Raw genomic sequence first — 72,089 nt, forward strand, 5'->3', positions numbered from 1 at the left:
AGAATTTTCATTATGAAAAGAAGTCAGTTCATTTGCAGAGGGCCTCTTTCCCTAAGAGCACAAGTAGCCCAAGTTCTCCCCAGGAAGATATTCAGGACCACCAAGAAGAGAGCAGAGTTAGATGCAGGGTGTTATATAAATTTTGTGGCCCAGTGAAAATGCAAGACCCTCTGTTCAAAAACCAAGAGAAAAAAAGTGATGCTAAATGTACTAAAATATAAAGCTTTTTTTTTTCTTTTTTCCATGGTCTCTGCCTCTTCTTGTCATGATGCTTTTTATTTGCTATTTAAGGTCATTATAAGAAAAGAAAAGACAAAATTTTAAATCATTAGCATGAATTTTATGTTTCACCTTTATATTTTGCAATGCCAGCTTTAACTGCAAATATGAGAGTATTTCACTCATATGTAGAACCACAGAAATTAGACAATTTGTATTTCATAGTTCACGCATCATATGTATTTTGTTCTTTTGAGACCAGTGGAAATTCTACAAAAAAAAAACCTCTCAACTTTTAAAATTTCATTTCTTAATATGAGCACATTATGCCAACACTTTCTGTCTTTAGATTACTGACAAGTAAGGAAAGACTGAAATATAGAGATTGTCTTATCTTTCCTTTTCCTTTTATGTTATTTTCAGCTAACTTGATTAGCTAATATAGGGAAGTACCTTATATTAGGGTTCCTTGGTTGTTGAAGTTTCTTAGAACACGATTGCCTTCTTACTATGTTTAAAGCCAGTTCTGGTTCAAATGGAAAGCATGGCTTCTCAGGGCTGTTATTCATTGATGTAATATGTTTACTTTGTACTCCCTTTGAGTCTTGCTGACTCACACATATTGTGGATCCAACAGGAATTCTGTGTTCCTGGGGTATTTGAATGCTATTTGCATTTGGGCAGCAAGGAAAGTGGACACACCTATAGCAAGTACCTTCTCTGCTCCTGTGCTGACTCCATTGTTCCGTCAGACTTCATTTACAAAACACAATTTAAAGATAAAATTATTAGAAATTTCAAGACAGCAACAGCAGAGTGTTAGACCAAGCTCAGGGCCTTTATAAATAAATGTAGGGTCCTGTGTGACTGTATAGGTCATATGTTCATGAAACCAGATGTAGTTGTGATGCTGCCAGCAAGTCGTAAGTGGCTAGTCAGAGGTCTTCTCCAATGGATCTTCCAGAATCAAACAGGCCCAAAACAAGTTCTCTCTTTTTCTAAATGCTTTCTAACTAAATATTTGAACCCGTCATTGGAATTTGTGATTATGCTAGTGCTGGGATTAGAAGGCAATTGGATCTGAAAGCCCCGGGCTGAGGGCAGCCTTGGAGAATGTTACCTAACACAAGTTCGTGTGCCCAACACACAGTGAGGCCAAACAAACTGAAACGTCAGAGTTTGGAGCAGTGAAATGTTTATTGCACGGCCCCGCAAGGAGACAGGTGGCTCATGCCCCACCCCAAAACCTGAACCCCGCAAAGGGCTTCAGCAAAGCATTTTTAAAGTCCAGGTTGGGGGATGGGGGTGGTAACAGGGTATGTGATCAGCTCGTGCAAAATTCTCTGATTGGTTGATGTTGAAGTAACAGGGCCGTTAACTTTACCAGCCCTTGGGTGCCAGTAGGTCTGTGCTATGTGCTCATGATCACCAAGTAGTTAATTTCTTCCATTTGGTGGTGGTTTTTAGCATCTGAAAAACTCAGGAAATATGCATGAGATACTATTATCTGTGTACTGTGGAGAGGAGTTAAAGCCGAGGATATGGGGGAGGGGTCTGTCATGGGAAAACCCCATAGGGTGCTGCTCAGTTACGTGAACGGAAAAAAGAGCTGAGTTCAGGGTGGCGGGCTAATAAACTTCATAACTGCCATTTATGCAGCATCTACTGTGTTCTTGTGACATATACTTTGCAAACATTTAATGCTGACAACAACTAGAAGGCAAGTATAATTTATACCTGCTTTATAAATGAGAAAACTGAGACTCAAAATCTTGCATTGTTTGCCCAAAGTCCCCCAGAGGGTAACTGACAGAGCTAAGATTCAGTTTCATGTCTATCCAATTCGAATACCAATGTTCTTCCCATACAACAAGCTTCCTCCCTGGCCAATGATCAGAGTCTGAATACACAAGGCAGTTGGTGTATTGGGATGTCCAAGTTGGAAAAAAAACACGAAAGGAGAAGGGTCTTTGTGTAGAGAGTCACCTTGGCAGGTCCAGCATGTATCTTAAGATGGGGAGAGATTTGCTTGACAAACCCAATGATGGGTGCCTGTTTTGATTACTTTTTCTAAATGTAACCAGGTAGATAAATTAATAAGAAATAAAAATCAATATGAAGTAGTGAACAGAGGGTATTCAGAAGTTGAATTAGGTGGAGGAACGGACATAGATTGGAGAACTAGCAAAAAGTTGGAAAGCTGGGGAGCTTTTGTTCTTTGCTACCTGTTCAAGGTAGCAAAGCCACAGCACACAAAAAGAATGTCCAGCATTCAAAGACAGAAGTCAAGAACAGCCTAATCTGACCTAATATCCCTTCTGGACATGGTCGGGAAAATGGTAGCAAGTATGCAAAGTGACCCACAGGCATGGGTATCTCACCTCAGAACCCTAGAAAGTTTAATGGGGGATATCAGACATGTTCTTTCCTTATTATCTCTGGCTGTTGCTCTTGTTTAACAAACTCAGGTTGATGTAGACAGTACCTTCAAGGAAACTGAAATATTCAAGGAGATTCTTAACAAACCTTGTTATCCTAGCCAAGAAGGTTCAAAAAACAAAGCATACATTCACAAAGTACTGATGAATGCTAAAACACGGATGAGCCTCGGAAGCATGCTAAGTGACCACATATTGTATGAATCAATTTCTATGCTCAGAATAGGCAAATCTATAGAGAAAGAAAGTAAATTAGTAATCTGTTGCCTGGGACTGTGGGTGGGAATGGAGAGTACAAATGGGTGCCAAGTTTCTATTTGGGGTAGTGGAAATTTTAAAAAAATCAGATTGCGGTGATAAAACAAATGGATTTTATCATTGAAAATTATACTTCAACAGAGTTATTAAATATATATGCATTCACCCAGTGATTTTTAATAAGCATTAATTACCACAAATAAAGGCAATTTGGTAAAAATGTTGTAGTGTAGAAAGTGAATAGAAGTTCGAAAGAACAGCAGATTTTGGTTTCATGCAGGTCTGGGTTTTGAATAGGCTGGCACCAACCTAGTAAGATGGGTGGTGGTGTCTCCTTTATAAAGATGAAGAAACTTGGGATCAAGTTTGATAATTTGCTCATGGTCATCCCTCTGGTAAGTGGCAGAGCTCTGAGTCTCTCCGGTAACAGAGCCTGTGCTCCTTTACCTCTCTGTCACGACAGAACGTTGCCGGTTAGATTTTCCTTCAGGAAAATGACCTGATGGTAATATTTAAATTCTCCCTTTGTCCCGATTTGTTTATGCTGCCAACACTCCCTCTTCATCTCTGTCAATCCTCTCTCATTACTGTATCTGACACTTTTTCCTCCAGCTGCCTGTAGCCAGAGCAACTGAGAGGCTCCAACCCTTTTCCATATTGATTGACAGAGCCCTTGAACCGGAAGGTTTATCCAGTGATCATGAGATTACCGTGGTCAATTCCTCACGTCCTACTTTAAATATGTCTCTCCCTTTGTGCTTCAAAAGCCTTTCATTCTAATTTGTACTGTTATAGATAGTACAGTGCTTACTTATAAACTTCAGAATACCAAGTTTCCATTTCCTGCCATCTGGAAACCCAGAATAGGTCCTTAATATTGCCCTTGAGATAACCATTTAACCATGGAAACTGTTGCTGCTACAGATGGCTTTAGAGCAGTGCTTTACCTAGATTCCTATTCAAATGTTAATGACTGTTGAATCTCTGTATTGAATTGGTTATGCTCATTCTCAGACAGATCTGGGTTCCAGACCTGGCTCTACTACTTACTGTCTTTGAGTCTTTGGACTTACAACGTACTTGAAATTAAGGTACTTAATTTCTTTGAGCTTCAGTTTTCCTCATCTGTAAAATGAGGACAATAATACCCACCTGACAGAACATTGCCTGTGTTATTTCACTGTTTAACTATTTTAGTGTTGAAGCAAAGATTAAATAAAATAATATATACATAGCACCTGATGTGATGTTGTATTACAGTAAGCATCCAATATATGGTAAGCTATCAGGATAAACATCACTTTCAGTTCAGAATAAAAGCATGTCTACCACATTTTACTTTCTGAGACAAACCACAAATGACTAAAAGAGTGAAAAACAAAACTCCATCTTCAATGAAACTTTTTGGGGGAGGAGGAGTTTTAACAAAACATTTTTTCCAAGCATACTTTTCCTTGGTATTTAAACTCATGTGTATTTCAAGGGAAAAAAAATCCATTTCTTTCTGATTCATTTATACTTAACTCATCAGGATGTTACTAGAGAAGTGTTATTGGGTGTCCAGGTCACTTCCTTCCACCCTCCTTAAACTTCTGTTACTTCTCTTCTTTCTTTTTTTCATCTTGAATTTGTTGATTAATGTGGTAAGATTTAAGGTCATTATGTTATTGTGTTGCTATCCTCAAATATGATATAACTCTCCATTTATCCAGCTTTTTCATGGCAATAAATTTTACAATTTTCTTAAAGTATTACCAAATCAGGTCCAGCTGCTCACCACTCAAAAATCAATACTCAAGAGAGGCAAATGTTGGTAGAAAGGAAAGTTGCTTTTAATCAGAATGCTGGCAGTCTGGGGAGATGGTGGACTCAGTGTTCCCCAAAAACCGCCTCCCAAGATTCTGCTCAGCCATGAAAGTTTTAAAGGGAAAAGGGGAAGTTATCTCAGTTAATCATTGAGATAGGGGGTCAGAGTCATTGCCATCCCCCTCTGCATGCAGGTTTGTGTGCAGGCTTGTCAAATTCTTGTGATCTTTCTTTTGATATTGTCTTGTTCACACAGTTTGTTCGTGAGATTACTGAAAGGGATGCTAAGGAAGAGATCTGGTCATCTGTTAATTACTTATTCTTCATTTCTACTTCTTTGATCTACAGAAAAAACCAACAAGTTAAGCAAGGTATTGTGTGATCAAAAGATTTGAAAGTTGTGCTAGGGCTAGAGATGAGTACAGCATAGGGGTGTCTGATTTAAGTTTTGTGACAAGACAAAAGGGGCCTCCTGCGAAGAGCTCTTTCCTGCCAAAGGCTGCTTACAAAAAGACTTGTACATTATTTTCCTTTTTTCTTTTCATTCCCTTATTTCTACCACCCCAAACCCCCTGCCTCTTTCAGATTCCACACCTGAGAGAGGTCACATGGTATTTGTCTTTCCCTGTCTGACTTATATCACTCAGTATAATGCCCATGAGGTCTACACATGTTGTCACAAATGGCAAGATTTCATCATTTTTGTGGCTGAATAATATTCCACTGTTCATATGTACCACAAGTTCTTTGTCTTTTTATCCATTGATGGACACTTAGGTTGTTTTCATATCTTGGCTATTGTAAATAATACTGCAGTGAACATATGGGTGCATATATTTTTGAGGTAGTGTTTCTATTTCCTTCAAATAAATGCCCAGAAGTGGAATTGCTGAATCATATGGTAGTTCTACCCTTTTCTCCACATCCTCACCAACATGTTTTTTCTTGTCTTTTGGATAATACCTATCCTGATAGGTGTGAGGTGATATCTCATTGTTGTTTTTATTTACCTTTCCCTGATGATCAGTGATGTTCAGCACTTTTTCAGATACCTATTGGCCATTTGTGTGTCTTCTTTGGAAAAATGTCTATTCTGATCTTCTGCCCATTTTTAAATTGGATTGTTTATTTTTTTTTTTGCTGTTAAGTTGTATGAATTCTTTATATATTTTAGATATTAGCTCCTTATCAGATATATGATTTGAAAATATTGTCTCCCACTCTGTAGATTACCTTCTCGTTTTGTTGATGGTTTCCTTTGCTGCACAGAAAACTTTCATTATGATGAAGTCCCACTTCAAAACCATACTGTTTTAATTACTGTAGCTCCACAATATAATCTGATATCAGGGCGTGTAATACCTCTAGTTTTGTTCTTCTTTCTCAAGGTTGCTTTGGCTATTCAGGGTTTTTGGTGGTTCCATACAAATTTTGGGGTTATTTGTTCAATTTCTATGAAAATGCCATTGGAATTTTGATGGGGATTGCATTGAATCTATAGATTGCTTTGGGTGGTATGAACATTTTAAAAATACTGGCAGAACATTCTTTGACATAAATCACAGCAGGATCTTTTTCGATCCACCTCCTAGAGTAATGAAAATAAAAACAAAAATAAACAAATGGGATCTAATTAAACTTAAAAGCTTTTCCACAGCAAAGGAAGCCATAAGCAAAACAAAAAGACAACCCTCAGAATGGGAGAAAATATTTGCAAATGAATCAACAGACAAAGGAGTGATCTCCAAAATATACAAACAGGTCATACAGCTCAATATCAAAAAAACAAACAACCCAATCAAAAAATGGGCAGAAGACCTAAATAGACATTTCTCCAAAGAAGGCATACAGATTGCCAAGAGGCACATGAAAAGCTGCTCAACATCATTAAAAATTAGAGAAATGCAAATCAAAACTACAATGAGGTATCACCTCACACCAGTTAGAATGGGCATCATCAGAAACTCTGCAAACAACAAATGCTGGAGAGGGTGTGGAGAAGAGCGAACTTTCCTACTTTGTTTAGTGGGAATGTAAATTTGTATAGCCACTATGGACAACAGTATGGAGGTTCCTTAAAAAACTAAAAATAGAACTACCATATGACCCAGCAATCCCACTCCTAAGCATATACCCAGAGAAAACCATCATTTGAAAAGATACATGCACCCCAACGTTCATTGCATCACTATTTACAATAGCCAGGACATGGAAGTAACCTAGATATCCATCAACAGATGAATGGATAAAGAAGATGTGAGATATATATATATATATATATTGTGTGTGTGTGTGTGTACACACACACACACACACACACACACACACACACACACACACACACACACTGGAATATTACTCAGCCATGAAAAAGAACAAAATAATGCCATTAGCAGCAACATGGATGGACCTAGAGATTGTCATACTGAATGAAGTATGTCAGACACAGAAAGACAAGTATCGTACATATATATATATAACTGATTCACTTTGCTGTACATGTGAAACTAACACAGCATTGTAAATCAACTATACTCCAATACAAATTTAAAATAAAATAAAAATACTGATTCTGCCAGTACATGAATATGGTATATATTTCCATATGTTTGTTTCATTTTCAATTTCCTTCATTAGTACTTGAACTTTTAAATATACAGGTCTTTCACCTAATTGGTTAAATTTATTCCTGAGTATTTTATTTTTGATGCAGTTGTAAATGGGACTGTTTTCTTTCTTTTTTTTTTTTTTTTTGCAGTACACAGGTCTCTCACTGTTGTGGGCTCTCCCGTTGCGGAGCACAGGCTCTGGACGCGCAGGCTCAGCGGCCATGGCTCACGGGCCCAGCCTTTCCATGGCATGTGGGATCTTCCCAGACCAGGGCACAAACCCGTGTCCCCTGCATCGGCAGGCAGACTCTCAACCACTGCACCACCAGGGAAGCCCCAGGACTGTTTTCTTTATTTCTCTTTCTGATAGTTTAGTTTATTAGGGTATAGAAATGCAGCAGATTTTTGTATATTGATTTTGTATCCTGAAACTTTACTGAATTCATTTATTATTTCTAACAGTTTTTTTATTAAATCTTTAGGATTTTCTATACATAATATCATGTCATCTGCAAATAGTAAAAGATTTACTTCTTTCTTTCCAGTTTGGATGCATTTTATATCTTTTTATTGCCTATTTGTTCTGGCTAGGACTTCCAATACCATATTGAATAAAAGTGGAGAGAGTGGACATCCTTATCGAGCTCCTGATCATAGAGGAGGTCTTTCAGCTTTTCAGTGTTGAGTATGATGTTAGCTGTGGGCTTGTCATATATGACCTTGATTATGTTGAGGTACTGTTTCCATGCCAACTGTGTTGACAGTTTTTATCATAAATGAACGTTGAATTATTTCAAAAGCTTTTTCTTCATTTATTGAGATTATTAACCTTCATTTTGTTAATGTGGTATATCACATGACTGAATCGTGGATGTAGAACTTGGAACAGCTGTATCCCACAAATTTTGGTACATTTCAATGTTTGTTCATCTCAGAGTTTTTTATTTCTCTTTTGACTTCCCTCTGACCCATTGATTGCTCAGTAGTAAGTTGTGGGTTTTGTTGTTGTTGTTGTTTTTAACATCTTTATTGGAGTATAATTGCTTTACAATGGTGTGTTAGTTTCTGCTTTATAACAAAGTGAATCGGCTATACATATGCATATATCCCCATATCTCCTCCTTCTTGCATCTCCCTCCCATCCTCCCTATCTCACCCCTCTAGGTGATCACAAGCACAGAGCTGATCTCCCTGTGCTATGCAGCTGCTTCCCACTAGCTATCTATTTTACATTTGGTAGTGTATATATGTCCTTGCCACTCTCTCACTTTGTCTCAGCTTACCCTTCCCCCTTCCCTTGTCCTCAAATACATTCCCTATGTCTGTGTCTTTATTCCTGTTCTGCCCTTAGGTTCTTCAGAATCTTTTTTTTTCTTTTTTTAGATTCCATATATATGTGTTAGCATACAGTATTTGTTTTTCTCTTTCTGACTTACTTTACTCTGTATGACAGACTCTAGGTCCATCCACCTCACTACAAATAACTCAATTTTGTTTCTTTTTATGGCTCAGTAATATTCCATTGTATATATGTGCCACATCTTCTTTATACATTCATCTGTCGATGGACACTTAGGTTGCTTCCATGTCCTGGCTATTGTAAATAGAGCTGCAATGAACATTGTGGTACATGACTCTTTTAGAATTATGGTTTTCTCAGGGTATATGCACAGTAGTGGGAGTGCTTGGTCGTATGGTAGTTCTATTTTTAGTTTTCTAAGGAACCGCCATACTGTTCTCCATAATGGTGGTATCAATTTACATTCCCACCAACAGTGAAAGAGGGTTCCCTTTTCTCCACACCCTCTCCAGCATTTATTGTTTGTAGATGTTTTGATGATGGCCATTCTAAATGGTGTGAGTTGATACCTCCTTGTAGTTTTGATTTGCATTTCTCTAATGATTAGTGATGTTGAGCATCCCTTCATGTGTTTGTTGGCAATCTGTATATCTTCTTTGGAGAAATATCTATTTAGGTCTTCTGCCCATTTTTGGATTGGTTTGTTTGTTTTAAAAATATGGAATGCTTCACGAATTTGCATGTCATCCTTGCACAGGGGCCATGCTAATCTTCTCTGTACCATTCCAATTTTAGTATATGTGCTGCCAAAGCAAGCACAGTAGTATGTTGTTTAATCTCCACATATGTAAATTTTTGTTGTCTTCATGTAATTAATTTCTAGTTTAATATTGTGTTCAGAAAGACACTTGATATGATTTTAATTATCACAAATTTATTAAAACTTGTTTTGTAGCCTAACATATGATCTATCCTGGAAAATATTCCAAAAGCCCTAGAGAAGAATGTGCATTCTGTTATTTTTGAGTGTAACGTTCTGTATATATCTGTTAAGTCCATCTGGCTAACACATCCTTTAAGGCAGATGTTTCCTTATTAATTTTCTTTCTGGTTGATCTATTCACTTATGTAAGTGGGGCATTAAAATCCCCTACAACTATTACTGTCTATTTCTCCCTTTAGGTCTGTTAAAATTTGCTTTATATATTTAGATGCTCCTATGTTGGATGCACAAATATTTATAAATGTATTCTCTTGTTGGATTGACTCCTTTATCATTATGTAATGCCCATCTTTGTCTCTTACTACCGTCTTTGTTTTAAAGCCTATTTTTTCTGATATAAATATAGCTACTCCAGCTTTCTTTTGGTTCTGTTTGCATAGACTGTCTTATTTCATCCTTTCACTTTGAGTCTGTGTGTGTTCTTACATCTAAAATGACTCTCTTGTAGACAGTATATATATATGGGTCTTGTTTTCTTATCAGTCAGTCACTCTGTGTATTTTGGTTGGAGCATTTAGTCCATTTACATTTAAAGTAACTATTGATAGGTATGTACATATTGCCACTTTGTTAATTCTTTTCTACTTGTGTTTGTAGTTCTTCTGTGTTCCTTTTTTTCTTCTCTTGCACTCTTCTTTTTTTAATAGCTTCCCAAATTTTATATTATTTTTATTCATTAAGTGAATAATTATTTTAGCTACAAAATATTTAAATATACAAGCAAGTGAAATTATATGTTCAACAAAATTAAATTACAATCATTGATGTGTTTCCAAACATGTTTGTTCTTTTGAATTTATCACACCAAATTTACAAGTGTTAGTTTTTCATCCTAAACAATTTTCACAATGTTTTAGAAATTTAAATGTTATCTTTCAGATAAATTTTAAAATCACCCTGGTGTCTCTGTAAGAGTGTACCAGTTTAAATTATAATTATTTTTAATTGAAGCATAGTTGACTTACAATATTATATTGGTTTCTGGTATACAACATACTTATTCAATATTGTTCTGGATTATACTCCATTTACATTTATTACAAAATAATGGCTACATTTCCTATGCTGTAGAATATAATTATTTATTTTATACATAGTAGTTTCTACCTCTTAATTCCTTACCCCTATCTTGCCCCTTGCCCTTCCCTCTCCTCACTGGTAATCACTACTTTGTTCTCTATAGCTGTGAGTCCTTTTCTGTTTTGTTATATTCGCTTGTTTTGTTTTTAGATTCCACATATAAGTGATGACATACAGTATTTATCTTTCTCTGTTTGACTTATTTCACTAAACATAGTACCCTCTAGGTTCATCCATGTTGCTGCAAAGGCAGAATTTCATTCGTTTTTTTTTGGTTGAGTAATATTCCATTATATATATATATATATATATATATATATATATATATATATATATATATTCAATATATATACCACATCTTTATTCATTCATAGGTTGCTTCCATATCTTGCCTATTGTAAATAATGCTGCTATGAACATTGGGGTACATGCATCTTTTTGAATTACTGTTTTTGGTTTTTTTATATGTATACCCAGGAGTGGAATTACTGGATCACATGGTAGTTCAATTTTTAATTTTCTGAGGAACCTCCATACTGTTTTCTACAGTGGCTGCACCAATTTACATTTCTACCAACTGTGTACAAGTGTTCTCTTTTCTCCATATCCTTGCCAACATTTGTTATTTGTCTTCTTTTTGATGATAGCCATTCTGACATGTGTGAGGTGATATCTCATTGTGGTTTTGATTTTAATTTTCCTGATGATTAGTGGTGTGTCTGTTGATCATCTGCATTTACTCTTTGGAAGAATGTGTATTGAATTCTTCTGTGCATTTTTAATTCTGTTTTTTGTTGGTTTGTTTGTTTTTGATGTTGAGTTGTATGAGCTTTTTGCAAATATTTTCTCCCATTCAGTAGGTTATCTTTTCATTTTGTTGATGGTTTCCTTTGCTTTGCAAAAACTTTTAAATTTAATTAGGTCCCATTGTTTATTTTTGCTATTGGTTCTTTTCCCTTAGGAGACTGATCCATAAAAATATTGCTGCAATTGATGTCAAAGAGTGTTTTGCCTCTGTTCTCTCCTAACAGCTTTTTCACGTATTACATTTAGGTCTTTAATCTATCTTGAGTCTATTTTTGTATATGGTGTGAGAAAATGTACTAATTTCATTCTTTTACATGTAGCTCTCCAGTTTCCCAGCACCACATATTGAATCTTTTTCTCTTCCTTTGTTGTTTGGTGAATTTTTTTTTTACTGTTATGCTTATATTACTCTCTCTCTCTCTCTCTCTCTCTCTCGGTATTTACTAAAGGATTGTTTTGTGGTTACCAGGAGGCTTTTGTATAATAACATAACATTCTATTTTAAATTGATAACAACATAAGTTTGATCCCTATATCTCAAAATTTTTACTTTCCACCTCACAGTTTATATCTTTATGTCTTGTATATCCCTTAACTAATGATTGTAATAGTTGTTTTTACTGCTTTTGTCTTTTAATCTTTATACTAGCTTTATGTGATTAAACCACTAAATTTACTATATATTAAACCACTAAACCATTAAACCACTAAATTTACTATATATTTACCTACTATATATTTTCTCTCATATGTTTTCTTGTTAGAAATTAAACTTTTTTTTTTTTATTTTAAATAAGTCCTCCTAACACTTCTTGTAAGGCCAGTTTAGTGGTGAAAACTCCTTTAGCTTTTGCTTGTATGGAAAACTCTTTCTCTCTCCTTAAATTCTACCAGATAACTTTTCTGGGTTAGAGTATTATTTGTTGGATTTTTATTCTTTGTTTCAACACTTTGAATATATCATTCCACTCCTTTCTGGCCTGCAAAGTTTCTGCTGGAAAATCTACTGTTAGTCTTATGAGTGTTTCTTTATACATAACAAAATATTTCACTCTTGCTGCTCTTTAATATTCTCTCTCTGTCTTTAATTTTGACATTTTAATTATAATGTGTCTTGGTGTAGTTTTCTTTGGATTCATCTTATTTAAACTCGGAACTTCGTGGATCTGGATGTCTATTTCTTTACCCAGGTTAGGGAAGTTTTCATCCATTATTTCTTCAAGATTTCTGCTATTTTCTCTCTCTCCTCTCCTTCTGGTACACCTATAAGTTGAATGTGTGTCCATTGGGTTTTGCCTCATAAGCTCCTTAAGTTATCTTCACTTTAAAAAAAAAATTACTCAATTTATTTTTTGCTGCTCTGATTGGGTGAGTTCTACGGCCTTGTCTTAAAGTTGACTCATCCTCTTTTATGCTTCATCTAGTCTGCTGTTGAATGTGTCTAGTGTATTTTTCAGTTCAGTTATTGTATTCTTCAGCAGTGATTTCTATTTGGTACTTTCTCATATTTTCCCTCTTTTTGTTGAAGTTTTCCTGTGTCCATCCATTCTTCTCCCCAGGTCAGTGAGCATCATTATGACCATTACTTTGAACATTTTATCAGGTAAATTACTTATCTCTATTTCATTAAGGTTTTTTTTTCTTTCTAGGTTTTATCTTGTTCTTTTATTTGGAATATATTCCTCTGTTTCTTTACTTTGCTTGACTCTGTTATGGTTTGTATACAGTAGATGAAATGAAGCCCTCTCCCAATATTGAAGAGTGGCCTCATGTAGGAGATAAAACTTATTATTCAACCCTGCTCCAGCTCTTTGTCATCTCTCAAATCTTTGTGCTTCGTCAAACAGACTACTATATTTTTAAATGCTCCCAGTATTTGAGGATATGCCAAGAAATCTCAGAGTTCCTAAGAGGAGTATCTCAATACCTAGTTTCAAGCTGTTTGGAAGCTCTGTTCTTTTTTCTTAAAATTGTTTTGCCTCTTCAAGGTTTACTGTCTTTCCATACAAATTTTAAAATTGTTTGTTGTGGTCTGGGAAAAAAATGCCATTGGTATTTTGATAGGAATTGCATTAAATCTGTAGATTGTCTTGGGCTAGTATGGTCATTTTAACAATATTAATTCTTCCAATCCAAGAACATGGTATAGCTTTCCATCCACTTGTGTCATCTTCAATTTGTTTCATCAGTGTTTTATAATTTTCTGTATACAGGCTTTTTACCTCCTTAGGTAGGTTTATTCCTAGGTATTTTATTCTTTTTGATTTGATGGTAAATGGGATTGTTTCCTTAATTTTTCTTCTGATAGTTTGTTGTTAGTATCTAGAAATGCAACAGACTTCTGTATATTAATTTTGTATCCTGCAACTTTACTGAATTCATTAATGAGCTCTAGTAGTTTTCTGGTGACATCTTTAGGATTTTCTATCTGTAGTATCATTTCATCTGCAAAAAACTATATGCCAATAAAATAGACAACCTAGAAGAAATGAACAAATTCTTAGAAAGATAAAATCTCCCAAGACGGAACCAGGAAGAAATAGAATATATGAACAGACCAATTACCAGTAATAAAATTGAATCAGTAATTTAAAATTTCCCAAAAAATGAAAGTCCAGGACCAGATGGCTTCACAGGTGAATTCTATCAAACATTTAGAGAAGAATTAACACCTATCCTTCTCAAACTATTCCAAAAAATTGCAGAGGAAAGAACACCTCTGAAGTCATTTTATGAGACCAACATCACACTACCAAAACCAGACAATGATATCACAAAAGAAGAATTGCAAGCCAGATGAAATAAAATTTGTATTTTAAGGCAAGAAAAGAAAAAATGACCAGTGAGATTAAAAGAATATCCAATTCACCAATTAGAATATGAAAAGATGTTCAATTGCATAATTCACCAGGGACATGAAAATTAAAACTGCATTAAGATAATCCTAGCACAGTGTCTAAAGTTTACAAGAGTATAATACCAATATCAGTAAATATTTTACAGCAACAAGAACTCTTACACACTGGTTGATAAGGTAGGAATTAGCACAACCACTCTCCAAAATAATTTAGCAGTACCTTCTAAACTGAGCCTTCTAAAATAATTTTAAGAGCCAGGAATTCTTCTCCCAGGTATATAGTCAACAGATATGTGTGCCCACATGCACCGAGAGACCTATACAAGAATATATGTAGCAGAGCTATTTGTATTAGCTTCAAAAGCAAGTAAAAGCTCTTTGTTCCCTTGAGGTCTTCTGCTGGACTGAGATGGAATAATCTCTATTTACCCTTACATGTTTTTCTTGTCTCAGAATGAAGTAGGTAGGATATAACATAATATATGTAAGGTGATATGCATTTGCAGATATGAGATTAAATGTCCCCTTAAGAAGACCAAGGTATGGACTCAGAAAGAAAGGGTGGGGAAAACTATTTGAAAATAAGGAACTGGCATTTCTCATGGCAGCTAATGTCTTAGTGATCTTTGCTGTCAGTATACCAGGATGGAAACTTGAGTTTTAAAAAGTTATAAAATCAATTCACAAACATAGTAATTTTTTAAAAGTTAAACAGTATAGAAAGACATAAAATAAAATGTCTCTTTCCCATCCATAGTTCTTCAAATATAACCACTATTTTAGGTATACTTTCCAGGAAATAAAAAAGAATACTTTGTCAGTTTATACACACATGTACTCTATTTTTTACATCTACCCCAATGTGTTATTACTACAAATACCAATCTACTCCTCACTTTTTTCTCTTCACATTAATCAAGGTTGTCTTGCCTTCTTATATGTGCAACTTTATCTCATTCTTAATGTCTGCATTTTATGTCATTGTTTAGATGTATCAGAATATTCTTAAGCAGTCCTATTATGTTGCTTCAAGTGTTTTGGCTATTATGAATAATGTCACAAAAACATTATTTTAGAGCTATCTTCCATACTTTCCTTAAGGTATTTTCCAAGCAATAGAAATGTGGGGTCAAGGATATGAGCTTTTTAAAAACCCTAACATTTATTTTTTCACTTTGATCACTGGGCAGGAAACTTTGATTAGTAGTTAAGGATGGGTACTTCCACTTCCTTTTTTCTAATTTACTAATGCATCCTGCTCTTTGAAAAAGCTGTTTCTCAGATGTCTTCTTTGGCGCTACTGTGACAGTGTACAACTAACTGTAAGATCAAGGCCAAACCTGGTATTCCTGAGAAAACCTCTCTTTTGGTCTCAGCCCTGGGCAGGCCAAGTCTTCATGCTGCTGTGGGTATCACTGCTGGTCCTGGGTAAGTAGAACAGCTCAACGTGGGCCCTGGGTGGGGTTGGGACAGCACCTCTCTACCATGGACCTGGCCTTTTCTTGGGGCTCAGCCCCTGCTCAGAGATTCTTTTCTGCCTGGGGAGATTATATTCTCTGGCTTCACAGTATAGCTCAGCGATTTCTCCCTTGAGGCTGAAAGAGTGGTCAGAGCTTCAACTTTACAAAGAAGGAAACCACAGTGACCACAACACTTAAGGGTTTATTCATTTTTTTCTACAACAAATATTACTTGATAAAGTCCAGAAAATGTATTATGTTTGCTTGTTCATATTGTCTCATTCAGAGAAGACCCTAGTTTTCTCTCTGCAGAGGAAGAGTGTTTATCCCTTGTATGACAATGCCAGAACATGGTGCTGGACATGGGAAGGAAAGTTTTCTAATACAAAAGATGTCTCCTTCTTTTGCACACAAATGCAAACCACAGCTGTGATTGTCAGATAAAGAACACAGGGAGGGGGAGACAAAGACCGAGACTCACAGGGAGAAGTGAGCAAGACAAGGGAAAAACCTGATTCATGACATTCTTTCTTTTTCCCTCCAGGTTTATTGAAGTATAGTTGACAAATAAAAATTGTATATATTTAAGATGTACGAGATGTTTTGATATACATATATTTTACAGTAATAACAACAATCAGCTAGTTAACATTTCTCTCACTTCACATAATTACCGTGTGTGTGTGTGTGTGTGTGTGTGTGTGTGTGTGTGTGGTAAGAACACTCAGAATGAACTCTCAGCAAATTTCAACAAAACATTATTAGTCACCATACTCTACATTAGATATCCAGTACTCCTTCGTCTTACAACTGAAAGTTCATTTCCTCTGACCAACATCTCCCCAGTTCCCCTACATCCTACTCACTGCCTGGCAAACACCATTTTATTCTCTGCTTTTGTGAGTTCAACTTTTTCAGATTCTACATGTAAGTGAGATCATGCAGTATTAGTCTTTCTCTGGCTTATTTCATTTAGCATAATGTCCTGTAGGTTTATCTATGTTTTCACAATGGCAGGATTTTTTTCTTTTTCTTAAAGCTGAATAATATTCCGTTGCGCATATATATATATATATATATATATATATATATATATATGCAACGGAATATTATTATACACCACATTTTCTTCATCCATTAATCAGTTGACAGACACTTAGATTGTTTCAATATTTTAGCTACTGTGAATAATGCTGCAATGAATATGGGAATGCAGGAATCTCATCAAGATACTGATTTTATTGCCTTCAGATACATACCCAGAAGTGGGATTGCTAGATCATATGATAGTTTTACTTTTATTTTTTTTAGGAACTTCCATACTGTTTCTGCATAATGACTATGTGAATTTATATTCTTACCAACAGTGTACAAGGTTTCTTCATCAACACTTGTTATCTTTTTGTCTATTTGGTCTATCTTTTGTCTATTTTGCCATTCTAACTGGTGTGAGGTGTTATCTCCTGGTTTTGATTTGCACTTCTCTGATGATTATTAATGTTGAGCATCTTTTTATATACTTTTGGACACTTTTATGTCTTCTATTAAGAATATCTATTTATGTCCTTAACTGTATTTTAATCAGGTTATTTGTATTTTGCTGTTGATTTGTTAGAGTTCCTTAGACATTTTATATATTAACCCCTTATTGGATATATGGTTTGCATATATTTTCTCCCATTTCATAGGTTACTCTTTATATTGTTGTTTCCTTTGTTGTGCAAAAGCTTTTACTTTTGATGCAATCCCATTTGTTTTAGTTATTACTTTTGTTGCCTATGCTTTTGGGGTTATATCCAAAACTCATGTCCCAGATCAATGCCAAGAAGCTTTCTCCCTATGTTCTCTTTTAGTAGTTTTACAGTTTCAGGTCATATATTTAAGTCATTAATTTACTTTGAATTGATTTTTGTACATGGTGATATATAAGGATCCAATTTTTTTTTTCATGTGGATATTCAGTGTTTGTAGAATGATTTACAGGAAGAAGTATTCTTTCCCCCTTGTGTGTTTTTGGCACCCCTTTTGAAGATCAGTTGGCTATAAAAGTGTGGACTTATTTCTGGGCTCTCTGTTCTTGATCCATTGATCTGTGTGTTTATTTTTATGTTAGCTTTGATTACCATAGCTTTGTAATAAAATTTGAAGTCAGGGAGTATAATGCCTCCAGTTTTGTTCTTCTGGTTCAAGATAGTTTTAGCTTTTGGGGGTCTTTGTGTACCTATTTCAGTTTTTTTCTTTGTGATTACTATGGGACCTTATAAAATATAACAGACAATTTAAGTTAAGAAATGTATTTCAATCACATATTAAAACTCTACACTTTTAGTTCTCCCCCCCATTTTGTTATGGATATCACAATTTACATATTTTGTATTGTATATACATTAACAAATTGTTTTAGCTATAGTTATTTTTAATACTTTTGTCTTTTTAAACTCTTTTCACTGGAATTAAATGTGATTTATATACCATTATATAGGATGCTATGGTCTGAATGTTTGTTTCCCCTCAAACTTCATATGTTAAAATTTTGACACCGAAGGTGATAGTATTAGGAGATGGTGGGACGTTTGGGAGATAATTATGTCATGAGGGCAGAACCATCATGAAAGAGATTAGTGCCCTTGTAAAAGAGGCCAAAAAGAGCCCTCTTATGCTTTCTTCCATATGAGATTATAGTGAAAATATAGCTGTCTATGATGAAGTGCACTGTACTGGAGATGAGTCTGCCAGTGCTTTGATATCGGACTTTCCAGGCTCCAGAGCTTTGAGAAATAAATTACTGCTGTTTATAAGCTACCCAGTATGGCATTTTTTTCATAGCAGACTGAATAGAATAAGACCCAGTATTCAGAGTAGTCTGAATATAACTATACTGATCTTCCTCAATTCATGATGAGGTTATGTCTTGATAGACTCACTATAAGTAGAAAATACCGTAAGTCTAAAATGCATTTAATACACCCAGCCTACTGAATATCATAGCCTAACCTAAACTGCTTTAAGCATGCTCAGAACACTTACATTAGCCTACAGTTGGGCAAAATCATCTAACACAAATCCTATTTTATAGTAAAGTATTGAATAGTTCATGTAATTTATTGAATATTGTACTGAAAGTGAAAAACAGAATGACTGTATAGATACAGAATTGTTGTAAGTTTACCCTTTTGACTGTGTGGCTGACTGGGAGCTCTGGCACACTACTGCTGCCCAGCATCACAGGAGAGTATCATACCACATATTGCTGGCCCAGGAAAAGATCAAAATTCAAAGTTCAAAGTATGGTTTCTACCAAATGTGTATTGCTTTTGCACCATCACAAAGCTGAAAAATCATAAGTCAAACCATATATATACTCACCTTTAACAGTGAATTTTATAATTTCATGTGTTTTCATGTTGCTAGTTAGTGTTCTTTAATTTCAACTTGATGAACTTCCTTTAGCTTTTCTTTACAACAGGTTTTATGGTAGTTAACTTTCCCAGCTTTTGTTTATCTTGGAAAGTCTTTATCTCGCCTTCATTTTCAAAGGACAGATTTGCCATGTATCGTACTTTGGGTTGGCAGGGTTTTTTTCTTTCAGTATTTTAATTATCCCACTCTCTCATGATCTGCAATTTTTCTACTGATAAATCCACTGTACGTTTATTAGGGTTCCCTTGTGTGTGATGAGTTGCTGTTCTTCTGCTGATTTCAAAACTTTCTCTTTGTCTTTGACTTTTGAGAGTTTGATTATAATATGTCTTGGACTTTTGATGTCTAGCTTATTTGGGATCCTTTGGGAATCATGGATCTAGATGTTCAATTCCCTCCCTAGATTTGGGAAGTTTTTAATTATTTCTTTAAACAATCTTTCACTCTTATTCTCTGCTCCTTCTGGGACTTCAATAATGCATATATTGATTGGTTTAATGTTATCCCATAAACCACCTAGGTCATCTTCACTCTTTTTTGGTCTTCTTTCTTTTTGTTCCTCTAACTGGGTAATATGAAACGGCTTGTCTTTGAATTTACTGATTCTTTCTCCTGCATGATCACTTCTGCTATTGAAGGTGTCTATTGAATTTTTCAGCTTAGTCATTGTATTCTTTAGCTCCAAGATTTTTGTTTTGGTTCTTTTTTATGTTTTCTATTTCTTTGTTAAACTTCTCATTTTGTTTATCTATTGTTTGTGGATTAATTTACTTGTCTGCTTTTTCTTATAGTTCATCGAGCTTCTGTAAGACTATTATTTTGAAATGTTAGTCAAGCAGTTCATGGATCGTTAGGGGAGTTACTGGAGCTTTATTAGTTTCCTTTGATGTTGTCATATTTGCCTGAAAAATATGATCTGTGTAGCTCTGCATTGGTGTCTGTGAATTTAGAAAAGCAGACACTCTTTCTGGTATTTACTTGTTTGAACTGTTAAATACTCTTGCTTCTTCCATGAACTTATAGGATTGCCTCCAGGATCATGGTTGAGCTTGGCTGGAGCTGGATCTCATGGTTATTGCTGGGTCTGCATTTGGGTCTGAAGTTGGCAAACCTGTTACCAAGGGCATGGATGGGTGTGATTTCTGCTAGATCCCTGAGCATTCTCTCATTGGGTTGTTTGGCTGGTCCCTGGGAAGTCAGGACTTCCCTGAACTTCAGTAGAGTGGTACTGGAGTTTGGTCACAGGATGGCTTTAGGACCACAGTCAAGTTCAAGACATGAAGTTCTGTTGTCAGGGATGCCTACAGGTGTGGCTTTCACTGGGTCCCTGGGTAGAACCCTGGACAGGCAAAACTGCTTTGAACTACAGTAGAGTGTGACTGGATCTCAGTCACAGAACTGCTTCAGAAATAGAACTCAGGTCTGAGGCTGGTGGGCTTGCAACCAAGGGCATGGATGAGCATGAATTCCTCAGCAGAAAAGGCTGGTGGCAAGACAATGGACAAGTGGAGCTAGAGTTGAGTTTACAGGAGAATAAGGCAGCTTTCATTCTGTAGCTGGGATCATAGTCAGTGAGTCTTCTACCAGCGCATGTGCTTGTCTTCTCAAAGTGGCCCTCCTTGGTCTTGGGCTCCAATGGGGTTTCACAATCTCTAGATCTCAAAGCTCTCAGTTTTTGTTTGTAGATGGCTGCCAAAACTTTGTTTCTGTAGAGGGTGGAGACAAAGACTAGAGACCTCCTCTTCTACCATCTTGTTCATGTCACTCCCAACATGTGACATTCTCTTTGTGCCTGTGGGTGTGTATAAGTCTATCAATTCACACATATCAACTGGTTCTTTTTTTACCAAAGTTGAAAATATTAGAATAAAACATATTTGTTCAACAAATTATTTAGTAACATTAATACACAGCACTATGCTAGGTGCTGAGAATGATGGGAAGACACGGGAGGCAGCATTTCTGTGCTTAGGAAGCTTATGATATAGAAGGACCTTCAACAAGGCCAATGTACAAGAAATATCTATGTAACAAGATCTCAGTTAAACAATTGTCCAAGCAAAGTTACCAATGATCGTAAAAGTGGTTAAAAACTATATGCCAAGTAGCTGGTAATGACTTCATGAAACAGATAGACAGTAGGAGATGGAAGGGGCAGGGAAGAGGTGCAGCACAATGTGAGAAAAAAAGACCCCATAGTTGGAAGCTGCATGGAATACTCCAGAAATAGGAAGCACATCCTTGTGTGGCACCAAAACAAAGGAGCAGGATAGGGTAATGGCCAGGAACATGTGCTTTGGGGTCAAACAGGATGGGTTCAAATAAATGGGTTAAAAACTCAATTCTGCCGTTAACAGCTACTTAAACAGTTTCTGGTCTGTAAAATGGGGATAATCATAGAACTTTCCTCATAGGGATAGTTAAGAAGATTACATGAAATAATGTATGTGAATATCTACCACAGAGAATACACTCAGAAAAATATTAGCTACTTACAAAACAATACAAATCCATGGTGCCAAGATATTTAGAAAATGGCAAATAATCCATTGCTCTGATTATAACACTTAGGTTTGGATTATTTCTCATCATCCCCATGTGGACAGAGATAATATCCCTTTTGCTCACTGCTGGATTTCCATTGTCTTGTCCAGTTCCTAGATACAGTTGGCATTCCACAAATTTCTGTTGAATGAATGAATCAAATCTGTCCCTCATCTGGAATGTGTAATCAGTTTACAAACTAGTCAATTTTGCCTCCTCTGCCTCTCCAATACCCCTTTCTCAAACCCGTATTCTCCCAAGTAGAGATACTTACTAACTTAGTACTTTAATTAATTCATTACTCAATAAATGTTTATGAAATGTCTCTTATAAGCCAGGCACTGTTATAAATTCTGCGTGATATTTGGTGAACATGAGAAGTCCCTGCTTTCACATAGCTTCTATTCTAGAGAAGGGAAAGTAAACAAACAAAGTAAACAAGCAAATAAGATAATTTCAGATAAACATTCTGAAGAAAATTAAATATCATCATCTCTTGCTCTGCCTTCCCTCCAGTCCTTCTGCTTTACATCTGCCAGAGTGCTCCAATAAGTTACAACTTTTAATCTTGTCACTTTCCTACTTGAAACGTTTCCATGGCTCTCTGTTACTTTTATGATGAAACCATAGCTACATACCATCCATAACTTAGGCCCTGCCTATCTGTCTAATTTGATTTCCCCTAAACTCTCTACCTTCCAGGACCACTCCTGCATTCAACTTCTAAACACCAGTGATATTTCTTCACATCTGTGCCCTTTCTGTCTTAATTATACCCCCCATCAGCTCTTGCCACACACAAACACCTTTGCCCGGCTGACTCCTATATTCTCATTCAGTCTTCTCAAGCATCACTTCCTTCAGGTATCTTTCATGGTCCACCCACCCTCTTTGCCACACACTGACTCACATACACAGACCTTGCATACTGGGATGGGTGACCCTTCTGCCTTCAAGATGCCCATGTGTATTTCTGTTACTGCACTTATACCCTGTATTATAATTATATTATTTTGCTTAGGGTTTCTGTTTATCCCACCAATCAACTTCTTTTATCAGATACCATTTTTTTATTCATCTTTTTTATTCACGCTTTAGTCCAAGCACAATGACCAGTATAAATAGACATTTGACAAATGACTATTACATTAAAAAATAAATTTTAATGAAAGAAATAATAAATGAATGAAAAAAAAAACAAGCTTTCCCTTTGAAAAGCCAAAGATTCCTTGCTCTGTGCTCATCTCTGGCTCTTTATATTTTTACAGCTCCTGTCAGTGGACAATTTGGTGAGTTCTCCTTTCTTATGTACTTCAGTGTCCCTGGATAAGAGTGTCTCCCTAATAAATATGAAATATTTGTGATGATTGCCTGAGGATCTCTAATATCTCCTGTTTCTCTTGCTGAGGTCGGCAAAGATGTGAAAGTGTCACCTGGTCTATTGGCATTGCCTAAGAGCCAGGATAGCCATGTGGTCATCCTCTGACCCTCCCTGGAAGAAGCAGCAAATGTACAAGCAACTCCTGGCCTTCACTAGGTCCTGCACTTACTCCTATTGCAGATGGACCCCAGATAACAAGGCAGGACATCTTAACTCCATATCAAATGCACAGGACTTGGGATAAGACGTTTTCCAATCAACAAGCCTGCAAAACTTCTCTGAAAACATCACACTGTGCAGATACCAGTGGGAATGTTGCCTTCTCTGAAGTTTTAGGAGTAAAATCCTCCAGGAAATGTGTGGGGAGCATAAGAACATCCAACAAATGGTCCCTTAAAAGAAAGAAATACACAAAAAGAGGAGATTGAGGGAGGAGACAAATTGTCTGTATCCCACATTTTTTTTAAGTTCTAACACTTAATTGCCAATCTTTTGGGTCAGAGTATTTTGGCTATTTGAGGACTCATAAATAGCAAGAACTCACTACCACCTCTCTCCTGTCCAAAATCAGCTGCCCAGTGTTTCATCCTTAATTAGATCACCTCTGGATTCTAGCTAACAACTTGTCCATTCTTTGCTCTACCACAATTAGCTATGATGGGATTTTTCTGGGCATTTCCTGGACATGATCTATAAGATGAAGGTGTTAGACAAGTTAATCTCTCAAGCTTTTTCCAGTGCCAAAATCTTAATATGATTTATCCTTTTTTGGAAAGTGCAAAATTGTGATTTTAACAACTCCCTGGGAAGTTCTTATGAGTTTATGAACATGATGAAGTGGCAGGGGCAGGGGATGACATTTCCCAGGATCCAATTCCATAACAGACTAACCTACCATTTTTTTCCCATTGACATTTGGCAGTGAACCTTTCCTGGTATCACCCTCTTGAAATCATTTTGCTCATTGTCATCCCCTCAGCAATCACTTTCTGCTGGGTGAGTGCTTTGGTTGAAACACAGACTTGAGCAATCAGTGACCTTCCCAGGGGGGTTTCTTAGGGATTCGCCAAAGCCAGGACCTCCAGTCTGGGCCTCACAAACCACTGTGATGGGGACTGCAGGCCACTCCACCTCAGATTCTTTCTCTTTCATCCACAGCAACTGAAGCAAAACCTGTAGTTTTCCTCCATTCTCCATGGACCACTGTCTTCCAAGGAGAGAATGTGACACTGACTTGCAAAGCATTTCACTTGGATGCATCAGAGAAAATAAAATGGTACCGTTGGTATCTTATGGAAAAAACACAAAGTGAAACCTCAGGAAACACCCATGAGGTCCATGAATCTGGAGATTACAGATGCCAGGCCCAGGACTCACCCCTGAGTAATCGTGTGGGCTTGCTCTTTTCTCCAGGTGGGAAAGAAATGAAAGAAAAAAGTTTAGTAATAATAAAGTTACCCAGAACTCAGCTAGATTTACTAATTCAAAAGCTATAGAAATAGGGCCCAGGAATTTATATATTTTACAAGCTGCTCGGGAAAAAGGAAATTTGAGAAGCAATTTATCTGAATGGTTTCTGAAACTATGTATAGTTTGAGGCTTATAAAATTTATTAGGAATAATAATTTACATGAGGATTTGTTAATATTTGACAGATAGATAGATAGTTATATAGATAGACAGAAATTTCCATTTCTGTCCTAAAGCCACCTGTTTTGAGTTGAAGCAGTATCTTTCTAGTTATAATGCTCTTTAATTTAGTGAACAAGGAAGCAGTATAGTAGCAAAGAGCTAAGAGCTTCTTTGACCTGACAATTCCCCTCTTAAGAATTTACCTACTGAAATAATCATAGATATATACAACCAAAATTGAAGAACATTAAATGGTCAAGAAAAGAAAACTCATTAAATGAATTACCTTACTGCCATTGTAGGAAAACTTTGTGGTCATTGAAAACCAGATTAGGGAATGATATTGATGACATAGGAAAGTGTTCATAGCAAAGTAAGTGAAAAGCAAGTTATCAAGTAGATAAATATTTTAATTTCATAAAAAGAAAAGAAATACACACAGACTCTCATATACATGTACATAGAAAAAAGAACTTGAAAAAATCTGGGTGGTGTGATGATAAGATTAATTTATATTTCCGTTTACAAAATTTTCTCAAACATATGTGTTCCTTTTAAAACCAGAAAAAAAGAGGGATTTCCCAGGTGGTCCAGTGGTTTGGACTCTGCACTTACATTTCAGGGGCACGGGTTTGATCTCTGGCTGGGGAACTAAGATCCTGCAAGCCGCACATCATGGCCAAAAAATAAAATATAAAATAGATAGATAGATCGATAAGACCAGAAAAAAAGAAATGATAATTATTTTAAGAATCCTTTTTCCTAGTCCCTCTCTTATAAAATCTATTGGAATAATAATGAAAAGAAGGGAGAAACAATCAGATGAAACAGACAACTCTCCATGTGTTTCCTACAGCCAACCTGATCCTGCAGGCTCCACTTGATGTGTTTGAAGAAGAATCTGTAATTCTGAGATGCCGAGCAAAGGCAAACACAGTACTGAAAACTATAAAGCTGTACAAGAATGAAAAAGTCCTGGAAGATCACACTGTGGAGATACCAGTGGAAATGTTGACTGACTTCCATATTCATCAGGCAAGTCTGAAGGACAACGGCAAATATCACTGTACTGGAGTTAAGGAAGATGATCAGTTGGTTTCTTCAAACTCGGTCAAAATCGAAGTCCAAGGTAAAGCCTTCATTATTTTGTGAAATAGGTTAGTCTAAAGGAGGACCCCTGAGATTGTAGAGGATAAAGAGGGTGGACTGTAATACCATTGAACCTCAGGGCACAGTCCTACAAGGAACAGAGAAAGTATTACTGTGCTTTGGGCTGAAGGATATTAGTAATCAAAGGTGGCATCTCTTCTGCCTGCTTTTGTATGCTCTGCTTGCTCGTGCTGAGGATGAACTGTGTTTTTCTCCAGAGCAGTTACAAGCCTCACTGCTCCAGGGACTGTTTTGATTCTTCTCTCTAGAGCTGTTTCCACGTCCTGTGCTGAGAGCCAGCTCCACCCAGCCCACTGAAGGAGGAGCAGTGACTCTGACCTGTGAGACCCAGCTCTCTCCACAGAGGCCAGATGTCCAGCTCCAGTTTCACTTCTTCAGAGACAGAAGGTCCTTGGGGTCAGGCTGGGGAAGCTCTCCAGAATTCTGGATCCACACCATATGGAGAGAAAACTCAGGGTCTTACTGGTGCCAGGCACAGAGCATGAATCCCTCTGTCCAGAAACAGAGCCAGAGATTACAGATACAGGTGAAAAGTAAGTGTTAGTGAGGTGAGACTTGCTAAGACTGGGGCTGGGAAGAGCCGGGCAGAGTGGCACAACAGTTGTTTATTTTTTTCTTTCAATCCCATGAGATACAACTCTTTCTTTTTCTTCCGAAGTTTCTCTTCCTTGACACCATTTTTTTTTCCTGGTAGGCCTATAGGCATAAGCCATGGGCTGTGGCAGAGCCCTCCGACTGGGCTGGATGGACTCTGCTCAGCCAGATGGACAGATTCCTAGAATGCTAGATCCCTGGAGCAGAGCACTTAAGAATAAAAAAACAAAGGACAGGAGATTGGGGAGTAAATAGTTTCAACTTGCTGTCTTTAAGGATGGTGTTTTATCCACGATTACTTTTCCCTACATCTCTGAAACTGTGTAGGTCCTCATGCATGAGTGCTAACCAATTGTCAAATGCCTCTTCTGATTAAATTTGACCCATCTCATAGGAGACGTGTTTGAGCATTAGGAAAGATGCAGATCTGGGGTGCATACTTTCTTGAATGAGGAAGGGGTGAAAGTGGTAGCATTCTCCATAAATTCACTCCCATTCCTAAACAAAAAAGAAGGTTCTATGTTTCTTCTACACTATCCAGAATTTATTAATCTTTGTTCTCCAGTCACAGTCAACAGGTTTTCCTTAGGTCCCTGGTTTGGACTGGAAAATTGAAAGGAAGTGGAGAGGGTGTTACCCAACAGTTGCAAAATAGTAATTTCTAGCATAGGATCTCCCCTAGCATAATTGATGGAACCCCAGTCTCAAACCCTACTCCCTCTCTGTTCCCAGGTATCTTCCCTTGTTCTTCAAGCCCCCAGGATGACTCAGAAAGGCACTGCCCTAAGCCAACATCCTAGTGTAAAACCACAACCACCTGGAGTATAGAACACTTTCATCACAGATTTTCCCAGTTTTAGGAGGACTGTTATGTGTCCACATCCTCTGATCATCTAACTGACTGGCAGAGGTGTTAAGAAGTGCTTATTCCAGGGCAAGCTTTCTGTATATGCCAATGATTGATTTCCAGCTAGCCATTGCAGTTGTCACAGCTTCAGAACAAGCACCTCTGATGGCAGGTCTTCCTGGCCCCTTCACCATCCACCACTTCCCCCACAAGCAACACCACTGTTGGGCACCGGGTGTAATTTCTAGAATGATTAGTCCATGTTCTAACAGGTAGGGCATGAGGGGAGGGTGGGCAGGGTTGCCTCTTTTTCTTGTGCCAGATGCTCCACAATTTCATTAGGGAGTTGAAGTTCTCCCAAACCATGGATGGACCACAGTCGCTCCACCACTTTCTCCCTCGTCCCAAGGAACAAGCCCAATTCTACTCCAGGCCAACTTCCCATCGGGTCAGCAGACTTAGCCCTTCCCATTCTGAGACTCTTCTTCTATGACTCATTCTGTGACACCCCAATACCAAGAATCCCACATGTCATTTTTATTCATTTAGAAGTTGTTCCTGACATCCGTATATACCCTCGCCCAGAGTTGGTGTTTGAAGGGCAGGAGCTGGTGCTCATCTGCTCAGTAAATGGAGTTCCAGGCCCCATCACAGTTTCTTGGTACAGCAAATTCAAGCTGAGGACAGAAAGAAAGCTTCACACTTCCTCAGAAACAGAATTCAAGATCCCTGTGGTGCAAAAAAGCCATGATGGAGAGTATTATTGTGTTGCCAGCAATAGTCGTTCCTCCTTCCGCAGTGACCCAGTGACCATCAATGTGAAAGGTATGTCTGCCAGATATTGTCTGAAGGATGGCTTTTCAAACTTCGTGAAAACCACAAGGTGGTTGGGTGGGAGTGAATGTTGATAGTTGCCAATAATTTACTACTCTGAATAATCTACCAGAAGTTAGAGACTAACAGGAGTGGGATTTAGGGATAGAAGGAGTTATGGGAGCTTTTGGAAACTCCTAGAAATGGAGGTCAGAGAAAGTACTCAGTGATTGGCATATGTCTGGACTCTTCATATTTACAAATTACTTTTTAGCTTAAATGCAGTGGCTCCTGGGATAAAGCCAGAACAAACAGAATTTTAGAACTGGAACAATCTGGGGCCATGTGTCTTCGTAAGCCTCATTGATTTAAGGATGTGCAGGGATTCCCTCCCTCCCACTACCTCGTTGTCTCTTTTAGTTCCAAATGACACATCCTTTCACCACCCTCAGGGCTCCTAGGGCACAGGATATTGGGAAGAATGAGATAGAGTTCCAGATCTTCCCTGTGAAACCAAGGGAGCCTCTCTTTCAATTCTGTATCAGTTTTATCATGAGGCTGAAATCCTGAGGACCCCAGACCCCTATAGTAGAGGAACATCCCTAAATCTCTCTGCCCACAGAACATTCTGGGAATGACTCCTGTACTCAGACAATGACCTGGGGACCCAGGCAGTGAGGAGAGGCCACTCTCCATCAGAAGTGAGTTAAGTCTGACCACCAGAAGTCACAGGATCAGGTTGTTTGTTACCCCACAATCTAAAGACTGCAGCTTCAGAAATTCACAGGCTTTTGGTTCACATGGCACCACGGCAGGTTCATTGCCTCTGCTTGGCAGATCTGAGCTCCTTCCTGTGACCACACTCTCAGGAATTCCTTACAGTGAATCATCAACAGTAAAATACACAGTCTGACCAAAACTCTCCTAACACAGCTGTGAAAATTTTTCAGGGTCCAGATGCTGTCAGAGTTCACCATTATTTGGTTTAGATGATACGCAGTCTTTGATTTTTCTGTCAATCAAAAAAAAAATAGTCCAGCGATTCCTGGGTCTAATCTTCCTGTTACTGAATCCCAACAAATCTCTACTCCCTTACCTACTTCCTGCTTCTTCCCCAATTCATCTATATTAGTTTGCTCAGGCTGCCATAACATAATACCACAGACTGGGTGGTTTAACAACAGAAATTTATTTTCTCACAGTTCTGGAGGTTAAAAGTCCAAGATCAGGTGCCAGTAAGATTGGTATTTAATCAGGGCTCTCTTTCTGGCTTGTGGTAGGCCACCTTATCTCTGTGTCCTCACATGACCTTTCCTCTGTGCCCTGGGAGAGAGAGAGGCCTCTCTCTTCCTCTTCTATGAGGACACCAGTCCCATCTGATTAGGGCCCCACCCTTATGACCTCATTTGACATTTATTTCCTTAAAGGCCCTATCTCCAAATACAATCATATTGGAGATTAGGGCTTCAACATATGTATTTGGAAGGGACACAGTTCAGTCCATAACACCATTCTAATATCCCCATTGGTTCCCAGGCCTTTGAACAACTGTCTCTATCTTGTGGGCCTCATCTTTCAACAAGTTCAGATACCATCACACCCCTTAATATGTCTGCAGCATCTGTCTCTCTCCCCCTCCTTGGTCCCTGGCATCTACAGAATTCACTGTTTTTCTCTTTTCTTTCTTTATCCTTCAAATCCCCAGATGCTTGAGTTTCCAATCAATCTTAGTAGTTCTCAAATCATTTCTCTATCCCAGAGTTGTGGAGATATCTGTTGTTCCAATCAACAATTAATTATTGGCAATAACCAATGTGCAAATCCATGTAGGATACAGACAGGTAGCAACATCACAGTTACTCCAACCATGTAACTATGGTTACTGCACCACCCCAAACTACACCACCTACTTTACCAGTATCTGATGCCATCTTACACTGAAAGCTATTAAGGTAGTTGTGGTAGTGAGAGGAAAATAGCTTCTGTAGAGCCCTATGCTGTTTCCTTCATTGGTGGCAAACTCCAGTTCCACTTTCAAGGAGATGATATGATTCAGCATTAGACCATGAGTAAGGAGACAGACTCAGGTCCTATCTGGCCCTGAAAACAGCCCGCTGAGGGACTACAGGTGGATCTCCTAACCTTTTCCTGACTCAGTTTTCTCACCTGTAAATAGAGAGGGTCAGGCTGGATGCAGGGAGAGTGTAGGAACAGAGGAGAGCATCCTGGAAGAGTATGTGAATCTGGAACAGAAATGGACCAAGGGCAGAGGCCTGAGGCCAATCCCAGCAAAGAGAGAAGTGTAGAGCAGGGACTGATAAGAAGACTCAGAGAGGCTTGGCAGGTGAGGGAACAGGTCTTCCATGGTCATATGGCAAAGGGAAGGGACAAGGTAAATCTGTCAGTCTGGTGGAAGCAAAATAAGAGACTTCTTCCCAGAGAACATCATTTCCTCTGGAAAACAAGAATGAGAGTCACCTAACAAAGGGAGACAGGAGAAGAGAAGGGCCAGGTCTGATGGGAAAGGAGAAGACCAGCATGGAAAACAGGAGAGAGCTGGTGAGAAAAGCCTGGGAGGCACTGGGCTGCCCTGAGGGCCAGTGGACTTCAGACTGGACATCTCACTAGCCACTGATTGAAAGCTCCAAGAAGTGTCAGATGCACCTGTTTGACTAAGTGTTTCTTTCCCTCAGTCCCCGTGTCTCAACCTGTCCTCACCCTCAGCCCTCCTGGGACCTGGACTTTTGTGGGAGATGAGGTGAGCTTTGACTGTGAAGCTCAGAGAGGTTCTCTGCCCATCTGGTATCAGTTTTTTCATGAAGGTGTGCTGCTCATGAAGATAGAAGCTACTTTATGGAGAACAATGTCCTATAGATTCTTTCTGACTGAAGAGCATTCTGGGAACTACTACTGCACAGCTGACAATGGCCTTGGCCTCCAGAGCAGTGAGACCCTGAGACTCTCTGTCACCGGTAAGCTCTGGATTCCTGTCAGTGACCCATCCCTGATCCTCTCACACCAACCTTTTCAGAGGTCTGCATGGATCTTCCAGTTTCCTACCCCAGTCAACCTCATGCCTGTCTTGGTTCCCTTCTTATAGAACCAGCTATCTGTGGGCCTTAATCTCACCCATCCCTGGCTCAGCCAGACCCCTATGATAGCTCAGCACCTTCCCCAGCTTTTACCAAATGAATTTGTTTTCTCAAATTATCTTCTCAGGCCCTGTATATTCAGTCTCCAAGCCAATTTCTCTTAACTCCATGCACAGAAGCATCTCATATTTCCCCAATAACACTTACATATTAATTTAGCTACAAGCACAGTCATATGGGCATATAGTGGGCAAGACCTTACTTTCTCCAAAGTGTTCTCAAGCAATTCAAGCTCTTCCAGTAGGTTTAAAGAGGGCTAAAGGTGAAGGGAAGGGAGGAAATTGCTTCCTGGAAACCAGCTCATTTGTTTTCTGGGGTTTCCGTGATCCTTTGACTTAACCCAGTAAAATAAGTGTCATTTCATTGTATTATGTTTTTAAATTTTTTGTTGCAGTATGACATACATTTATAAAGGTATACGAACCATAGTTGTACAGATCATGGTTTCCCATGGAACCATGAAAAAGTGTCATTTTAGGGGCAAATTTGCTTCTGTTTACACTTGGAATCTTTGTTTAGTAGAGAGTGAAAGTTCAGTTTTCTTTTCAGAGAAGAGAAATATAAACAGAAAAATCTTGAATCTGGTATATCAGATCATTTTAGGTCAGAAGAAAAAAACCCTGATGTCTCCAGTGGGTGAGGGTTTGTTAAGGATATCCAGGGATTAAAAAACAACAACAACAACAACAACAAAACAAAAAACAGGAAAGACATTATATTCAGATTCATGGAATAAGAACTGGGAGATCTCTCAGAATTCAACTTATTTCTCAAAAACAGATTATACTGATGTCTGAGGATCTAGAAGCTTTCATTATTCTCTACTCCTAAGCCCATCAGCTATTTCCTTTCTATGTCCTTCTGACCCATTGTTCTTACTGCTCCTAAGTGCTTTCCACCCTCATTCTTATGACTCTATCTTATAACTTATTTTTACTCAAAACTCCTGTTAATTTCAGCATTGACTGCCTTGGACTTCTAGGTATGACATCCTGCTCTGTATTTCAGCGTCTGCCCCAACTGCCAAAGCGGTGCTTCCAACTAGTCTAACTAGTCAAGCAGCCTAGCTCTAAGACACCTCATAGGCCACTGGCAAGTCCATACATAGAATGTTCTTAAACCAACTGCTCACCTCTAATTCAACAAATGATGGCCAAGAGAGCAGGGTCACTTGGGACAACGTGACATGTAATGAACTACGTTTAAGAAAATACTTTTTCTAGGAACGATATGCACAGCAGGACCTCTGAGGTTTCCTAGAAAGAGCCAGTGTACATGAAAAAGACCTTGCTCGGGTTGTCTGATGTCAGCGTGGGTCAGAAAATCTGAATTCTAGCCCTGGATATGAAAATAGCTAGCTCATAATTTGGGCAAAACTTTTAAATTTTCTTTGTCTTGCTGTTTTCACCTTCTATTGAAAGTTAGATAAGACAGTAATTAGCGTCCCTTAGAGCCCCAGAATTCTGTGATTCAAGTTGGAATAGGAACCCAGAGGCCATGAATTCATGAAGCTCTGGAAGAAACAGAGTGAGGGAGAGGCTGAGCGACACTCGTCAAAGCCCCAGACAAGACAACCAGGGAAATCTGTGGGTGCCCCAGAGCTGAGCTTGTTTACCTGGCAAAGCAAGGGAGAGCATCAGTTTCACAGAGTCTCATCAATTCTCACAGCAGGGAGTTAGGTGAGGCACTTTTAGGGCTTTGGGAGCAGGAATTGGTCAGAGTGTGATTGTAACTGCAAGTGTGGTCTGGTCAGAATTTGTAAATTAGGCAAGTTTCTGTTACAGTCTGTGGTCTTAGGAACCCATGAGTCCACTTGGAGTTCTTATTACTATGGTCCTATCTTGGAACATATGGATCTGAAGGACCTCTTGCTCCTCGATAGCTGTTTCAGATCATAGAAATAAAACATGGCCAAAGGAAGACATTACCCCAATATAAATTGTTGAGTAAAGAGATTATTTTAAAAATGTAAATGATCTGGGGCCCAGACTCCAAAGCCTGAAGCCAATCTACCTAGGAAAGCCCCAAGCCCTAAGACATCCTCTTTCTCATTATGATGTTGTATTTTCTTCTCAAATTTAGCAATATCTGAAACCCCTTTATTTCCCATTTAGTGTCTGTCTTCCTCAATACCAGAGTGTAAGCTTCATGAGAATGGAACCTTATCAGTTTTGGTCTGCACCTCATCCCTGTGCCTACTTGGTGTCTGGCATAGAGTAGGTCCTCAGTCAGCATTTGTAACTCCATGAACAAAAAGTCTTTGAGAAGAGATGAGGAAAAAAAGAGCAGGGAGAAAACATTGATCTTTGCAACTGTTTATATCAACTGAACAGAAGTAAATGAGCCCTAAATTAGCAAACAAGTTGAGAAGCTTCACTGTGAGCCATGCAGACTTTCTGGCAGAATAATCTGGGTTGTTTTTTTTTCCCCAAGGGACTATACCCCAAAGAGAAGACACAGAAATTTCTTGGGAATGTGAGCTAATAAGATATACCCATTTTGAATCTATCAACAGCCCTGGGTCACTAAAACACTACCCGCCCCCCACACACACACAGCTTTCTCAAGCAAATACAAAACTCAGAATATAATTTTATTCATTGAAGTAAAAGCCATAAAGAAAACAAGTCCAATATGAGAATCTTATATGTATAGCTGATTCACTTTGTTATAAAGCAGATACTAACACACCATTGTAAAGCAATTATACTCCAATAAAGATGTTAAGAAAAAAAGAGAGATGATAACAGAAAATAATATATATATATATATATATATATATATATATATATATATATATATATATAAAACAGAGCTCAGGAGAAAAACCAAACCTATGTTAAAAATAAAATCCAAATTTGAAGCACTAAGAAGAGAATGCATACTTCCAAAATCTGTTACTGGAATGGAGAATTGGTTTGAGAAAATAATACAGAATACAAAGTAGAAAGACACAGAAAAAGGCAAAAAGAAAGTAAAATATGGAGATCAGACAACGAAGCCCACAAGTGTGGATAATTAAGTGTCTAAAGAGAGAAACAAAACTCAAAGACATAATAAAAATGTTTCCTGAAGTGAAGAAAACTTGAATATGTAGATCAAAAGACATATCCTGATGAGGTTATTGACTTTCAAGGCTAAAAATATACGTGTGTGTGTGTGCATGCGCCCACGTGTGTGTGATCACAGTAAAAAAAAAAGGAAAAAATAGCAGTCATCTCAAAAAGAAAAAATATGCAGTTGGTCTTAGTCTTTACACAGAAGTCAATGCTAAAAGAGAGAGGAATTGTATTCAGACTTGAACTTTCAGAGGAGAAATGAGAACTGAGAATTTTATATCAAATCAAAAAAACATTTTCAAACGTGCAAGAATTCAGGGAACTTAGTACCCATTAAAGCTTCTTGAAAAATTACTTGATGACAAACTCTAGCCAGCCAAGGTATGAATCAATATAAAAGACTCCAAATGAGGAAACTATGATATGAAAAGTGAATACTAAATCTATTCAGATCAGTAGTTCTCAGCCTTGGCTGCATATTAGAATCACCTAAGAATTTTGAAAAAAGACTTTTTACTAAGCTCTCTCCAGACCAATCAAATTCAGAATCTCTCAGATGGGGTCTCAGAATCCATATTTTTTAACACATCCTCAGTTGAAAATATTGTACAGATATGGTTGAAAACCACTGATTCAGACAGAAAAACAAAGGCTAAGCAACATGAGAGTTATGGTTACAGAAGAGAAAGCAACTATTATAAATGCTGAAAACGTAAAAAATATATGTAACAAAGGAAAATCAGCCAGAGGGAGAAGAGGAAATTAAAAAAACCAATTTTCTCATGATTATTATTATTTCATAATGGAGAACAAAAATTGACTTGATAATTTATAAAAATTAATGACAGATTTCAAAGTTTTCATTTTGTAAATAATTTCTGGTTACTTTATAGAGAACAACTCATCATTAATGGATTATAGTTCACTAGCAGTCCATAAAAAATCAAATAATAAATTGTAAGGTCCCATAGGATAGAATAAGTCAATTCTTCAGATGGAACAACTGTAGAGTTTAAAACTAGGAAAAGAGAAATGATAAGAAAAATAAGCCTGTGCATTTATATGCCTATAATTGATCAGAGGGTGGGGAAAGGAAACTCTTACATGCTATTAGTGCAAGTGTAAATTCATTGAAACTTTTTGAAGAAAAATTTAGCATTATATATCATTATTTGAAATGCCCATATCCCAATCCCAGAAATCCCACTTCAAAGAATTTATCCTAAGAAATGCATTGACAAAATACAATGATATATATACAGAATTGTGTAATGCAGCCTTATTCAAACTTAGAAAACAATAACAACCTAAAGTTCCATAATGAGGAATTGCTTCAGTGTATTACAGTAAATTCATACCATGGAATGCTTTGTTGTTGTTAAAAATAATCAAGCAATATTTACCCTAAATTATCAAATTTTAAATTTAGAGGAGTTGCATTTTATGCATGTAAATTATACCTCAATAAAGCTGATTTTTTAAGTGACTGAGATAGATCTTTAGGTAATAACACAGAATGATGCTCATGATATTTTGCTAAGGGGAAAAATCAGGTCATAGACCAGTATGTATACTGTGATCCCAGGCATGTATGTGGGTATTTTATGTATTTGTTTATGTGTTGATAAGAATAAGAGTTCTTACACATAGAAAAGATCTAGAAAATGTCACCAAATAATCGTCAGAGGTAACTTCTGAAAAATAAAAATAGAGTCAATGGGAAAAGATCCTGGTATCAACTAACTCATTTTTGCTCTCAGTTCCAGTATCTCACCCCATCCTCACCCTCAGGACTCCCGGGGCCCAGGCTGTGGTGGGGGACATAGTAGAGCTTCACTGTAAGGCATGGAGAGGCTCTCCCCCAATCCTGTACCAGTTTTATCATGAGGATGCCAGCCTGGAGAGCAGCTCAAGCACCTCTGGAAGGGGAGCTTCCTTCAACCTCCTTCTGACGGCAGAGCATTCTGGGAACTATTTCTGTGAGGCCAACAATGGCCAGGGGTTCCAGCGCAGTAACACAGTGTCACTCAGTGTCAGAGGTAAGTGGACCCAACTACAGCACAGCCAGGGACAGACCATCTCCCCCACCTTCACCTGTAGCCGAGATTGGAGGTACCACAGGGCCATTTGCTGTGTGACATCACTGCTACACAGCCTCCAACTGAGAGTTCTGTATTCTACATTTTCAGGAACTCGCACCTTCCCTTTGCTTGCTTTGCCTCTCTTGGTAGCAGCGGTGCAAGGCATTGTGACTAAAAGTTTCCTAACGTAGGAATAAAGGCTTTTAAAACACAAATTGCATCCTGGCCAACAATGATCAGCAAGAAAGGAAATTATAAAGTTCAACATGTCTCACCTCAGAAGAGATTTAGTTGGGGTTTCCTTTGTCAGTCAATCAATAAAAAGGCCAACTCATCCTTTCACTGGCTCATGAATTTCTCTCTAGCTTCTCCTGCCCCTGTCCCAGAGCATCTCAGACCTCCAGCCAGAACTCCTGCTAAAAGACCTTTCAACATCATTCTCCTGACATCTTACCTCTCATTCAGCTATAGCACTCTCTCTCCTACCTGGCCTCCCATGGGCTGACCTCCTAGTCATGCCCACTTTCAGTGCAGGCTTGGCACCTCACTCATAGTCTTCCTCTCTACCCTACACTCTGTCATCATTCCATAACTCGTCCACATGGATGACCCACTCAATCAAATGGCTTGTCATTCTTTCCACCACCCACTGCCCCGTACATACACTACTCCAATCACCTGATCACAACCTCCTATCCCTCTACTTGTTTCTTCAAATCCTCCAATCACTAGGGGCAGGACAGGAGTAAAGACGCAGGTGTAGAGAGTGGACTTGAGGACACGGGGATTGGGAAGGGTAAGCTGGGATGAAGTGAGAGAGTGGCATGGACATATATATACACTACCAAATGTAAAATAGATAGCTAGTGGGAAGAAGCCACATAGCACAGGGAGATCAGCTCGGTACTTTGTGACCACCTAGAGGGGTGGGATAGGGAGGGAGAGTGGGAGACGCAAGAGGGAGGAGATACGCAGATATATGTATATGCACAGCTGATTCACTTTGTTATAAAGCAGAAACTAACACACCATTGTAAAGCAATTATACTCCAATAAAGATGTTTTAAAAAATAAAAGAATACAGGAATTAAAATAAATAAAATCCTCCCATCATTATTTTTCTCAGACCTCAACAGAACCCCCAGTTCATTAACACCTTTACTTCCTCCCAGACAATCACACCCTCGACTCCCACCACCATTTGAGTGTTTGTCTCGGTATCCATCCAGTAACTCATCCCTCCTCTTCCTAAGGTATAGAAGACTGCTTCCTATGAAAGGTGAACATCTCCATCCCACCTCTAGAGTCCATCCTTCCTTGCATTCTCAGACTTTGAACAACTTTCTCTCCTGCTTTATAGGATCCTTCCCATTGACATTTAACGTGCTGTGTCTCTCCCATGTCTAAGAAAAAACCCTAACTTGGTCCCACTTATGTCTCCAGCCACTGCTCTATTATGGCTTCACTTCCAAAAAAGAGTCAGTTGCACAGATTGTCTCCATATCCTCCTTACCTTCTTGGATTTAACATTTGGTTTCTTCTGACCTTTATATAAAAAATGATTCTCACAAAGGTCACAAATGACCCCCATGGCTTTAAATGCAATGGCCATTTTCCAATCCTCACCTTACTTGGTCTCTCAGAAATAGTATTTCTTTCTTCTTGAAACCCTCCCTTCCTTGGCTTCAGTGACTTCACCTTCTCCTGGATCTCCTTTCTCTGCCACTCCTTCTCAGTTCCCTTTACTAGCTCCTCCTTTTATGGACAAACTTTAAAAGCATTGGTGTGTCCCAGAGCTTTGTCCTGCATGTACCCTCTTCTCTTATATATGTTCTTTCTCTGGATAATCCTGGGGGTGTCATCTATAAATGATTCTTAAGCTTTTATCTCCAAAAGAGACCTCCTACCTGAGCACCTGCCTATGCCATATCTCTTAAAAGCTCATGAACTTGAACATCTCTAAAACTGAACTCATGGAACTCCCCCCATATCTGGTCCTCCTCCAAGTGTCCCTAGCTCTGTGAAAGACACTCCCATTCACCCATATATACAAGGCAAAATCCCAGGAGTCTTCCTTGCCATTTCTCTCCCTTGGTCTCCATAGCCAGTTAATCATTGACTCCTATTGATTTTATTTCCAAAATATTCCTTGGATCTTTTCTTTCTATCTTTACTGCCACTATCATAGTCAAGTCTACCACCATTTCAATTACTGCAACGCCACCACTCCACCCCTAATAACCTCTCCATTCCATTTCTGTCCCATTACAATCCATTTCGCACACTGAGATCAAAATTGTCTTTAGAAAAGACAGGTTTGATCATCTCATGCCCCTGTATAGAGACACTTACAGGTTTCCCATTGCTCTGTGAAGAAGGATCAAAATCCGTACCATGGCTTGTGAAGCTCTGCCTAGCTCTCCAGCCTCCTATTTCATGGCACTCTTCAAACCCTTCTCTTACTGCTGCTGTCACCTCGTTTCAACAGCTCAAAAGCTCCAACCTTCTTCCCAGCTCAGGGCCTTTGCGCACACTGTTTGCCTGCCTGGGCAGTCTTCACTCCCTTCCTCACCTGGTTAATTCAGATGTCACTTTGTGAGGAAGCATTACCTGACTAACCCATACTAGATCAGGCCCCATTATTATACATTTCATAGCATCCTATTCTTTACTTTGTATCAATTGTAAATGTTTTAATTATGTATTTGTATTTCTATTTAATTGCTCTCTATCATCTCATCTAGATTGCAGGCTTCATGAGGGCAGGAACTGTGTCTTTCTCACTATTGAATCCCCAGCATATTGTGTAGTTCCTGAGACTTTTAAACAGCTCAATTAATTTTTGATGAATGAATAAATATAAAAATGAGCCAATAACTTGATCAATATTTATTCTCTTTTGGGTCTTATTTTTGATGCGGCCAAGACTCGGTTACATCTCTGGCTATGTAAGCAGCAGTCTCCCCTGTTTCTCATTTTCTATTGAACTGATTTCTCCTTTTCTCCAATTGTCTTCTGACTTCTCAGATACTTGGGTTTCAATTTAATCTCTGTTTTCAGATTCCCCAAACACTTTTGCGATTGTATATCGAAGTATTCCAGACTATATATAACACTACACAAATGATTTGTTTCTTCAGATATGAAGCAATTATAGCTGAGTTCTGAGTGATGTCACAAGGTCATTAAAAACATTTTCCTGTTTGAAATGTCTTTTCTATAGAAGAACGTATTTAAACAGCATGAACTGATGGTTAACTATCTTTTTTCCTTCAGTTCCAGTGTCTCAGCCTGTCCTCACCCTCAGGGCTTCCAGGGCCCAGACTGTGGTGGGGGACATGATAGAGCTTCACTGTGAGGCCCAGAGAGGCTCTCCCCCGATCCTGTACCAGTTTTATCACAAGGATGTCGCCGTGGGAAATAGCTCAGCTCCCTTGGGAGGGGGAGCATCCTTCAGCCTCTCTCTGACCACGAACCATTCTGGAAACTACTCCTGTAAGGCCGACAATGGCCTGGGGGTCCAGCAGAGTGAGGTGATGCTACTCAGTGTCATAGGTGAGTTGGTCCTGCCCACAGACAGCACAACCAGGGACTGACTGCTTTCTCTCCCCGGCAGCAGAAATGGAGCTCCAGCACTCCTGTTTGCTGGTGTGACCACCCAGCATATTTCCTGCACATAGAATTTCCAGTTGAAAGTCTGGGATCCTTCCTGTGTCTGCGCTTTCAGGAACCTGGACCTTCCCAGCAGCACAGTTCAAGAAGTCTTCTTGAATGTGATCAAAACTCCTCACTAAAAATGCAAAGAAGGTTTTTAGAACCAAGACTATATTTTGATCTGCAATTACGATACAAAAGGGAAAATAACGAATTTTAGGTATAGGTTTCGTTGCCCCCAGAAAGGTCAGGTCATTCTTTATCCTGGTTTTTCTCTCCTTGACTTCCAACAAACTTCTACTCTTGAGCTTCTTTCACTACCAGGGATATAAACATGCCTCACATTTCCATATTAAAAATTCTATATTAATATTAGCTAGGTACATAGCTTTTCAGGGTATACAATCACAACCAATCCAAGTTAGTTTACAAAGTGATTCTTAAAGCAGTGGGGACACAGAGGTGAAAGCAGGATGACATGGAGTGAAAATGGTCACCCATTAATCAAATTCTTTCATTCTCTAAGCAGTCTGACATCTTGCCTTTAGGTATAAAAGCCAAAGGAAAACTGCTTCTTGTCATCTCTGAATCTGCTTTGTGATGATCCCCTACAGGCCAATCTTATGGTAGAGCAAAAGTATGCTAAGGGCTGTTGAGATGAATGTTCTAGTGTTGGTTCTGAAGATACTAGCTCTATGAACTTGGCCAAGCATATTTCCCTATATTGACCTCAATTTCCTCATTCACAAAGTGAGAAATTTGAACTAGATGAATATCAGGGTCATCCTCAACCCTAGAATCCTATTATTTTGGTGCACAGGGAATATGGTGTATGTCAGACTCAAAGGTTCCTGGAAGGAGACATGCTAAAGGAGAAGCTGGGAGTCACTGCTCCTGGGATACAAACCCAGAGAAACACGAGACCATGAAATAACATGCAAATGCTTTCTGAAGTACATAAAGCAAAATACAGGCTGATACTCTTAGTCTCCCTTGGCTGGGTCCCTGAGTATCATAAGAAATACAGACAAAATCACATGAGCAGGTTGATTTAGGCATACCAGCCCAGGAGCCAGCATCCCATCAAGGTGGCTGGGGTAGCCACCTCTTTGGCATCTAGCAGGCTACCTGATTGCAGATTTGATTTTTTTCCATTCAACTAGTCCATTCTTCTCCCCCCAGTGGTAGGCAGCACCTGCCTCAGCCAATTTTCCTCTAAGGTTCACAGGAAATCTTACCGCATGGTTTACACACTCACCTTTTAGATCCACCACACAGGCATGTACTTCTGACCAAGTGCCACTCCCTCCCTCTTCACAACACAGTGGACCAGCACATCATACCCCTCACACTCTGTATTCGTGATTTTATACACATCCTCATTCCTTTGTTTCTATGATCCCTGGTGCAAATGCCTATTATTTATGCTGGTGCTATCACACCTAAAGGACTTCTTGCTAAATGATTGTGTCTGAGTCCTAGAACTAGGACACATCATGGAGAACTACAAGAAAAAGGAATACTTATTACATTGTCACTACCATCATCATCATCACCATCATAAATACTTACTGAGCCCTTGTATGTGCCAGGCCCTGTGCTTAGTACTTGACATGCAATATCTCATTTAATCTTTAAAATAAACCACTGAGGTTAAAAATGAGATCATTTTTATCCTCAGTTTGCAGGAGAGGAAACTGAAGCTTAGAGAGGTGAAGTAACCAGCTTAGAGACACAGCTAGCAAAGGTAAAGCCAGGTTGAAAAATGAGCCTATCCAACTCAATGTAAATCTACATTATAATATCTCTCATCCTTTGTGGCCAGGTTTAACACAACTTTTTAATAATTTATTATTCTGGAAGAATACATAAACTTTCACGATAAAAAGTCAAATGGAACAAAACGGTACTTTCAGGTATATTTTTCTAGAAATATTAAAATATATTATAAACATAAAGGCATAGAATTTTTTACAAGTACAATCATATTACACATATAGTTATGCAACTTGCATTTTTTACTTGATATATCTTGGATATCTTTCGTGTTTTATTAGCAAGTCAACTAGGTTGTCTCCAGTTTTTAGCTATTATAAAAATTCTACAATAGAAATCTTTGCGCAAATATATTTGCAAATACTTTTTTAAATAGAAGTATAGTTACAATGTGTACAGCAAAGTGATTCAGTTTCATATACGTACATATATATATATATATATATATATATATATATATATTCGTTATCAGATTCTTTCCATTGTAGGTTATTACAAGATATTGAGTATAGTTCCCTGTGCTATACAGTAAGCCCTTGCTGGTTATCTATTTTATATATAGTAGGGTATACATGTTAATCCCAAACTCCAAATTTATCTCATCCCTGCCTGCTAGCCCCCTTGGTAACCATAATTTTGTTTTCTATGTCTGTGAGTCTATTTCTGTTTTATAAATAAGTTCATTTGCATCATTTTTTTAGTGATAAGTGATATCATATGATATTTGTCTTTCTCTGTCTGACTTCACTCAGTATGGCAATCTCTAAGTCCATCCATGTTCCTGCAATGGCATTATTTCATTCTTTTTTATGGCTGAGTAATAGTCCATCTATTACTCATCCATACATCCATTACACATCTTCTTTATTCATTCATCTAATGATGATATTTAGGTTGCTACCATGTCTTGGCTATTGTAAATATTGCTGCTATAAACATTGGGGTGCATATATCTTTTTGAACTAGCACTTGCCCAAGAGTGGAATTACAGGATCATATAGTAACTCTATTTTTACTTTTTTGAGGAATTTCCATACTATTCTCCATAGTGGCTGCACCAATTTACATTCCCACCAACAGTGTAGGAGGGCTCCCTTTTCTCCACAGCCTCTCCAGCAATGTTTCTTGACTTTTTTTTTTAACGTCTTTAGTGGACTGTAATTGCTTTACAATGGTGTTAGTTTCTGCTTTATAACAAAGTGACTCAGCTATACATATACATATATCTCCCTATCTCCTTCCTCTTGCGTCTCCCTCCAACCATCCCTATCCCACCCCTCTAGGTGGTCACAAAGCACCGAGGTGATCTCCTTGTGCTATGCAGCTGCTTTCCACTAGCTATCTATTTTACATTTGGTAGTGTATATATGTCCATGCCACTCTCTCACTTCGTCCCAGCTTACCCTTCCCCACCCCCGTGTCCCCAAGTGCATTCTCTACATCTGCATCTTTATTCCTGTCCTGCTCCTAGGTTCTTCATAGCCTTTTTATTATTTTTTAGGTTCCATATATATGTGTTAGCATACGGTATTTGTTTTTTTCTTTCTGACTTGCTTCACTCCGTATGACAGACTCTAGGTCCATCCACCTCACTACAAATAACTCAATTTTGTTTCTTTTTATGGCTGAGAAATATTCCATTGTATATATATGCCACATCTTCTTTATCTCTTCATCTGTCGATGGACACTTAGGTTGCTTCCATGTCCTGGCTATTATAAATAAAGCTGCAATGAACATTGTGGTACATCACTCTTTTTGAATTAAGGTTTTCTCAGGGTATACGCCCAGTAGTGGGATTGCTGGGTCGTATGGTAGTTCTATTTTTAGTTTTTTAAGGAACCTCCGTACTGTTCTCCATAGTGGCTGTACCAATTTACATTCCCACCAACAGTGGAAGAGGGTTACCATTCCTCCACACCCTCTCCAGTATTTATTGTTTGTAGATGTTTTGATGATGGCCATTCTGACTGGTGTGAGGTGATACCTCATTGTAGTTTTGATTTGTTTTGCTCTAATGATTAGAGCATCCTTTCATGTCTTTGTTGGCAATCTGTATATCTTCTTTGGAGAAATGCCTATTTAGGTCTTCTGCCCATTTTTGGATTGGGCTTTGTTTGTTGTTTTTGATATTGAGTTGCATGAGCTGTTTGTAAATTTGGGGGATTAATCCTTTGTCAGTTGCTTCATTTGCAAATATTTTCTCCCATTCTGAGGGTAGGCTTTTCGTCTTGTTTATGGTTTCCTTTGCTGTGCAAAAGCTTTTAAGTTTCATTAGGTCCCATTTGTTTATTTTTGTTTTTATTTCCATTACTCTAAGAGGTGGACCAAAAAAGATCTTGCTGTGATTTATGTCAAAGAGTGTTCTTCCTATGTTTTCCTCTAAGAGTTTTGTAGTGTCCGGTCTTACATTAGGTCTCGAATCCATTTTGACTTTATTTTTGTGTATGGTGTTAGGGAGTGTTCTAATTTCATTCTTTTACATGTAGCTGTCCAGTTTCCTCAGCACCACTTATTGAAGAGACTGTCTTTTCTCCATTGTATATCCTTGCCTCCTTTGGCATAGATTAGTGGACCATAGGTGCGTGGGTTTGCCTCTGGGCTTTCTATGTTGTTCCATTGATCTATGTTTCTGTTTTTGTGCCAGTACCATATTTTCTTGATTACTGTAGCTTTGTAGTATAGTCTGAAGTTATGGAGTCTGATTCTGCCAGCTCCTTTTTTTTTCCTCAAGACTGCTTTGGCTATTCAGGGTCTTTTGTGTCTCCATACAAATTTTAAGATTTTTTGTTCTAGTTCCATAAAAAATGTCATTGGTAATTTGATAGGGATTGCATTAAATCTGTAGATCGCTTTGGGTAGTGTAGTCATTTTCACAATATTGATTCGACCAATCCAAGAACATGGTATATCTCTCCATCTTTTGGTATCATCTTTAATTTCTTTCATCAGTGTCTTATAGTTTTCTGCATACAGGCCTTTTGTCTCCCTATGTAGGTTTATTCCTAGGTATTTTATTCTTTTTGTTGTAATGGTAAATGGGAGTGTTTTCTTAATTTCTCTTTCAGATGTTTCATCATTAGTGTATAGGAATACAAGAGATTTCTGTGCATTAATTTTGTATCCTGTAACTTTACCAAATTCATTGATTAGCTCTAGTAGCTTTCTGGTGGCATGTTTAGCATTCTCTATGTATAGTATCATGTCATCTGCAAACAGTGACAGTTTTATTTCTTCTTTTCCAATTTGAATTTCTTTTTCTTCTCTGATTGCTGTGGCTAGGACTTCCAAAACTATGTTGAATAATAGTGGTAAGAGTGGACATCCTTGTCTTGTTCCTGATCTTAGAGGAAATGCTTTCAGTTTATCACCATTAAGAATGATGTCTTCTGTGGGTTTGTCATATATGGTCTTTATTATGTTGAGGTATATTCCCTCTGTGCCCACTTTCTGGAGAGTTTTTGTCATAAATTGGTGTTGAATTTTGTCAAAAGCTTTTTCTGCATCTATTGAGATGGTCATATGGTTTTAATTCTTCAAGTTGTTATTATGGTGTATCACATTGATTGATTTACGTATATTGAAGACTCCTTGCATCCCTGGGATAAATCCCACTTGATCATGGTGTATGATCCCTTTAATGTGTTGTTTCATTCTGTTTGCTAATATTTTGTTAAGGATTTTTGCATCTATATGCATCAGTGGTATTGCTCTGTATTTTTCTTTTTTTGTACTATCTTCATCTGGTTTTGGTGTCAGGGTGATGGTGGCCTCATAGAATGAGTTTGGGAGTGTTCCTTCCTCTGCAATATTTTGGAAGCGTTTGAGAAGGATGGGTGTTAGCTCTTCTCTAAATGTTTGATAGAATTCACCTGTGAAGCCATCTGGTCCTTGACTTTTGTTTGTTGGAAGATTTTTAATCACAGTTTCAATTTCATTACTTGTGACTAGCTTGTTCATATTTTCTATTTCCTCCTGGTTCAGTCTTGGAAGTTTATACCTTTCTAAGAATCTGTCCATTTCTTCCAGGTTGTTCATTTTATTGGCATAGAGTTGCTTGTAGTAATCTCTTAGGATGCTTTGTATTTCTGTGGTGTCTGTTGTAACCTCTGCTTTTTCATTTCTAATTTTATTGATTTGAGTCCTCTCCCTCTTTTTCTTGGTGAGTCTGTCTAATGGTTTATCAATTTTGTTTACCTTCTCAAAGAACCAGCTTTTAGTTTTATTGATCTTTGCAATTGTTTCCTTTGTTTCTATTTCATTTATTTCTGCTCTGATCTTTATGATTTCTTTCCTTCTGCTAACTTTGGGTTTTGTTTGTTCTTCTTTCTCCAGTTCCTTTAGGTATAAGGTTAGATTGTTTATTTGAGATTTTTCTTGTTTCTTGAGGTAGCCTTGTATAACTATAAACTTCCCTCTTAGAACTGCTTTTGCTGCATCCCATAGGTTTTGGATCATCGTGTATTCATTTCCATTTGTCTCTAGGTATTTTTTTATTTCCTCTTGGATTTCTTCAGTGATCTCTTCATTATTTAGTAATGTATTGTTTAGCCTCCATGTGTTTGTGGGGTTTTTTTGGTTTGTTTTTTTTGTGTGTGTGTGTGTGTTTGTGTTTTTTAATGTTTTTTTCCCTGTAATTCATTTCTAATCTCATAGCATTGTGGTCAGAAAAGATGCCTGATATGAGTTCAATTCTCTTAAATTTATTGAGGCTTGACTTGTGACCCAAGATGTGATCTATCCTGGAGAATGTTCCATGCACACTTGAGAATAAAGTGTAATCGGCTCTTTGGGGATGGAATGTCCTATAAATATCAATTAACTCTATCTATTCTATTGTGTCATTTAACGCTTCTGTTTCCTTATTTATTTTCATTTTGGATGATCTGTCCATTGGTGTAAGTGGGGTCTTAAAGTCCCCCACTATTATTGTGTTACTGTCAATTTCCTATTTTAGAACTGTTAGCCATTGCCTTATGTATTGAGGTGCTCCTATGTTGGATGCATATATATTTATAATTGTTATATCTTCCTCTTCAATTGATCCCTTGCTCATTATGTAGTGTCTTTCCTTGTCTCTTGTAACATTCTTTATTTAAAGTGTATTTTATCCAATATGACTATTGCTACTGCAGCTTTCTTTTGATTTCCAATTGCATGGAATATATTTTTCCATCCCCTCACTTCCAGTCTGTATGTGTGCCTAGGTCTGAAGTGGGCCTCTTGTAGACAGCATATATATGGGTCTTGTTTTTGTATCCACTCAGTGAGCCTGTGTCTTTTGGTTGGAGCATTTACTCCATTCACGTTTAAGGTAATTATTGATATGTATGTTCCTATGACCATTTTCTTAATTGTTTTGGGTTTGTTTTTGTAGGTCCTTTTCTTCTCTTGTGTTTCCCACTTAGAGAAGTTCCTTTAGCATTTGTTGTAGAGCTGGTTTGGTGGTGTTGAATTCTCTTAGCTTTTGCTTGTCTGTAAAGCTTTTGATTTCTCCATCAAATCTGAATGAGATCCTTGCTGGGTAGAGTAATCTTGGTGGCAGGTTCTTCCCTTTCATCACTTTAAGTATATCATGCCACTCCCTTCTGGCTTGTAGAGTTTCTGCCGAGAAATCAGCTGTTAACCTTATGGGAGTTCCCTTGTATGTTATTTGTCATTTTTCCCTTGCTGCTTTCTTTGTCTTTAATTTTTGCCAATTTGATTACTGTGTGTCTTGGCGTGTTTCTCCTTGGGTTTATCCTGTATGGGACTCGTCGCGCTTCCTGGACTTGGATGGCTATTTCCTTTCCCATGTTAGGGAAGTCTTCAAGTATAATCTCCTCAAATATTTTCTCTGGTCCTTCCTCTCTCTCTTCTCCTTCTGGGACCGCTATAATGCAAATGTTGTTGCATTTAATGTTGTCCCAGAGGTCTCTTAGGCTGTCTTCATTTCTTTTCTTTCTTTTTTCTTTATTCTGTTCCACAACAGTGAATTCCTCCATTGTGTCTTTCAGATCACTTATCCGTTTTTCTGCCTCAGTTATTCTGCTCTTGATTCCTCCTAGTGTTGTTTTCATTTCAGTTATTGTACTGTTCATCTCTGTTTGTTTGTTCTTTAATTCTTCTAGGTCTTTTTAAAACATGTCTTGCATCTTCTCCATCTTTGCCTCCATTGTTTTTCCAAGGCCCTGAATCATCTTCACTATCATTATTCTAAATTCTTTTTCTGGAAGGTTGCCTATCTCCACTTCATTTAGTTGTTTTTCTGGGGCTTTAGCTTGTTCCTTCATCTGGTACATAGCCCTCTGCCTTTTCATCTTGTCTATCTTTCTGTGGATGTGTTTTTTGTTCCACAGGCTGCAGGATTGTAGTTCTTCTTGCTTCTGCTGTCTGCCCTCTCAAGAATGCAAGAGTTTTCTGTGCATTAATTTTGTATCCTGCTACTTTACCAAATTCATTGATTAGCTCTAGTAGTTTTTGGGTAACATCTTTAGGATTCTCTGTGTATAGTATCATGTCATCTGCAAACAGTGACAGCTTTACTTCTTCTTTTCTGGTATGGATTCCTTTTATTTCTTTTTCTCCTCTGATTGCTGTGGCTAAAACTTCCAAAACTATGTTGAATAATAATGGTGAGAGAGGACCACCTTCTCTTATTCCTGATCTTAGTGGAAATGGTTTCATTTTTTCACCATTGAGAATGACGTTGGCTGTGGGTTTGTCATATATGGCCTTTATTATGTTGAGGTAGGTTCCCTCTATGCCTACTTTCTGCAGGGTTTTATCATAAATGGGTGTTGAGTTTGTCAAAGGCTCTTTCTGCATCTATTGAGATGACCATATGGTTTTTCTCCTTCACTTTGTTAATATGGTGTATCACATTGATTGATTTGTATATACTGAGGAATCCTTGCATTCCTGGGATAAAACCCACGTGAGCATATTGTATGATCCTTTTAATGTGCTGTTGGATTCTGTTTGCTAGTATTTTGTTGAGGATTTTTGCATCTATGTTCATCAGTGATATTGGCCTGTACTTTTCTTTCTTTGTGACATCTTTGTCTGGTTTTGGTATCAGGGTGATGGTGGCCTCGTAGAATGAGTTTGGGAGTGTTCCTCCCTCTGCTATATTTTGGAAGAGTTTGAGAAGGATAGGTATTAGCTCTTCTCTAAATGTTTGATAGAATTTGCCTGTGAAACCATCTGGCCCTGGGCTTTTGTTTTTAGGAAGATTTTTAATCACAGTCTCAATTTCAGTTCTCATGATTGGTCTGTTTATATTTTCTATTTCTTCCTGGTTCAGTCTTGGAAGGTTGTGTTTCTCTAAGAATTTGTCCATTTCTTTCAGGTTGTCCATTTTTTTGGCATATAGTTGCTTGTAGTAATCTCTCATGATTCTTTGTATTTCTGATGTGTCAGTTGTTACTTTTCCTTTTTCATTTCTAATTCTATTGATTTGAGTCTTCTCCCTTTTTTTCTTGATGAGTCTGGCTAATGGTTTATCAATTTTGTTTATCTTCTCAAAGAACCACCTTTTAGTTTTATTGATATTTGCTATTGTTTCCTTCATTTCTTTTTCATTTATTTCTGATCTGATATTTATGATTTCTTTCTCTCTGCTAACTTTGTGAGGGTTTTCTGTTGTTTTTCTTCTTCTATCTCTAATTGCTTTAGGTGTAAGGTTAGGTTGTTTATTTGAGATGTTTCTTGTTTCTTGAGGTAGGATTGTACTGCTGTAAACTTCCGTCTTAGAACTGCTTTTGCTGCATCGCATAGATTTTGGGTCATCATGTTTTCATTGTCATTTGTTTATAGGTTTTTTTTAATTTCCTCTTGGATTTCTTCAGTGACCTCTTATTTAGTAGTGTTATTTAGTAGTGTATTGTTTATCCTCCGTGTGTTTGTGTTTTTTACAGATTTTTACCTGTAATTAATATCTAGACTCTTAGCATTGTGGTCCGAAAAGTTACTTGATGCAATTTCAATTACCTTAAATTTACCAAAGCTTGATTTGTGACCCAAGATATGATCTATCATGGAGAGTGTTCCATGAGCACTTGAGAAGAAAGTGTATTCTGTTGTTTTTGGGTGGAATGTCCTATAAATATCAATTAAGTCCATCTTGTTTAATGTATCATTTAAAGCTTGTGTTTCATTATTTATTTTCATTTTGGATGATCTGTCCATTGGTGAAAGTGGGGTGTTAAAGTCCCCTACTACGATTGTGTTACTGTCATTTTCTCCTTTTATGGCTGTTAGCATTTGCCTAATGTATTGAGGTGCTCCTCTGTTGGGTGCATAAATATTTACAGTTGTTATATCTTCTCCTTGGATTGATCCATTGATCATTATGAGTATCCTTCTTTGTCTCTTGTAATAGTCTTTATTTGAAAGTCTATTTTGTCTGATATGAGAATTGCTAACCAGCTTTTTTTTGACTTCCATTTGCATGGAATATCTTTTTCCATCTCCTCACTTTCGGTCTGTATGTGTCCCTAGGTCTGAAGTGGGTCTCTTGTAGACAGCATATATGTGAGTCTTGTTTTTGTATCCATTCAGCCAGTCTATGTATTTTGGTGGGAGTATTTAATCCATTTACATTTAAGGTAGTTATCAATATGTATGTTCTTATTACCACTTTCTTAATTATTTTGGGTTTGTTTTGTAGGTCTTTTCCTTGTCTTCTGTTTCCTGTCTAGAGAAGTTCCTTTAGCATTTGTTGTAAAGCTGGTTTCGTGATGCTGAATTCTCTTAGCTTTTGCTTGTCTGTAAAGGTTTTAATTTCTCTGTCAAATCTGAATGAGATCCTTGCTGGGTAGAGTAATCTTGGTTGTAGGTTTTTCTCTTTCAACACTTTATATATGTCCTGCCCCTCCCTTCTGGCTTGCAGAGTTTCTGCTGAAAGATCAGCTGGTAACCTTATGGGGATGCCCTTGTATGTTATTTGTTGCTTTTCCCTTGCTGCCTTTAATATTTTTTCTCTGTATTTAATTTTTGATAGTTTGATTAATATGTGTCTTGGCCTGTTTCTCCTTGGATTTATCCTGTATGGGACTCTATGCCCTTCCTGGACTGGATTGACTATTTCCTTTCCCATATTAGGGAAGTTTTCAACTATAATCTCTTCAAATATTTTCTCAGTTCCTTTTTTTGTCTCTTCTTCTCTGGGACCCCTATAATTTGAATGTTGGTGTGTTTAATGTTTGCCCAGTGGTCTCTGACACTGTCCTCAATTCTTTTCATTCTTTTTTCTTTATTCTGCTCTGTGGTAGTTATTTCTACCCTTTTATATTCCAGGTTATTTATCCATTCTTCTGCCTCAGTTATTCTGCTATTGATTCCTTCAAGAGAATTTTTAATTTCATTTATTTTGTTGGTCATCATTGTTTGTTTGCTCTTTAGTTCTTCTAGGTCCTTCTTAAATGTTTCTTCTATTTTCTCCATTCTATTTCCAAGATTTTGGATCATCTTTACACTCATTACTCTGAATTCTTTTTCAGGTAGACTGCCTATTTCTTCTTCATTTGTTTGGTCTGGTCATTTTTACCTTGCTCCTTCATCTGCTTTTTGTTTCTCTGTCTTCTCATTTTGCTTCACTTACTGTGTTTGGGGTCTCCTTTTCACAGGCTGCAGGTTCGTAGTTCCCGTTGCTTTTGGTGTCTGTCCCCAGTGGCTAAGGTTGGTTCAGTGGGTTGTGTAGGCTTCCTGGTGGAGGGAACTGGTGCCTGTGTCTTGGTCAGTGAGGCTGAATATTGTCTTTCTGGTGGGCAAGACCGTGTCTGGTGGTTTTTTTCGGGTGTCTGTGACCTTATTTTGATTTTAGGCAGCCTCTCTGCTAATGGGTGGGGTTGTGTTCCTGTCTTGCGAGTTGTTTGGCATAGGGTGTCCAACACTGTAGCTTGCTGGTCATTGAGTGGAGCTGGGTCTTAACATTGAGATGGTGCTCTCTGGGAGAGCATTTGCCATTTGTTATTACGTGGAGCTGGGAAGTCTCTTGTGGACCAATGTTGTGAACGCCGTTCTCCCACCTCAGAGGCATAGGACCTGACACCCGGATGGAGCACCAAAACCCTGTGAGCCACAATTTTGGGAAGTCTGAGGTCTTCTGCCAGCTTTCAGTAGGTGTTCTCTAGGAGTTGTTCCACATGTAGTTGTTTTTCTGATGTATTTGTGGGGAAGAAGGTGATCTCCACGTCTTACTCCTCCGCCATCTTGAAGGTCTCAGTCCTGTTGACTTTTTTTTTATTCAAAATATAAAATTTATTCAAAAGCAATAAAATAACAGTTTCTATGAAGTATGAACTGTATATAATAAGTAAACACATCACAATACCAAACCTGTTGACTTTTTAATGATGGCCATTCTGACTGGTGTGAGGTGATACCTCACTGTAGTTTTGATTTGCATTTCTCTAATAATTAGCCATATTGAGCATCTTTTCACGTGTCTATTGGCCATTTTTTACATAACTTATGTTAGTAGCCCTAAAGAAAATAGTCTTAGAAGTAGATTTGCTGGGTCAAAGTTTATGTGCATTTTAAATTAGATATGTATTTCCAAATCACCATTCAAGGAAGTGTCTCAAATTTGCATTCCCACTGAGAGAATATCAGGGTGCCTCTTAATCCACAACCCCATTAGTATTATCTGCCTTTTTAAGCTTTGCCAGTCTGATGGGTGTTTTTATTTGTATATACTTAACTAGTAACAAAGATAATATCTTTATATATTTATTGGCTATTTGAAGTTTTTAGTGATTCATACCCTTTTCACACTTTTCTGTTGGATATTTTTGTGCATTGAAAGCTATTTGTGGATTCAGGTCATTAACTTTGCCTGTCATATGTGTTTCAATATATTTTCCTTGATTGAGATATGACTTTTATTATTTGTTTATATTATTTTTTGTTCCTTTCTGAATATGTTAGAAGTAGGAACTTCTATTGACTTTTTGTTTTTTCCTCAGTTCCAGTGTCTCGCCCTATCCTCACCCTCAGGGCCCCCAGGGCCCAGGCTGTGGTGGGGGATGTGGTGGAGCTTCACTGTGAGGCCCAGAGAGGCTCTCCCCCAATCCTGTACCAGTTTTATCACAAGAATGTCACCCTAGAGAGCAGCATGTCCCACTCTGGACAAGGAGTGTCCCTCAACCTCTCACTGACTGCAAATCATTCTGGAACCTACTCCTGTGAGGCCGACAATGGCCTGGGTCCCCAGTGCAGTGAGGCAGTGACACTTTTCATCACAGGTAAGTTTCCTATTCTCAGGCCACAGATGTGGCCAAAAGATTTCCTCCTAGGATACTCTGATAATCCTTGTGATGCCTGACCAGGACAGTGTTTCTCAGGGACATGTACACAAAGCTAGATGTTCTCCAAACTGTTATTTTCATTAAGTTTTTCTGAAGGCTTGTCATTTGGGTGGGAAAGGAGGCTAAAGAAGACCACCGAATTTAATACTCTTCAGCTAGCATCATCCATCCTGACCCTCAACCCTTGCATCAGCCACAGACATGAGCTTCCCCACCAAGAGAAGTTCCATCCCCTGTGCCACACTTGCACCTCATTAGCCTCAGGAGTCCTGGTCCCCTCAGTTCATCCTCTCTCCCAGGCATCAGCTCCAGGGATCAGGGCAGTTCAAGACCACAAGCCTCTCCATCTGGCTCATGCCTGGGGTCTCCCCCTCAGGGCTGACAGGGAGCAGAAGTGGCCCTGTTGCCACCGGTGTCACCGGGGGGCTGCTCAGCATGATGGGTCTCGCTGCCATAGCACTGTTGTTCTACTGCTGGCTCCCGAGAAAAGCAGGTGAGTAACTCCCTAGTTAACCTTTGCTTGAGTCCCTGTCCTTCCCATCTCCATTCCCTCAGGCCCATGCTGCCTTTGGAACCAACCGCAAGCTCTCAAAACCTCCTTTCTGCACAATTCCACAACTCCTACCTTCCTCTCTAGTTCCTCCAGAATTTGTCTTAATCAAATGCAAAGTTTCCAGAACAGCCCTATTGGGTGTAAGATGTCTTCACAAGATGTAGTTTATCTGACATGACAAATTACAGTGTCTTTCCCTCTCTACCCTTACAAGACCCCCAAGGAACGGAAGAGGAGAAGAAAAACTCTGAGAAATAGGAGTGAGAACAGAAACCAAATATAATTTGATAACTTACTGATTTTGTAAATGTATGGTACTTTCATAGCCGATCAAGTCTATTTTCCCACATTCAGCTATTGACCATTGTTCTTCACAAACTCCACGTTAAAAGATTATGGATTGTGGGCTACCCTTTTGTATTATAACTATACCCATCTGGAATCCAGGATCAGTAGTTTTTGCCCAATCTGCCACCTCCCTTGGACATAGCAAAGGAGGGTTCACATCTTAGAGACAGTGACTCCTGGAAGGTTCTAGGTGAGCCTCCTATGAGCTGTGCTCCTTGTGAAGTCTTCCTTCTCCTGGACTCAATGTCTCTCTGCTTTCCTTTGCAGGAAGAAAGCCTACATTTGACTCCTCCAGGTAAGACCTGCCTATATTGCCATATGGTTAATGAAATGCCCACCAAGTGTGAAAATGGAATTAAATCTGGTTACTGCTGAGAGCACGGTCACTGCTTCATGTCACTGAGATGGGTTGTGCCAATTTCATGTTGCCACCTCCCTTGGGATATCTCAATTCCCAGGACCTTCTCACCCATCAGCTTAGCTAAATAGGCCTTTTTCTTGCAGCAAGTGTTAATTGCTTTTTATTTATTAACTTACATCCTTGGTCCAATGTGGCCTTGGTTGTTTGAGTGTTTGAGTGACACTATGACCACTGAATCCATCCGTTTCCTAAGATGGTCTTAGCTTAATCAGCCTGGAAAGCTCTGGTCATGGCCAACCCAACCTAACCAACATCTGTTGTGATGACAGCCAAGAAGATGGAGTCATGCAACTTGACCACCCCGAGAGACCTCTCTGCTAACAGGAGGTGGTGCCTGTGAAGAAGGGGCTGCCATCTTGGATTCCAAAGCCTGACTTTAGGAGTCACACCACAGCTCACAAACTATCCCTGGGCAAGCTTATGGTAGCAGCATCCAAACCATCCTGAGTTCCTCTGAGCCTTTTTGTTTGTTTGTTTTTTTGGCCATGCTGCACAGTTGCAGGATCTTAGTTCCCCTACCAGGGATTGAACCCGAGCCCTTCTTAGTGAAAGCACCAAGTCCTAACCTCTGAACCACCAGGGAATTCCCATTTGAGCTTTTCTAATTATGGATTTCACTCAGATACTGATCTCTCTGGGAGTGTAGACCTTGGAGCCAGGTTTGAATCTTGGCTCTTCCCCTTTCTAGTTACATAGTCTTGAGCAAGTCATTTTACTTCTCAGAACCTCCATTTTTTCCATCTAAAAAATAGAGATAATAATAGAATCAACTTAATATTGTTATAGGCACTAGCACAGTGACATACAGGTGATCATAAAATCTGGATTAATATTATGATTTATAATATAATAGTCCATAACAATAGACCATTTGTTATATGCTCATCTACGTTTCCAGGCTTGGCAACTATCCTGTGGTAAAGACTCACTAACAGGGAATGATCCTTATAGTTACTTCATCAGGATTTCTGGGAAACATCAATGCTTCTATCTTACAGGAATCAGTCAGCTTCAGACCCACAAGAGCCCACCTACCACAATGTACCAAGCTGGATAGAACTACAACCAGTGTACAGCAATGGTGAGGACAGAGGACCCTCCATTTGGGCAGGGACCCCAGGGTTGGTCCAAGAAGTGGTGGGAGAAGAAATGAGGAAGGGACAGTACAGAGGCCCAGAGGGCTCTGCCCCCTCCAGAGAACAAACTCTATCTGGGGGAGGAGGAAGTAGCAAGACAAGGGGCAAGAACCTTAGAGTCCTCTCAAACTTCAACTTCTCTCCAAGTAAATCCTAACAGAGGAGACGTGGTGTACTCGGAAGTCCGGACCGTGAAGGTGGAGAACAAACAGGCAGGTAAGACCCAAGGACCCTTGATTTTGGCGGTCTATTGCTATGTGTGGCTCAGTCTCCACCCCTTCAGTGGGTCTGGGCCAACCAGACACAGAACTGCCCCTCAGGCTGGGTCACTGGGCTTCTTACTTTGTGCCCACCTACTCTGTTGCGATTAACCCAAGCTCACCATGCAGAGCTGCTTTCTCCATTCTCCATGGATGGCCTCAGCATCACTTGAGTAACAAAGTCATCACCCTGGGCAGTCAGCTCCTCAGAGCTTCAGTGTCCCATCTGTGAAATGAGACAGGACTGTCTATCATTCCCTACCTACTTGTACCTGTTTTCTACTGCTGCTGTGGCAAATGACCATGAGGGTTTAAACAATACAAGTTTATTATCTTACTGTGCTGTAGGTCAGAAGTCTAACACAGGTCGCACTGGGCTAAAATCAGTGTCGGCAGAGGTCCTTTCTGGAAGCTCCAGGGGAGAATGCATTCCCTTGCCTTTTCCAGCTTCTAAAGGACACTCTTTTCCTTTCTGGGGCTCATGGCCCCATCCCATCCCCTTCAAAGCCAGCAAGTGGCACCTCTCTAACCATTTCTTCCATAATCAGTGCTCCCTTTGACCACAACTAGAAAAAGTTCTCAGATTTTAAAATTCTCCTTAAAATTCCACCTGGATAATCTAAAATAATCTCACCATTTGAAGGTCCTTAATCTTAATCACATCTGCAAAATCCCTTTCTCCATCTTAGGTCACATATTCACAGGTTGCAGGTATCAGGACATGGACATCTTTGTGGGAGACATTATTCTGCTTATCACAGTCTCTCATAGGGTTATTGTGAGGATCAAATGAGGAAGTAGATGTGGAGATGCTATTACAGCAGCAGAGTTTAAGCAGCTTTTATAATGAGTATATGCAGGTTGTCTGTCTGTGTCATTAGTCCTCACTCATGGTAGATGGTCAGCCGTGAAGAATCCCAGCCTGGTTTCGTCCTGCTCAGAGCAGGAAAGGGAAAGCCTTTGGGGCTATTCTAACTTTGTTCTGTAAAAAGTGCCATGTGATTTTTAGCCATTCTGCTTCCTTCTCTGGTTTTTTGATTCTTCTTGTATAAAATTAAAAGAACTCTATTTTGTTCCATTCTTGGTTCAGTGGCCCACCTCTAAAACGTATGAACTCATTCACACTTACAATCCCCTTTGAAGTGTGTTGTTGTTACCCCATTTCACAGATGAGAAAACAGAGGCAGAGAGACCTTAAATGACCAGCCTGAATTCACAGAGCTAACAAATGACAGAAGAGTCTGTCTCTAGAGTCCAAGCCTTAGGCCAAGCTCTGCTTCTCAGGGCAGTTCCAGGGACCCTTGAGGCTCATTCCAAGCCAAAAAGAAAGCCTTGCTTGATGAATGCCATATTTCATTACAGCTTTAAGACAATATAATAATAATAACAACTTCTATTATCATATCATCATGTATTGAGCAGTTCCTATGTGACTGGTACAGTTCTGAGTACTGTAAATAAATACATTTTAAAATATATATATATATATATATATATATATGCCATAAATATGTACACACACACATATATTTAAAGTTTGTTTGTTTATAGCCCTCAGAAGTGTACCTGCACATTGGAACTGCTCAGCACATAACAGATGTTAGAAATCAAACACACACACACATAACCCTATAGGTAGGTATTATTATTCCCAACATACAGATGACACACCCGAGGCAGGAGATACTGAGTGACTTGCCCAAGGCCACAGAGGTGGCACGGCTGACCTGGGGCTCAGTCTGGGGTGGTCTGGATCAGAAGTCTGCTCTGAACCACTGCACTGCCTCTGCTCCAGGCCAGGCTGCTTCTCCATAATATACACTATGAATCTATGATCAAAGCATGAACAAGATAAAAAGTAGATTTCTTTCTTTGGAGAGTCCCTGGGGAGCTCAGCATGAGGAACAAAGAGTGGAGTGATACTGAGAGAGTTGGTCGAAGCTGTGAGGTTGAGGTTCTTAGGAAAGGTTCAGTGTAGCCACATGGAGATGGCTGTGGCTGGGCTGATGGCACAGATGCAAAGAGAGAGTTCTGAGTTCACAGATGAATGCTTCCTTTCTTTCCACAGCAGCCTCTGACCCAGAGCTTCTCAAGAACACGGTGAGTCCCGTGACCTGTGTACTCTCCCACCTAGGGCCTGCTGGCCTCTGGCCCTCACCTATGTGCTCCTTCCCCCAGGATTCCTGCGTCATCTACTCCCAGGTGAAGGGGGCTTACACCGCAGCCCCTAAGCCCCAGCTCTTGGCTGCATCCCCTCCTCAAAGATGAGTCCACGCAGCTCCCGACTGCTGTCTCAGCCTCTGCACCCAAAACCACCCTTGGGGGAGAAGGGACATCAAAGCAGGAAGATTTAAACCTTGGGTCCTAGACCCAAGGCCACACCCAGCAACCTGTGCATCAAGTGCCCACACCCTAGTGTGAACAGAACACAGGGCCCCGCAGGACTCCCGCTTATTTCCAAAGTGACAGCCCTGGCCCAGTGGTCTTTTTCTTAATGACATGTGCTCCCAACCCAGGGCCCATGATGTTGCCTGGCTTCCTTAATGAACTTCAGCTTTGGTCACTATTCCGAGTCCTACCCCCATACACATCCCCACCATTCCTCCATGAGGACTGCCCCTAAAATCTGCCACGGATAACCTGCTTTCAGTGGGTGCTTTTCTCAGCTGCAGTCAGTCTGGTAAGGCTACAGTGGGCTCTGCCCAATGGGACAGCACACACTGCTGGAGACATGGACACTGCGCTCGTCATGGACCTCCCCATGATGGGACTGCATTCCACACTCCCCCTGTCTGTCTGAAACTCTAAGCTCAGAATCTGACACCAGGATAACTCCTCTCCTGCCCATGTGCCAATATCTACCTGCCCAAGTAAGTGGACTTCACACCTTAGGTCCTAGATCCTTCCCTTCCTGCCAGAAGTAACCCAGGACAGTCAAGGCCAGGAGGACCGGAGATGCAGATAGAATACATATTGAAATATAGGAGGTGCTCTATCACTATTTGATTGATTGAATGAATGAATAAATGAAGAAGATATTATGGGTCATTATGGTGTATTCCTACCCTCAAACTGGCATCTGATCCAGTGTGCTCCCTAGTAAATCCAAGAAGTACTCTTTTCTCTTCCCTGAGTAGGAAATAAACTAAGAGAAGGAGTTTGAGTGAGGAAAGCTGTGTTCAGAAAGCAGGAAGCCTTCTCAAACTTTAAAGTGCTTATGTAAGGAGGGTGGGAGGGAGACGCAAGAGGGAGGGGATATGGGGATATAGGTATACATATAGCTGATTCACTTTGTTATACAGCAGAAACTAACACAATATTGTAAAGCAATTATACTCCAATGAAGATGTTAAAAAAATAATAAAATAAAATAAAGTGCTTATGGGTCACCTGGAGATCTTGTTAAAATGCAGATTCTTATTCATTGAGTCTGGGTGGAGGCTGAGATCCTGCATCTATAATAAGCTCCCACGTGATGCTAATGCTACTGATCCTAGGAGCATACTGAGTACCCAGGCCCATGAAGAAGTACCGTGGGCTCTGGCTGCCCACTGCCCAACTCCATGGGGGCCACTCACGTAGATCGCATGCTCCCTGCACCATCTTTCCGCTAGAACACCATCAGATCCTGCTGCTAAGAGAACTTCTCAGCAACATGCTGGGTTTTGTCAGCCTCCCTAGGTCAGTAAAAAGCAGCTGCTGTCATCTTCGTTTCCCCACCTCAGGCCTCACACTTTCCCACAGAGGAAATGAATACACTGTGAATAAATATACCTCTTAGCCTTCTCCATTCAAAGTTGATCTATCTCGCCTCTGAGCCATGGGATGTTTTGATCCATTTTTATGATGTCCATCACACCTCATCTTGATCTCCACCCTCCGGTGGATTGTACAGGGGGAATCGTTTCCAAGCCACATTGCCTGGATTAATAAAATCCTTGACGGGGCATTCATGGCCCTTCTCCACATAGTACCACCTACTTCCCTCTCCAGCTTTTTCCGTGGTCATTGTCCTCCACACCCTACACTCAATCACCAGGTGATCTTCCCCATTTTCTAACATAGCCACTCTGCACTTCCTCCTCTTAGCCTTTTCCGTCATTTGCATATGCTAGAATCCTGCTTATTCACTGGGCCCCAAGTCAAATGTCAGCCCCTACTGGAAATGATCTGTCTTTGGACTCCCATAGCACTTGTATGCCGTGAGACATGGAATCACTAATGGCTGATGTTTGGAGGGAACTTAGAGTTTATCTAAGCCACTTCTTTAATTTTTTGGTTGTAAATTGAGAACGAAAGAGGAAGAGCAACTAGCTGAAAATTAAATGACGAGTTAGTGGCAAAGCACATACTAAATTAAACCCAGGACTCCTGGTACCCAGGACACCTGGTACCCAGGACAGTGCTCTTTCCTTTACACGGCTCCTCTGCTACAGAGACGTGTGCATTTTTGTGTTTCTCCAACAAGACTGAGAGTTCCTTAAAAGCAAAGCCCAAGCAGCCAGCATGGTACCTGGCATTCAATTGGTGCTCAATGAATTGTTGTCGAATTGGATGTCCATTAAATCTCCCTGATGAATAAACATCACCTCTACAAATTTGTCTATATCATTACCTGCTCTCTCTTAACCCAAAGAAGTGCAACACATGTCCTTCAATCTTAGAGTTTTTAATAATCCCAATAAAATCATTGCTACAAGGTCCACCTGTCAGTTTGAGATGAATGCTGTGTATTGTTCAAAACAAGAACAAGATACTTGCATGAACTGCAGGTATCTAAAACACCACATGAATCCCAATCAGTTGTCCCCACAAAACTTGCTCTCCTTACTGTGTTCTCTTTCTTCCTTCCTTCCTTCTCCCCCCTCCCCCTTCTTCTCCTTCTTCCTCTTTTCTCTCGCTCTCTCTCCCTCCCTCCCTCTCTTTTCCTTCTTCTTCTTCTTTTTCTACTTGAAGATAGCACTCTACCCACTCACCCAAGACAGAAGATGCATAGCCGTCTGTGAGTCTCTACATTGAATTGGTCACCCAAGCCAATCCAGTCAACTTTCTTTCCTTTCTTTCTTTCTTTCTTTCTTTCTTTCAGCTGCACCACACAGCATGCGGGATCCTAGTTCCCCAACCACCAGGGATCAAACATGGGCCTCCTGCAGTGGAAGCTTGTAGTCCTAACCACTGGACCACCAGGGAATTCCCCGTCAGCTTTATTTTTGAGATATCTCTCAAATCACATCCTCCTTTTAGTTCCTACTGCCACTTCCTTAGTACAGGCCTTCATCACCAACCACCAGCATTACATAATAGCCTCAAAACTGGTTTCCCAACTTCCAGATTCTCTCTTTGCATAACCATCCCCAACAGATTTGCCAGTTCAACCTCCCAACAGAGTTGCTAATATGACCTTTCTAAAAACCAGCTCTATTTGTTCCTCTGCTTGAAATCTTTCAATTATCCAGATTTCAGGCTCTATCAGTGGACACAAGGGTCTTCAGGATTTAGTTCCAACTTACATTTTCAGCTCCACCTCCCAATATCCCCTTTAACAGGCAAGAGCACACACCATGTGCTCCTGTCACACGAACTTCTTTTCATTTCTTATACACACCACCTTCTTTCAAGCAGCCATGGCTTTTTTCCTAGTAACTTTCCCCTTTTTGTTCGGTTAAACTCACTCATCCTTCAACATTTAGTTCAAATGTCAATACTCAGTGAGGCCTCATTTCTCTCGACAGGTTTCTATAACCTTTGGCATTTATGTTTCTTGTAGTCCTTACAAAAGTGTGTGTGTGTGTGTGTGTGTGTGTGTGTGTGTGTGTGTGCGTGTGTGTGCACGTGTGTGTGTGAGTGCATGCACCCACGTGCTTCTCTCCCTGGACTACTTAAAGCCTCTCTAGGGTTGAGTGTTGTAGCTAGTTCTATTTTATAACCCTCCTCTCATCCTCGCATCATGCCCAATACACAACACAGGGCCTGGTGAATCACAGATGCTCAATTCATAGTGAATAAATGAATGTGCAACAGTGTTGAATGGACTTTTCCTGTTTCCCTCAGAAAAACGCTTAAGCCCCAAAGCTGAGCTCAACAGTCGATAGTAACTCACATGTTCTGAAGAGGAGCTTCTGGACACATCCCACAGGATTGACTCAGAAGTGGCCACATGACCCTTGGGTACTTCCCTGGTTCCTCACACCTCCTCTATCAGCTGAGCTCAGAGTTCATTGAAAGGAGTGATGGAGGAGATGGGTGGTCTGGTGAGGGGCACTGGGTGTTTTACTTTCCCTCCCAACTCCAGCCAGGGGAAGGCAGGACTCCTAGATAATGGCTTAAAGAAGGGAAGACAGCCCCTCATCTCACCACTCAAGGGGAACTGTTGAGCCTCAGGTAGAGAGCAGAGCCCGGTGAGAGAGCTTTTAAGAAATCTTAACACAAGTGCCCTGGGGTTTGGGGATGTTAGAGAGCACACTATTCCCCACTCCTCTCACGGGAAGGGAGTTCCATTAACACCACACTCCTGGCTTCTAGTGGTCCAGCCCCTCTGTCTTCTTTTCTTATAGCCAAGAGCAGCCCACAGGACCATGTGTTCCCCTCTGTCCTAAGTTTTAAAAGACCTGCCTCTACAGAGGGATACTTACAGTTTCACAACCCCAACCTCAAGGTTTAGCATAGGAGGCTTCAAACCCTGAGAAACAAAAATAGAGAATTCAGGGGAGCAAAATGCATAGCAAGAGATGGAGGCTTCTGCTCGAAGCAGGGCAGACGGCTCTATGCTTTGGTGGTGCTTACCAGGCAGAGATCATATGGGTTTTTTACTGTGTTTTTTTATGACAGTGTATTGGAGTTGACTTTTGGCTGCTGAACTTGAGACAGGAGCTTTAAGTCTTAGGCTGTGGTGTTTTGTGGCAGGGCACTAGAACTTAGACGAGGTTTTGACCAAAGGCTGTAGGGCTGGGGATACACACACTGACCATTAAGCAATGGGGAGCAAGTGCACTGCACTCTTCTGGGTGCAGTGGCCCTGGACACGACCTACACTATTCCCATGGTTGTGTATTCAGGCAGTTGCTTCTGCCAGTCAAGGGTTCCAGTTCCTTATGGCACTTGGGGGCATGACTTGACAACACCTCCCTCACACACATTCCATGAACCTTCCACCTCCACTCCGGGGCTCCCCTATTGGGCTGAAGTGCAAATGTGCAGGGAAGTTAACTTTGGGATATTGAAGGCAATGGATAAATGTTGCTCCTTTTCTCCTCTCCACAGCCCCCTCCCTAAATGCACCATTCAGAGATGTAAAAGCTTTATTTATATGACCTCTCCGAGGACTCCTTGAGTGACCAAGCAATCAACCTATTGCAAAACTCTGGCCAAGTTGGGTCTACACATTCTTAAATGTGTTCTCCTTTCCCAGCCTCCCTCCTATTCCCTCTCCCTTCTACTTCCCTGGGATTATACTCACCCACAGTGCGTTAGCACATGAGCTTCTCCTTCAGGCTATCTTCTAGGTGAGAGTCAAGGGTCCCAGCAAAGCCAGCAACCTTGAAAAAGGGACCACTGTCCTTCAACAGATTGGCTTTCTTGAACAGCTGTGGCTGTGACCAAGCTTCAGCCATAAAACAGAACCTTTTCATTCAAGGCCTTTGATATATTGGGAGCCAGGGCAATATTTTCTGCTTTCAATGCAAGGCAGCTGACTTCCCGTGTGTCACAGAGCTTTTCAAGCTGTTAGGAGTTAGGGCCTTGCCAAGGTAGGAAGGGCTGTGTCTGCTGACCCAACCTCAGCTGAACCTTTTAACAAGGACACCAGAGATATGAGCCTGAGCTGTAGCCCCATGCTGCCTTATAGAGCAAGAGGAGAGACATTTGTCTCTACTACAGAACTGCAACTAACATAAAGACAGACAAGGGGAACGCATTCCCTAGGAGGGGGATTTTTAGGCCTAACTGCAAATTGACAGATGACAACAGCGAGAGCAGCTCAGGACTAAAGGAAAAGATCTGCTCACCATCTGCGATGGAGGCCACATTACCCAACAAAGCTCATACCCAATGCCGCTCTGAGAAGGTGGTGGTAGCACCTGGCTCAAAAAAAAAGGAAATTTTAAAATTCTTCAGTGGAAAAGAAAGGTACCACTTAGGTGAATTCTACCCCTTTCCCAGTATGGTGAATTCATAGTAGCAAAACAAAACTTAAGATTTCTTCCACTTTAGTTAAAATTACAGACTCTAGACTTTATCACAATTTCATTATGGTGAAAAGATCTTTTCCATTTACCCTCTGTGATTCAGACACCAGTTTCTTTGGCAATGCTAAATGCTGGTCTCCGGGGACATAATTTTGTTAGGGTAAATGATTTAGCACCCTGAGATTGACTTCTTTTCTAAAGTCAGTAAGTCTAGGGCCCGTGCTATGATACTCTGACATGTCCTATTAACTCTCTGGATTCTTTTAAATAGTGTCTTAGTCTGCTCAGGCTGCTATAACAAAAATACCATAGACAGAGTGGCTTAAAAACAACAGAAATTCACTTCTTACAGTTCTGGAAGCTGGGACGTCCACAGTCAAGGTGCCAGCAGATTTAGTGTCAAGTGAGGGCCTGCTTCCTGGTTCTTAGACATGTCCCCACATGGCAGAAGAGGCAAAGGAGTTCCCTGGGGTCTCTTTTATAAGAGCAAAATCCCCTATGAGGGATTGTGTGTTGGATTTGACGTAGATGAAGACACACTGGAAATATTTAATAGGAATGTAGAAGAGTTTGAGTTAACAAATGTTGACATGGCTCAGTGTGATGTGTGCTCATTATCTAACAGAATGTCTAAGTCATTTGATACAGTAATTATGAATCCTCCCTTTGGGACCAAAAATAATAAAGGCATAGATATGGCCTTTCTGAAGACTGCTTTGGAAATGGCAAGAACAGCAGTATATTCTTTACACAAATCCTCAACTAGAGAACATACTCAAAAGAAAGCTGCAGAGTGGAAAATCAAGATAGATATTATTGCAGAGCTACGATATGGCCTGAGAGCATCATACAAGTTTCATAAAAGAAAATCAGTGGACATTGAAGTGGATCTAATTCAGTTTTCTTTCTAAAAGCCTCCAAAGACAAAAGCAGCTTAAAATCTAATTAAAATGAATAAAAAATATATTTACTAAAAACAAAACAAAACAAAAAACCTGCGGCCTCATGACCTAATCACCTCTCAAAGACCCTCACCTCCTAATACCATCACATTGGGGATTAGGTTTCAACATATGAATTTGGAGGGGACACAAGCATTCAGTATATAGCAAATAGTAAGGTACATCATCTATGAGTTTGCCTTGGGATAATTTGAGCATGAAAAATAATATTACTAGTAATAGACGATAACACATTAAAAGAATTTATGAGATAATTATTCTCAAAGGAAAAAAATAGCAGTCAAAATCTCTTATTTACAGAAGACAACAAATAATAAATGTAGAAGGAATTTTGACATTAGGAAATCACCACTTTGCAATCCCATGGTAACAATTGATTCAGGCAATGATCGCGCATGGATGTTAAAATTACTGGGTAAAAGGTTGCTAGGCAACAAGAGGTCCACAGGGTCTCAGTGCATCATCACCCACAGTACAAAAGGGGAAATGTACCTTTACAACGGAGAGATCTGGCAGCGCCAGTCTTCAGTAAGTGACCAAATGTGGCATCACTAGTAGTGGGGGACACTGACCCTCCGTGATCTTTAATATGGTGCAGTGGGAAGTCCAGTCTCACCTTCAGAGTGCTCTTATCAAAGAAGCTAATCCAGAACCTATGTGAGGAGACAAATTCAGAATGTGGGCCATTCTGAGAGAGATTCCCCAAAACTGTCAATGTCACAAAAGATGAAAATAAAAGGGCAGTGTGACAAAGGGAGACTGAAAAGACACACCTAATAGGAACTTTGATTGGATTCTTGATCAAAAAAAAAAAAAAGCCACAGGAGAACTTAGGGAAAATTTAATATGGACTATATATTATTGATAATATTGAATCAATAACCTGATATTACTATATAAATATTTTTGAAAATATTCAAAATACTTTCAGATGATTCACTAAATATTTTTTAAATTCTCTGTGTGTGTGTGTGTGTGTGTGAGAGAGAGAGAGAGAGAGAGAGAGAGAGAGAGAGAGAGAAAGAACAAATTTGGCAAAAATTGGTGAATGCAAGGAAGGGCATGGCAGTGTTCATTGTACTATTCTCTCTTCCAACTTTTCTGAGATTTGAAAACTTAAAATAAAGCATCAGGTAGGGGAGAAGCACCTCAGACACTTGGCATTGAATTGATAGGTGCCCTGAGATGCTGATAGAACTTCACCCAGCCCTGTGAGCCACCCTCTCCACTACATGTGTCGCGAGAATCCTGCTTGGCTCAGGCACTGAGACACCCTGGCCAAGGATAGAGCCACACAGGACATTGAGGATGATGACTGGGGTTTTTAACTTAAAATATTTTACTTTAATTTCCTTGGGAATTTAATTTTTGAGCTGTCATTCTTCCCTGGGGATTTCCTAATGGAATGGAATTTGTTCTCAACATCAGAGTATCTTTGTGTTGGCGCGTTATGATTGGAGAAGTAAATGATGTCATCAGACCTCAACGCAGAACCTCTAATAGACGGTTAGGAAATACGGATGAAATAACTAGGGGCGGGTAATAGAACAGAGAGGAAACTCTCAGGTTCAAGTACACTGTGAGCTGGAGTGGACTCTAGTTAGTCCACTGTTCTGACCCATTTCAGAGCTCTCTACAAAACCTGAGTGGCTCAGCTCTGCTCCCAGAAGACTGCACAGAGGAGGAATATTTGGTTTGGGGATGCAGCCTCACACAGATGGGATCAGTAGATATTCTTTCTGCTGCCCACACCCGTGATCGACCCCAAGCTTAGTGGATAAGCACAGTGAGCTGCACAAAAATCTAGGGATCATTAGAATTTTCCCTAAACACCTCTTATTCTTCCCCAGTTAGTGGACAATGGCTGTTTGCTCACATCTTCACTGGTGAATCTATTCTATCCAAGTTAGAGACATGGGGATTTGTTCCCTTTCTCCTTCCTCTTTACTCAGGACCAGTATAAGCCTGCAATATAGATAAGTGTGTCTTCTCTGAAGACTGAAACTTTCCCTCAGGTGGGTTGTCTCAAGTTCCAGCCTGGAGAGGGGTAGTTAGCCAGCCCATTCGCTTCTCACACCTCAGCTTTATTAATAATTACATTAGGATTCTGCAGATAAACAGAACCAAGAGATGACCTATCTATCTATCTATCTATCTATAAGAAAGATTGATTTATTATAAGGAATTGGCTCATGTGATTATGGAGGCTGACAAGTCCCCAGATTTGCATTTGGAAAACTGGGGACCCAGAAGAGCTGATGGTGTAATTCCAGTCCAAATGCTGGCAGGCTAGAGACCTAGGAAGAGCCAAGATTTCAATTTGAGTCCAAGAAAGGAAGAAAACCGATGTCCTTGCTTGAAGCTAGTCAAGCAGGAGAAATTGTCTCTCACTTGGAAGAGGGTCAGCCTTTTGTTGTTTGATCAGGCCTTCAACTGATTAGATGAGGCCCACCTACATTAAAGGAAGGCAATCTGTTTTACTCAGTCTATCAATTCAAATGTTAATCTCATCCAAAAACACCCCCACAGATATACCCAGACTAATGTTTGTACAAATGTCTGGGCACCCTATGGCCCAATCAAGTTGACGTATAAAAGTTATTATCATAATCATAAAGGTGGTCAACTGGCTCCAATATATCTTTTGGTTTGTTTCTCAGTTGGTTCAGAACTCTGACAGGGAAGAGTGGTGTTATTTGGGGGGTGTCCTCAAAGAGGAGAGGTACCTGTCTGGCCTCCCTCACTTTGGTAGTTAAAAGAACGTCAAACCTTTCAAGAGCACACCTGTTTTCTCTTTCTGTTTTGTCCTTTGTTCCTCCTCAAGATCCATCTTTCTCTTTGACATCTGGCTGGCCCATACAAAATCTCCAGATTTAACTCTTTCGACGTCAACTAGCCAACCTTGCTGTCTTTCCCCTCTTACAATCTCCTCTGATCAGTACAGCCCCCTCATCAGAGACTAACTCATAAGAAAAGCTACTATTTATTGAAGAATTAATAAATATAAGGCAGCATGCCAGGCATTATTCTAGATATGGAAGCAACCTAGATGTCCATCAACAGATGAATGGAGAAAGAAGATGTGGTACATATACACAATGGAAAACTAGTCAGCCATAAAAAAGAATGAAATAATGCGATTTTACAGCAACATGGATGGACCTAGAGATTATCATACTAAGTGAAGAAAGTCAGACAAAGACAAATATCATGTGATATCACTTATATGTGGAATCTAAAAAAGTGATACAAATGAACTTATTTACAAAATAGAAACAGATGCACAGACATAGAAAAGAAACTTATGGTTACCAAAGGGGAAAGGGGGAAAGGGATAAATTAGGAGTTTGGGATTAACATATACATGTAACTATATATAACATAGATAACCAATAAGGACTTATTGTATATCACAGGAAACTATACTCTATACTTTGTAATAAACTATAAGGGAAAACAATCTGAAAAAGAATATATATGTATAACTGAATATATATATTATATAATGTACATATAACTGAATCACTTTGCTGTACACCTGAAACTAACACAACTTTGTAAATCAAATACACTTCAATTTAAATTTTTTTAAAATAAATTGATAAATAAATTTTAGCCATAACAAGAAAAGAGCACACATTAGTAAGTTGGAGCTAGCGTCAAAGTCCATGCCCTTAGCCTCTTCACCCAATGTCCTTGCAGGGTTTCATGGGTCACTAGTCCTGTTTGGAGAGAGACATGTGTGAAGAAGCAGAGAGCAGATGAGAGCTGAAGCCAGAGGCCTGGCTCCTGTATGGCCCTACCGCCCACTATCCAGCCTCTCCAAGCTCTGCTCACCTCACCTGTAAAACAGGAAAATAATATCAGCTGCTTGCCTGGAGTACTTATTGAAAGAGATAATGTTTGTATAAACCCTGTGCAGGTGTTCTCAGAGCAGGTGGCGAGGTACTTGCATTCACTGCAAAGTTTGCATTGCTGTCTGCCTTTATTGGTCCCTCCTCCATCATTACAGTGAAGCAGCTGCTGAACTGCCAAAAAGATACTCCAGAAGAAAATAGTGGAAAATAACTTGTTAACCTTTTTAATGTGAAAGGAATGGGATAATTAGGTGGGAGGTGGGAGAATACATATATTAGCATTTCAGGGAATGACCTATGTAATTTGGGTTCTATCTGGTCATTTAGCAGAGAAATGAAAGCAAAGGGGTGATTTTGCTAGACATACTCTCCCAGGTCTCTTGTTGACAAAAGATCATGTCGTTTGCTCACAAGAGGGCTTTGAATAAATTCTAATTCCTTGGGCCAGAGCTCAGCACATCCTGTAGCTCTAGGTTTTCTGGTACCAGGCTGCTGAAGAGATCAAGGGCTGGGGCGGGGGGTGGGGATGAAAGAGAGAAAATGAGAGTGCTTAGGCTGATGGGTACTTCAGGGCTGTTTCTCCATGCTCCAGCCCTCAGCCTCCCTTCCTGCCTGACCATCGCCATTCTCATCCAGATCTCTCCTGTGATTGTTCCACACCTCTGAACTCACATGTCCACCTGCGTCTCCAAGCGGAGAACCACAGTGCAAACCTGATGGATAAGTCTGGTCCAGAGCTGGCCTTGTGGCCATGTCAGTGAGAAGGGGCAGAAATTAGAAGAAGAGATGAAAGAGTAAGGTTGAGAGGAAGGTGTCCCTCACTTACCCTCCTTCCATTTGTCCAGGCTGCTCTCTCTCAGTCAAGGACACTACGTCGCCTTGGCAGAAATAGAATACGTTCTGTAGGGGAGGGGAAAGAGGTTCTGTGACCATAACTATGGAGTAATAGGGGTATAGGGAGGGTCAGGGAATGGCTCAGCGGGACCCAGCAGGACCAGGGATTCTAGGGCTGGTGACTCAGGCTTTGAGGGATGGGAGAGATCAGGGGGAGGTCAGTCATCTAATTATCAAATCTTATTATTAGAGGAGAACTTGAAGGTCATCCACTATTAATGCTTTTCTCATGCTTGGGTCCCTTTGCATTATCCTTCCTGAGCCATCATCCAGCCTATGCTGGAATACCTCCAGGGAATTCAGCACCTCATATGGTCTGAAATTACAGAAGGTTGGAGCTGGAAAGAAGCCTTGAGACCAGCAGGTCCTGTGAATGCTGGGGTGGGAAATCCTCATGCTGCCTGATAGCCTTGCACTCTGGAAGTCACCGCCCTGTAAATCTTAACTTTAAGGAGATCCTGCTCCCTGGACTTATTAACCATATTGCCTCCTCCTGGTGTCACCTTCAAATAGCTGGACCAGCAGAGTATGCCAGTGTGGGGGAACCCCAACTCTCTTCATTGCCATTCATTCATTCACCAAATTTTACTTTGTGCCTGCAACTGAGTCAGGCACTACACTAGGCACTTGGAATACATCAATGAATACAACAGATCAAGACTCTGCCTTCAAGAAGCTGACAATCTAGCAGAGGAAAAGATACTAAACAATAAACATGAAAAATAAGTAACGTGTGTAGTAATTTAGAGGGTGGTATGTGCCATGGAGGAAGAAGAAGAAGTAGAGCAAAGTAAGGAGAATCAGGAGTGGCCAGGGCAGGCTGCAGTTTTAAGTAGGGTGACCATGGAAGTCCTCATTGGGAAGGTGACGTCTGAGCAAAGGCGTGGTAGGTTCATCGGACGGACAATGGGTCTCTGAAGGAGGAGAGTCCTGGGAAGAGGGCATAGGCTGCAAGGTAGGATCATACCTGACAAGTCTGAGGATAGATGGCAGGGAACAATGGTGGAGGCAGAGAGACCAGTTAGGAGGCTGTGCACGGTCCAGGTGAGAGATGTCGATGGCTCCCACAAGCATGGAGACGGTGGTGGTGGTCAGAAGGGGTAGGATACTGGGGACGTTTTGGACATAGAGTACACAGGATTTCCTGATGGCTTAGATGTGGAATACAAGAAAAAGAAAAGAAATCAATGTGACTCTGAAATGGTTGACCTGAGCAACTAGAAAGATGGCAACTCCATCCTGAGCTGGAGAATGGTGGGAGTGCAACAAGTTTGGGAGAGAAGATGAGGAGTTTAGTTTTGAACAAGTTGCATTTGAGATGTGTATTGGATATGCAAGTGGAGATGTCAAGTAGACAGTCAGGGATAGAAGTCTGGGCTTAGAAGAGAGGTCTGGAGACATGCACATGGGAGTCCCTGGCATAAAAGACAGCACAACATCATCAAGGGAGTTCCCAGTGGCAGAGGGTCCTTCGGGTCCTTCATGACCACTTCAGAAACATGCTTTGGCTGCCATGTTTCAGGATGGTCGAATGGTCAATGAGCACACTAATATACTCCTCTCCCTCTCCAAATCCACCAAATATTAATTTTTATCATTTATTGGTGACTGACTTAACAGTTCCACATGTATTATCTTAGCCCATCCAAAAATAACCAGTGAGGGAGCTGTATTATGCCCATTTTATAGAGGAGGACACCAAGACCCTGCACACACAGTTGTTCAAGACCACAGAATGATAAACGATGAAGCCAGGTTTCAAACTCAGGAGGCCAACTCTTAACTGCTATGTTATATGGGAGTATGTGCTCTAGTGAATCTGTACGTTAGCAATAACAATAAATCCAAAAGATAAAATGACCCACATCCAAGAAAACGTGGGACTCAGGTGTGCAGTGAAAAACTCCTAAGCTGACAACAGCATAGCAGCCCTAGAAAGTAACTGGTCCAAAGACAGAGGGCTCTGTGAAGATTGTGTTCAGAAAGCAAGCCACTTCTACTATGCAAATTATATAAATAAGAGCTCAAAATATATAACCTAAGAAGGTCGTAGTTAATTCTAAACAATAAGATGAAGATATGTGATTCTCCAATAACAACAAGTAAAATGACAGTTAGAAACCTTGGGAAAAACCCAGTCTAAGAAAGTCATGGTTCAAATTTGGTGCAAACTAAACTGTGGGATAATTGTGAGTAAACAACAGAGTGGAAGGATATAGGACTT

General features: G+C 39.6%; 1 protein-coding gene and 1 non-coding gene across 4 annotated transcripts; one reads left to right on the forward strand and one right to left on the reverse strand.

Moving 5' to 3' along the window:
* Positions 1-9,342: 9,342 nt before the first annotated feature.
* On the reverse strand, positions 9,343-9,449 carry LOC117310044 (U6 spliceosomal RNA). The gene has a single exon (XR_004524312.1). It is a non-coding gene; the product is annotated as a U6 spliceosomal RNA (small nuclear RNA).
* A 6,220-nt stretch (positions 9,450-15,669) lies between these two features.
* Positions 15,670-58,376, forward strand: FCRL5 (Fc receptor like 5). Of its 3 annotated transcripts, none has more exons than XM_019932964.3 (16): positions 15,670-15,805; positions 23,070-23,090; positions 24,341-24,595; positions 25,671-25,943; positions 26,233-26,517; positions 27,975-28,250; positions 30,932-31,210; positions 36,210-36,488; positions 39,807-40,085; positions 52,910-53,188; positions 53,628-53,744; positions 54,420-54,447; positions 55,572-55,654; positions 55,857-55,925; positions 58,038-58,069; positions 58,148-58,376. In XM_019932964.3, the coding sequence occupies exons 1-16, from the start codon at positions 15,775-15,777 to the stop codon at positions 58,235-58,237; spliced, it is 2,676 nt and encodes an 891-aa protein (XP_019788523.2). In that variant the 5' UTR covers positions 15,670-15,774; the 3' UTR covers positions 58,238-58,376. The 3 variants fall into 3 exon arrangements, with proteins under 3 accessions (XP_019788523.2, XP_019788531.2, XP_019788539.2); XM_019932972.3 differs by having other exon boundaries at positions 58,041-58,069; XM_019932980.3 differs by lacking the exon at positions 30,932-31,210.
* Positions 58,377-72,089: the final 13,713 nt, after the last annotated feature.

The sequence above is a fragment of the Tursiops truncatus genome, chromosome 1 (assembly GCF_011762595.2).
Source record: "Tursiops truncatus isolate mTurTru1 chromosome 1, mTurTru1.mat.Y, whole genome shotgun sequence".
Classification (NCBI taxonomy): Eukaryota; Metazoa; Chordata; class Mammalia; order Artiodactyla; family Delphinidae; genus Tursiops; species Tursiops truncatus.

Bases quoted from the DNA above. Each gene is read 5' to 3' on its own strand.
- FCRL5 (XM_019932964.3), top strand. From the start codon at position 15,775: ATGCTGCTGTGGGTATCACTGCTGGTCCTGG. The intron at 24,596-25,670 runs GTGGGAAAGAAA...TGTTTCCTACAG, and splicing joins GGGCTTGCTCTTTTCTCCAG to CCAACCTGATCCTGCAGGCT. The intron at 40,086-52,909 runs GTGAGTTGGTCC...TTTTTTCCTCAG, and splicing joins GATGCTACTCAGTGTCATAG to TTCCAGTGTCTCGCCCTATC.